Source organism: Cololabis saira, chromosome 17 (genome assembly GCF_033807715.1).
Source record: "Cololabis saira isolate AMF1-May2022 chromosome 17, fColSai1.1, whole genome shotgun sequence".
Taxonomy (NCBI): Eukaryota; Metazoa; Chordata; class Actinopteri; order Beloniformes; family Belonidae; genus Cololabis; species Cololabis saira.
Genome location: NC_084603.1, coordinates 4,312,607 through 4,371,156, shown reverse-complemented (window position 1 = coordinate 4,371,156; position 58,550 = coordinate 4,312,607). Strand labels below are relative to the sequence as shown.

The 58,550-nt window shown below is 38.6% G+C and overlaps 5 protein-coding genes and 1 long non-coding RNA gene across 7 annotated transcripts; 3 read left to right on the top strand and 3 right to left on the bottom strand.

Moving 5' to 3' along the window:
- The first annotated feature begins 19,370 nt into the window (after positions 1-19,370).
- On the top strand, positions 19,371-21,510 carry si:ch211-217g15.3 (uncharacterized protein LOC368914 homolog). Its single transcript, XM_061745597.1, has 4 exons — positions 19,371-19,514; positions 19,672-19,726; positions 19,860-19,897; positions 20,720-21,510. The coding sequence occupies exons 1-4, from the start codon at positions 19,507-19,509 to the stop codon at positions 21,336-21,338; spliced, it is 720 nt and encodes a 239-aa protein (XP_061601581.1). The 5' UTR covers positions 19,371-19,506; the 3' UTR covers positions 21,339-21,510.
- fuom (fucose mutarotase) lies at positions 21,493-26,719 on the bottom strand. The gene is made up of 6 exons (XM_061745598.1): positions 26,409-26,719; positions 23,486-23,554; positions 23,341-23,411; positions 23,130-23,228; positions 22,934-23,007; positions 21,493-22,176 (listed from the first exon to the last, which is right to left on the bottom strand). Exons 1-6 carry the CDS (start codon positions 26,491-26,493, stop codon positions 22,110-22,112), a joined length of 465 nt encoding a protein of 154 aa, XP_061601582.1. The 5' UTR covers positions 26,494-26,719; the 3' UTR covers positions 21,493-22,109.
- A 3,375-nt stretch (positions 26,720-30,094) lies between these two features.
- Positions 30,095-35,271, bottom strand: echs1 (enoyl CoA hydratase, short chain, 1, mitochondrial). The gene is made up of 8 exons (XM_061745507.1): positions 35,113-35,271; positions 33,555-33,752; positions 33,334-33,461; positions 32,331-32,430; positions 32,152-32,256; positions 30,845-30,964; positions 30,697-30,764; positions 30,095-30,599 (listed from the first exon to the last, which is right to left on the bottom strand). The coding sequence occupies exons 1-8, from the start codon at positions 35,201-35,203 to the stop codon at positions 30,534-30,536; spliced, it is 876 nt and encodes a 291-aa protein (XP_061601491.1). The 5' UTR covers positions 35,204-35,271; the 3' UTR covers positions 30,095-30,533.
- Positions 35,272-38,704: 3,433 nt separating this feature from the next.
- On the top strand, positions 38,705-40,803 carry sprn (shadow of prion protein). The gene is made up of 2 exons (XM_061745549.1): positions 38,705-38,788; positions 40,240-40,803. Exon 2 carries the CDS (start codon positions 40,240-40,242, stop codon positions 40,705-40,707), a length of 468 nt encoding a protein of 155 aa, XP_061601533.1. The 5' UTR covers positions 38,705-38,788; the 3' UTR covers positions 40,708-40,803.
- Positions 40,804-42,453: 1,650 nt separating this feature from the next.
- mtg1 (mitochondrial ribosome-associated GTPase 1) lies at positions 42,454-47,362 on the bottom strand. The gene is made up of 11 exons (XM_061745523.1): positions 47,151-47,362; positions 46,191-46,255; positions 45,177-45,281; positions 45,001-45,087; positions 44,876-44,932; positions 44,105-44,195; positions 43,963-44,024; positions 43,767-43,863; positions 43,528-43,609; positions 43,319-43,431; positions 42,454-42,666 (listed from the first exon to the last, which is right to left on the bottom strand). Exons 1-11 carry the CDS (start codon positions 47,251-47,253, stop codon positions 42,569-42,571), a joined length of 960 nt encoding a protein of 319 aa, XP_061601507.1. The 5' UTR covers positions 47,254-47,362; the 3' UTR covers positions 42,454-42,568.
- Positions 47,363-53,317: 5,955 nt separating this feature from the next.
- On the top strand, positions 53,318-55,722 carry LOC133463694 (uncharacterized). Of its 2 annotated transcripts, XR_009784362.1 has the most exons (4): positions 53,318-53,548; positions 53,869-53,944; positions 54,539-54,749; positions 55,194-55,722. It is a non-coding gene; the product is annotated as an uncharacterized LOC133463694 (long non-coding RNA). The 2 variants fall into 2 exon arrangements; XR_009784361.1 differs by having other exon boundaries at positions 53,318-53,944.
- Positions 55,723-58,550: the final 2,828 nt, after the last annotated feature.

Below are 58,550 nucleotides of genomic sequence, written 5' to 3'. Positions count from 1 at the left end.
ATCTTAATTTGTTCATTTGCACTTTCAAATGCATTTGGATTAATAGTCATCACCAATTTATCTTTGAATGGTTTGGGATCACAAGAGTTTTCAATGTGTGCAACACAGAGCATTATTGTAGACTCGCTCAAATAGCATGATATAGAAACAGCTTTTTTGCTGTTGTTTTGTATTTAGACCCATTCATGCCACAGATGCTGTGATAATTCAGAGTAAAAGTGTCAAACTTAACCTGTCAGTTGTTCGTGTTGATAAACCCACAATTTGAACTTTTCTTTCTTATGCACAAAAATGTAAACACATTTTTCGTAACCTACTGGCTTTGCACCCAAGTATGTGGTTAATGGTGGTTTGCTGAAATACATTTTCTTTCCAACCAGACATGTTGAAACAGGCTCTGTATATTTCACTTTGTAAATCTTTCATCCGAGTTGGCAGGGCTTACAGCTGTCGGGAGCAAACTTTGAGGAGGGGGCTGGAGTAACATGGAATAAACATTTATGAAACACACATTGGGGAACTTGTGGTGGTGAAAGTGCACCGTCTTCAAAGTAGACGGGAGGCCTGCCTGGTGAAGCAGAACCGAACGTTATTCTGTCTCTGAGAGGACCTGCTAACACTGGTATGTCAACATCACAGTGGATATGGGATGATAAACTTATGTTTCCGGGCTGACGTTTATAAAAAACAAAACTCATAAGTTCCTAAATAATTTTAAGAACTATACTGGGGTCATTTATTGCATAATGGTTATCAGTTACCACTTGTGGTGCATGTAGTGTAAATTGGAATGATTGATGTGCATTGTTGTATTAATTAGTGACATAACAACTGAAGCATACAGGCTTACGTGGCTCTAGTTCAGTTACACTCAGGTCCAATCATGCCAACCAGCCACAGAGGATGTGGAGAGCCTTAGGTCTTCCATGTGATGCGTCTCCTTATCTGATGTGAGGTTGAAGGGAACTGCAACAACTTGTCAGTATCAATTAGTTGTTTCATCTTTGCCGCTGTCAGCGCATGTGTCCTGACAGCTGCTACTCCCTCTGTCTTCACTCAAGGCAAAGTCTGACACGCTTAACCGTTAAAGCATCGGCCTGCTTAGATTTTCACCATCCTCTCAAACAGCTCAGATGATATCGAGTTTCACTTATCACCCGAGAACATTTGTCAGGATGGCAGAATAAAATCTGATTTCAGCTTTGTGTTTCAGCTACAAATCCGACAAGTAATTTCCTCTTTCCTCTTTGTATGTGTGTGTTTGGGTGTGGACAAATGAGGGACTCTTTAGATTTAGGGTTTTGGAAACAAACAGATTAATTAACATTTCTCACAATTTTTTAACCAAAATACCACATATATAACACACTGATACACTAATTTTCCACTTTTTCATGGAAATGCTTTCCATAACTGTTGCCCTATCAGCTCAGAAAATCCTGCAAGTGCAGGAATGATGTTTTGGCACGTCCTCCCCTTTCCAAACCAACACTGTGGCTCCCAACCAAACATCGTATGACTTGATTCATCAGACTACTAGTTTTTCACTTTTACTCCCCTCAGGTTTTAATTAGCATTTTTCTGATCCCTTACAAGGACTTCCATAACAGAACCATTTAATAATGATTTGTTGAAAGAAATCTTTATCCTAACTATGTTGATGGAGAACAGTCCGGAGTCATATCATTTCCTCAATAAGACATTTGCGCTGTTGCCGATTAGTGCTATTCTAATCAAATCCTAGCCCTATCCTATCCTAGTTTTATAAGAGTCTCATTTTCAACCATTTTTTTTAAATCTATATGATAATTTCCATTTTCATCAAGAGGGTTTACAGTTTTGTGTGGCACATGAGGCTACTTTTTTAATTACTGGAATGATGTCCAATTTCTCAAGTGCTTCTCATTTGTTCTGGCTATGTTGCCATGGTGCCACTGTCAGGGGAAAGTGTTGACAGGTGAGCAGACCTATATTGCCTTGCTTCTGTGTGTCCTGCATGTAGGATACTGGATTTGGTGACAAGAGGACGCGTCCCACATGGCGTCTGACAGAGATGAAGAGTGTTTGACTGACAGCGACTTTGCGTTGATAACAGATGAACACAGTGATGCTGCTGCTGTATTCTATTTGCTTTGGGATAAATGGAGGGGCTGACAAAGGGAACCGGACACCTGCTCTGGACCTGGGGCAAGCCAGGGGTTAGAGTGAGCTCAGGGACAGTGCTGACAGCAGAGGGGACCTCAGATGGCAACCTGTTCTCAATGAAGATAATAGTGACTGGGATGACGCTAGCAAATGGCCCATGAGGACAGACTGAGGAGGGCAAGTTATGATCCTGCAGCCTCTTTATTGTCTGGCCTTGTCTGCAGATTTAGGTATCATTAGTGTCAGGGTGATGACAGGAAATGAGCGTTGAAACATCACAGGAATAATAGTAATGTTGGCAATAAAAACACAAAAGCACACATTAGGAAAGCACGCAACTGGTACTGGGTCCAGCTTTCCCAAGCAATGTCTTAAAATACACAGTAGCTAGACAATAAACTACTCAAGAGGTCTGAATGTAATGAGAGGAGCATTCCAGTAAGTCACAGTGGGACACAGAGGACTGGTGTATCCACAGAGTATTTGTAGCTGCTTTGTGGTAAAGTGAATGACTGAATACTGCCACCACAAAGTATAATTGTGTAGTCTATGTTCTTCACCCTCATTCTGCCTCTTATTAGTTTATATTTCATGTTTACATTGCACAATATAGAAGCAGAAAACTTTGACCAATACAGCGTGATTTTACCACTTTTACTTCTCAGTGAATAGCTGAGTAAGGTCAGATTATATCTCTGTGGAAGACAAAAACAACCAAAAACAATGTTTGGTGATGGCTCACTGGAAGATGATAATGGCACGCTGATTTGTGGAAATGAGGTTAAACCGTTTCCCAAAATCTACATAGCCATTTATGTGATGGCAGCTGCATGTCGACATACTGACAAATCAGAGAACAACGCCTGTTGAGGGATGACTGGCTTTTGAAAAACATACCATGCTCTTTTAACATTTTTACTTTTTGTTTCAAGACTCCCATTGTACCTTATTGAGCTGAAAAGAAGACTGTTGTAAGTGTAGCAAAAGTAAATACGGGAGCAGTCAACTCTAAAATGTGACGTTTCAGTTGAAACACTAATAAACAAGATCGCTATCAACTGTTCCAACCTGAAAAATACTGGGATCACATGCTGGATTATGTAGCAATCTGTAAGCAGCCTGTTCACTCTGCTACTTATTATACAAATACATAATTTAAGATTTGTTGTAAAACATATTTGTCTTTTATTCAGCTCTATGTGATCAGTGTGCCGGCTAGTTTTTTTTAGTTTTGCATGAGGTTTCGATTTATCAGAAACCAGCTTGAATGACTCCGTCTGGAGTTCTCAAAATCTGCTTGTAAACATTCGTTGCTTTTAAACTTAAGTGGTTATAGAGTTAACAAACAGCATATAATGAATTAGTACTGCTGCAAAGCAGTGTCTGTTGCTTCTGGATGGAGCTATGCTGGCTGTTTCTCCCAGCATTTGTCCTGAACAAAGCCAAAAACCACTCTGGCTTTATATTAAACACAATCAAGGAATGTTAGCTATTCTGTTGAATATTTGTTTGGAAGCAATGATCAATGTTCTGGCATTTCCACTCCAACATGACCAGTGCAAACTACATGAGTAGAACGTTTCACTACCACAAATCGTATTCCTTTCCCGGTCATATATCATCAAATGTCAATAAGAGGTTTCTTTTAGTCTAAAAAAGAATTAACTGCATCTTTAAGAGACTGCTTAGGTACCCTCTTCCGTTGTTTAATATTGTTTCCTACCTTATAAACCTCAGTATGTCTGACTAGTAAAAATCAGACGTCAGTGAATCATTCTCTGTAATAAATGAGCAGCACATTTGAGAATTACCTAAACTTGGCTTATTGTTTTCCTCAGTGGAGTACAGATATGCCCAGGAAAGATGTTAACTGACGTAAACACATTGATTGTGTGTTTAAGGAGGGCTGAGTAATGGCCATGTGTTTGGGATTAAATCATCTGGTGTGAATAATTATCCAGAAAAAAAAGCAAAAGAAAAGCAATTACATTGTAGCTATTGTTAAGGGTTACTCAATCGTAACTTTGAAATACTGGAAAAACAGCATTAAAAAAAGTCAACGACAGTGTTGTTGAAACTGTTGATGCCAGCGTGCTTTTGAGCAATTTGGTTTGATGACGAGACAAGAAATGACAAGTATCATCTGCAAAATGTCAAAATGTCAAATGAAAATAAATATATATATATATATATATATATATATATATATATATATATATATATATATATATATATATATATATATATATATATATATATATATATATATATATATATATATATATATATATATATAAAATATAACGGAAATATAACGAAAAATGTTGAGTTTGATTGACATACCCGTAGGCGGTGGTAATTTTATTTAATGTTATTTTAATTTTATTTTAGTTGTTTTTATTCACTTAGTTTTTTGTTTTTTTAATTATTATTAATTTATGTTATTTGTGAAAGGGGCAGATCAGATAAGATTCTTCTTCTTTCTGCTCCCTTTTCATTCATAAGTTAGGAACATTTGTATTTGTGTTTGTATTAAATTGTTTTGTTTTTTTTGAATGAAATAAAGAATAAAATGAAAAAATGAAAAATGAAAAGACAAAAGAAAAACAACAGTATATCAGACATTTCAGACCTTTTTATGTCATAAATGTTCCGGTATTGTGTGGGCATGGCAGTTCTGTGAAATCACGCATGTCTAGTGCTGCTGGCTGTCAGGTGAAGAACACTCATCCTACTTTCATTCTACTTTCATTCTCACCCTCCTAAGGTGAAGCATTAGCAAGGATCATGGGCATCTATAGAAACAGCTATATGACACATAAAATCTATAAAATTCAGAGGGGCTGTTGATATACGATAGCCATATTTCTCCTCCTACATATTTCCTGATGATTAGAGACCCACACACTATTCAAAAGATGTTTCAGGCATGTTGAGCATTTCAGTAAATTGTGGTATCGTCCATCAGTGGTTTTGATAATGTTTACTCCATTAAGAAGAAAACTGGAACAAATTGGGGTTTCATGCCTTGCTCTGGTGCATTTTTACGCTTGCATCAGATGGTGGGAATTGACCTTTGCATTTACTTCTCCTCAGTGTAATGATCTGGTCACATGCTTGCCTCTCTAACTTTAGGAAAATCTGAGACTTTAACTGCCTTCTAAGATATTTGAATTGTGACGTTATGAGTGAAGTTAAGTTGAAATTGATGTATTTTCTTATCTCATTTAGCTTTATATGTGGACATATTGTTTGATTAAAAGGTATTTAAGGCACTAACTTTTGTTTTTAAGTGCTCGTCTGTGATCTCAGTGCAGTGACAGCCTGAACAAATACGCTGGGTTGATTCTTCTGAGATTACAATAGATTTCACGTCGTCTCATGAAACTTTGAAAGGGATGGGAGGGCACAGCAGAGGCCCCTGAATAAACAACCATTAAATTCTCCCTGCACCAGCATGAGGGGGAATCTTCAGAGTAGAAGCTGTGCTTTAAACCAACCAAGACCAAGACCGAGAAGTAAACGTATGGGAAAGGGAGAGTTATTTGAATAAGGAGGCACTTTTTAGCGGCTACTTTATCTTTTTTGGATTGGATGCTCCATAAAAGAGGCAGATTAGTGTACAACAGGAGAAAAGGAGGTAGATGTGTGTAGATGGAGAGGAGAGGGGGATGAGGTAGATGTAGGAGAAGATGAAAGCTTTGTGGTGTTGGTGGTTAATGAGCTGGAAAACACAATTGAACTTCTCTGACTGTGGAAATTGCTGTGAGGGCATCGTAAATTAGCGCCAGTGTGGGAGCTAGCCTGCTGACAGAAAGGGGGCTTTGTGTAGTAAAGGCGTCCTCGCAGGCCACTTAGATCCTCACAGAGGATTCATAGCACAACCTGTCACACGATAAGGAGTTCAGTAGTTACTCTTAGACGCAGGCAAAGCCAGCGTGTTTGTTTGTCCTTGTACCAGTGTGAGTCATTTCTTTTCTGCTGTCCCACCTATTGATATGTATCTCCAACATAAATGTAGTTAACTGTAATCTGCTGCTACCTGTGGAAAAGTATTCCACAGCCAGTAAAACCAGACGGAGATGGGATGGAGTCGATAAGGGAGAAGGCGAAGATGGGCCTAATTCTACCCCGATATTTAGTGAAGGGTGACTCTTCATTCTGGCTTTGCAGGCTTGGCACATGCCTTCTGTTACTAAGTGGCTTCATATTGAAAGGCTCTGCAGTTGCTATTCTCTCTCCCACCGGGTGCCAGCCTTTCTGCCCTGGCAGCTGCTGGGCTTTAGAATGGACCCATAGTTTCCACTCTGCAGGTGAGCTGCACAGCCAAAACAGGGCCTCTCAAAGGCCTTTTCAGAGTCTCAATAGGAAACTGACTTGGGGAAAGAGGAGCAGGCGCACAATAGCTGCGTTCTCTGGACACAGAGAAGATGGAGATGAGCTATTGGGGCGCTGCTTTAGTCTTCCTTATAGCCATGTCGAGGAGAGGTGACAAGAGAAGAGAGGAGAGGATGAGTCCCCCCATTTTAAGTTTCTGAAGGCGTGGCTCTGCTTTTCTGGCCTTGCCGCTGCTGTACAGGGATGCCCTGTTGCCCTGTGTCTCCAGTGTAATTGCTGCACGTTTGAAACCTGAGGAGACACAATGTTTTCTTCCATGTCCTGGGGTGATGGAGGTGACACTTCTCGCCACACACCCCTCATTCCACCACCCTCCCCTCCAGTCTTGTCCCAGACCTCTAGGACTCCCTTTTGCCTGGAGAAGCTCTTGGCATGCAGGGAAGAATGTGACTCCCTCTGCTCCCTATTACCTCCTTTAGTTTTCTTTTTAACTTTTATTAGCAACAGCTTCATATGAAGAGTTGTAAGACACCAAAACAGCTTGCAAACATTTTAGCTGGCATTAAATTGCATGTTGAATGGTGAATTATAAAGCTTTCCAGCTCTGAACATTGCTGTACATTTTACTTGTGTTAGTTCCAGGTCAAAGCCCGGAGCAGGACCTGTGGCGAACATCTGAGCCAGTTTGTATCAGATTATGCATACAAATCTAAGACTCCTAAACTCTTTTCCTGGTTGTTTTAGTAGAACTTAGAAAAAGTTGTGGATGATTATGTCAGACTAGCATTTTTAAATGTATTTTAAAGTCCACTTTTAGTCAGACTAATGTAATGAATATTTTTTTTCTCATGGCATGTAAATACAATGATTGACAGCTTTGGCTCACTAAGAAGACATATTGATTCTAGTATAGTGACCACATGGCAGCTGGCGTAGTCTGTCAGACGTTGAACTAGAGTTATATTTTCCAAATCGTGGATTTGTGCCCTTTTACTTATTCTTTGGATTCCATAGGTTTGCTGGCGTGGACAAGAATTAGAAAGCTGAGTGGAGAACGCTGAACCCTTCTAACCATCAATGGCTGCGGTCTTCTTGATGTAACTGAAATGGCACGGCACTCACATCATCTGCACTGAAGATTTTGAACAAATATTATGTTTAAACTTGATGTTGAAAACTGAAAATTGCTGTTTCATCCCAAATCTGATTGTAGATTTCATTACCACTTCATTTCACTTGTCTTTTAAAGGTTTTGTACAATTTAAAACCTTTTTTTCTTCTTTTTTGTTATGTAGGATTGTGATGACTTTAGTGGAATTCCCATCAAAATGAATGATGCTGATTATTATTTCAATTATCCTCATAGTACACGCTCCTAATCCAAATGACTGAAATATTTTTACAGTGCACACTTGTGTTATGGTTTACATTGCACATGAGATTTAAAACACTGCGCCATCTGTGAGATTGTGGAACCTTTAGCTGTCTAATGTAATTATGTTGGCTAAAAAGATGCTATCAGTCCCTGTCTCGTTTTTCTTCTCTTCTCTTTCTCTGTCTCTCTCCTTCCCTCTCCTCCTCTAATCAGTTCCACTCTGTTATTGCTGGCCTCGGGGCTGTTTGCCTCTTTGCTAAACTGCTTTCATAAGCATAAGACCAAAGCCTGCTCAAATGTCTATTAGACCCTTTAAATACCGTGGAGCTGACCTGGCTATCATCGTGGACTCAGTGCTCACTGACACTGATGTGCTTCACACCTTCTTAAGCCAGGAATCATTTTTCCCTCAGAAGTTAGTTGACCACTTTTGAAAGGTTAAGTGGTGAATAGGAACTCTAGCTGCAACGGAGGCAGACTGACAAAAGACAGAGAGACTGTGACCGCATCTGTATGGGATGCTATGAAATCCAGTACAGACAGTTCAACATAAGTTCTGAGAACAAACATACTCTCAAATGCACCATGCTTCATGTATTATTTGCTTTGAGGTTTTGAGGAGAAAGAAGCATTTCCTGCAGTGAGGCCAGCTGGGAGTGATTTAGTGACATTATAAAATCTCGTCCTGGCAAGCGTCTTTCCTCAGGGATAGGTTCATGAGGCTATGTAAACCAACAAGGTAACAGTAACCCTCCTTAGAGTTTCATCTTGTGCTGGCTTATATAGAGTGAAGTATCATTATTGTGTTAGTTTAATTCACTGTGACTTTAGACAGGTACAATATGTATTTCTCTTGTGCTAATAGTTGCAGAAAGGGTTAGCATAGTATGACCAAAATTAATTTACATTTTTTCCCCACTTTACCCACACAAAGATGAATTTAAAACACAACTCATATTAAAAGCTGTATGCATATAACATTTGGTGTCAGTTTCTTTCAGTTTCCCCTCAGGAGCTGGTTTGTAATAGCTACTGCACACAAGGGATGGATATTAGTTTTCATTACCACTGGAGTTGCAGAGCGAAAGCCTGTAACAGAAACATGTTGAGTTCCAAAAAACTGTCAAATCTTGCCAAAACATTTTTACGCCTTCGTGGGGTTGTTTTACAGAACTGTCAATAGCCCAGTTTATAGCAAAAAGTGTACCGGAAACACTTGCTTTGCATTTGCACGTCTCCGGGATCACTGGATGTGACGTAGAGCGAAGAGGGAGCTGAGCCAAAAGTCAAGACTTTGTTTACTTGTCGATCTGTATTCCTACCCTCACCCATAGTCGTGAGCTCTGGGTGGTGACTGAAAGAATATCTGCGGATACAAGCAGGTGAAATGAATTTATTCTGCAGGATGTATGAACTCTCCCTTAGAGATAAGGCGAGAAGTTCAGTCATTCGGGAGAGACTCAGAGTGGAGTCGCTGCTTCCCCACACCAAGAGGAGCCTGTTGAGATGATTCAGGTAGACGAGGATGTTCTCTGGACGCCTGCCCCGAGGCAGATCCAGGACACACTCGCCTGGCCTGAGAATGCCTCAGTATCCCCTGGAAGAGCTGAAGGATGATGCTGGGGAAAGGGAAGTCTAGGCCTCTCTGCATGGGCTGCTGCATCCATGACCTGGTCTGGGATATGCTGTAGTTAATTGATGATGTGTGGCTTTACAAAATTAGTTTTCTGTGATCGTTAGGACAGCAAGTTAAAACTTTGGCTAATGTCTTTAACAATTAATTAATAATATGAGCAGCTACTACAGAGGATATCTCAAAGAGTCTGAATACACCACAATGACGGGCGCGGAGGTTTCAAAATAAACTTGCAAGGTTTTCTGTATTTCCATTATTTGAATAATGAAGGCTGTCCACATTAACTGTGACTTAATAACTGCAGAAACTTTCTTTTTTCTTTTTTTTTTAGATGTAACAACATTGATTTATTTACATTTTTACACATATAAATCATCTGCACCGGAGCTGCAGCTTCTTTAACATGAGCAAACAGGGTTAAGAAGGATTTATACACTTTTCAGGCTTCAACAGTTATGTCTCTTACTTATTTTAATAGGGCGATGTGATGTCAGCATGGCATGCATTACAAAGTTGAGAACAGTTCAACTTTTCAAGTAACAGCGCAGGTGACAGCTAGTCAAATCACCTGACATCACCTTATGCGTGATCTTGTGACTGACTGTCACCACTGCAGATGTCAGTCCATAATCCTGCTTTGTGGAAACTTGTCTTTCATAGGTGAGAATGTACTCTATTCTTTTTCGCTCCATTTTGGATTATATTTGATTAAGCAGTACTTGAATGAGAAATTACAAACAAAAAATATGATATATGGTACCATGCTGTACGTTGCTCTATGTTCTTGCTTGTGTTGTTCTCTCAGATGTAAGTCGCTTCGGATAAAAGCGTCTGCTAAATGACAATAGTATATCTTACAGTATTCACCATCATCAAGTGCATACTTTGTATAGTGGTATGGTTTGACGGGGAGCTTTACAGTATTTCTTGACAACTCCAGTACCAGTTTTTGCACTGGTTCTTATACCCATCCCTTGTATAAACAGCACTTCTGCTCTGAGTTTATGTCAGTGTCTTGTTTGACGTCTCAATCTCAAACCTTTTCACAGTATATCATCTGAGTTGTCACGATAAAAGGATCAAAGAGAGAGACAGAGATTAAATTTATTATAGATCCTTCCCCTCCCCGCCTAAAAAAAAGCAGTAACAGATTCAGACCAAACCTCTATAAATATGACAAAAGCCTCCTTCAGCCTTAGTGTTTGTGAGTTATGAATTGATAACTCTCTGAGTGGATGTTTTATGCTTGCTTTGCAGTACGATGATGTAAACTGATTAAATTGCTACTGTAATTAGATAGAAATTAGAGCAATGACTAAACTGAGCTCAATGAGGAATTTCAAACCACAACCTCATAAAGTGCAACAGATAATAATTTACAACAACAGTAAAAATTTGACTCTGTTAATTGTCATGTTCAACTCTGTTCAAACTGTTCAGCTCTTTAGCTGAACAGTTTGTGTGGTAGTTTAAAAAAAAAAAACACTATGTAAACATGACCAGCAGCAAGAATCTCATCACTGATTAACCCTGTGACATTTAAGTTTGGTGAAATACCAATAAAGCAGGGAAGTCAGAAGAATTGTTTACATTACTGTCTTTTAACATCAATTAGATACAGCAGGCAGTACGGAGCAGAAAGCTATCACATGTCACCGATGCCAACTCATTTCCCTTTTATGCTGCGCCGTTCTTTACTCTGCCGTCGTCTGCGATCTGCAGGTATGCAATTATGCTTTGAAAAGGTTGGAGCCAGACTTTCCATAGGGCACACAGAGTGAACAAAGCGTGGTCTGGGTGGGAGCTGAGGTCAGAGCACACGGCGGCTGCAAGTTGACTACACAGAGGGACAGTCATCAACCCACTATCAGAGTGGATTCAAAGCGAATCACACATCCTGTAACTGTGCCAAAGATAGTTTACGTGACATTGAATGAGTAGAATGACCACATTTTCAGTCTCTGACATGAATGGAGGAGATAATAGCTACATTTGATGAATGACACAAGATTTCAGAAGGCAGCTAACTTATTTTTATTGTGACAGTTTAATTTCCAGATGACAAGAAACACAAAGTAAAATCTCCAAGCTGTATAACGTGACAAATAAATAGCTTTTTATTCAGATGATTTAATAAATGTTTCACTATTACACATAATACAGCATATAATCTTTAATATTTTTTCCTATAAGGCTGATTCTATACCATGGCTTAAATGTCAACTCGTCTATTTTTACACCTGCACATTTCTTTTTAGAATAATACTCTTGATTTCTACGTGGAGGATGGTTTAAAAATACAACAACTATAATTCTAGTTCAAATTTTAGTACAAATACGTCCCTTTATACTGGCAAACAGCACTGTGGTACGTTACAAAACAGTCCTAGAAGTAGAGCTCTATTTAGTTGTGGATAAGCGCAGGAAGTCTGTAATTACCCTTTGACTATACAACCTAGCCAATGATGTTTAAAATTTTGTAAAAGGCGAATAAATCACTTTCCTTAGTTCACAGTCTCATGGGCTGAGTTTGATTTTATTTCTGGTAAAAGAGTTTATGATATGACCGGTTCTGGGTAAAATAATTCCCGTATAAAAAGCAGGATGCATGAAAAGTTTCATCTGTTGACATAACTGCTCAGAGCGGGCACATGTTTCTTCAATAACGATGAAAGCACAACACTCGTGTAACCGGATCTTTCTGTAGCAGGCAGCTTTCCATCATGGAACGGCGGGATCCTGTCTTTAAACCAGGAGCATCAGGACAGATGGGACTGTGACACGCAAACTCTGACACACACTCGGAGCATGACAAACACTCGGAGGACTTTCAGACTGAGTCTGTTGTGGATATCGGAGTGAAGAGCGGCAGTGCCGGCAGTGTGGAGAACATGTGTAACACCTGTATTTGCTGTTGACACCTGCGCTTGCTCAGTAGTTTTTGAAACTGTTCCCCTCTGGTTTCTCTCGGTTGACAGCTCTGTGGTGAATGCTGCAGGGCTGGGGGTCGGAGGTTAAAGGCCAGGGGTTCTCCAGCTGGCAGCTAGGGCCGCACCGGACTCCAGTGAGGAGGCATTCAGTGTCTTTGGTAGGAGGCGCTGGGCCAAAGCTGTCTTTCTCTGTGCCTTTGTGATTTGTATTTGTTTTACTCCGCCCTCAGTTTTTTCTTTTTTTATTATTCTGGCATTAGTCATTGCAACACTTGCATTTTTTATTAAAGCGTAGAAAAACAGACATAAACAGCATTTGATTGCTAAAGGCTAAGGATGCTATATATATTTTTCATGGAGAACTTCACTAATTCTCTGTAAAAGGGGTCACTGGTTAAAGTAAACAAGTAATTGCAACCTGACTTTGCAAATTTGCCATTAAAGAAATTTATTAAATCACCATAACCTCATAACATGCCATTAAATTAAGTGCTGCATAAGGGAAACAATGCCAATGGAAAGTCTACACAAATTCCCAGGATCAGAAGAAGCGGTGTAAAGAGATGGTGATTGCATTGAACTCAGGAGGCAGGGATTATGCTGAGAGTTGGACCATTATTTATTGATGTAGTAGCTTTGTTATCCTTCCTTTTTTTATTATTATTGTAAAGTGATTGCAGTTTCCACTTGCTAGTTAGTTCAAATTAAGAACATTTTTTTGTTTGTTTTGTTTTTTTCCCTTTTTATTAAGTCTATGCATGGTGAAACGTTGGGTCCTAAATTGTTAGTCCTGGGAGAAAGAAAACATGGTTGTATGAAAACAGTAGTACCATTTTTAGCACACATTTTTCACACATTAAGTGTGTGAAAAATCTGTAAACTTTTCACGAAGGTGATGGTGTCAATACCTTTACCTGCAGGGGACTTTTCTCTGTGATGTCCAGGACAGGAGTATGTCTTGGTCATCACATGTGCATCTCAGCCCAAACATGTACATATTTGACAATTTGTATGCGAAGGAAGCCTTTTGAGAGTAAAATGATCCCATCTGTGAGCTTAGGGAGTAAAAATATGCATGTCATATAGGAATATATATTCAGTTCGTCATGTGTGGATTTTATAAAGTACATTTTGTTCAGATTTCTTTGTATTGACATTTTCTTAAACCCAAAGTTGTGCACACATTTTTATACTTTATTATGAGACTAATTTCTGCCTTTAATCTTCCATCAATGGTTCTTTATGTGCAATTTAAATGTCAACATTCAAAAGACACTTTTAAAAAGTGTTGTAAAACACATTTAATCAAAACTCCTAAAGTATAAGTGATCACATGATCAGCTCTTTCTAACTCTGGAAAATAAACATGGCATTCTTTGCGGACAGGAAAGAGTAAACACCTCGTATCCAGTTGAGAAGACTTCATGTTTCTCATGTGTACAGCCAAAGTGGCTGTTATTGTTTGTCTTCTTCCTCCAGTTTTGTTGCTTAGCAAATAATTATTTGTATTAAAGCCATCCGTGACTTAACTTCAACCACCACTCCTCGATTATGCAGCCTTGTTTATTTATGACAGTGTTACATGGCAAAGGGAGTAATGTCAGAAGATTCTCACATTCACAGGGCTGGAGCTTTCACAAAGATATATTAAGATCGTGCATGTTAGTGGTTTAAATGGAAAACGCATTGTTTTACCCTCACAATTAGCCTGCAATTTGATGGTTTTGGTTAAGACTTCCTTCTTCCAGTGCTCACTACCTAAAAGCAATCAAAAATATGGAATTATTTTGCTTCTGAAGTGACATATTACAGGGCAGTTCAGCGGATTGGGGAGTGAACATTTACTATATCAACTCTAAAGACAATATATGTATCTATAAATCGGTACAATTTTGCTTTTGCTTCTCTGAGGTCAGGAGGAAAAAATAAAGAAAACTTAGAACAGATTCAGACTCGTCAGCAGTCAAGTTTCTGCAGTTTCTCTAGTTTCTTCGATTGTTGGCAGATCTTTTAATTACAGAGGAGAACTACATGTGCCAAGTGCTGGAATGAAGTGTGTTTAATTTTGTGTTTAATTTAACAGGGTTTTCCAAAACATTAGCTCTCCTTAAGTGGAAAATCTATTTAATGAGAAGAGCACAAAACATGGTAAATAGCCATTAAAGTAACTTTAACAGCTCCCACATGTTTACTGTGTTTATGAGGGGTGTGATTGAGGAAGGAGAAGGCTGCGCAGCGTGCATGTGTTTGGGAACGAGTGAAAAAGGGACCTCTTGAGCTTCTCTTTTCATTATTGCATTCTTAATATATTATTTCCATGGGTAACAGATGGTGTTAAAGTAATGTAATATAATCAGAGTAATGTGTGTGTGTGTGTCAGCCCAAACGGAAAGCATATGATGGTCATCTTTCACAGCCATGTCAGCTCTTCAGCTGCCCTGAAAAAGAGAAAGGTTAACCACATTCTTCTGTGTCTCCTTCCAAACAAAGAACTTCCTACTATCATGTCGTCGGTTACATAACAGACTGCCCTGTCTGTCTCCTGTGGAGCCGTACAGCTCCTGGTCAGTCTGCTCTCCTCTCCGTTAGCTGTCGTCAACACCATTGTTGCTGCTAAACTGTCTCGGGGATTGCATGTAGAGTCAAATAGTCAGGTGGCTCCAAACTCCAGACTGATTGGATGATCACTCCCCTCAGTTTCCACCTGTTCATTGAAGATACTGTAGCTTTTTTTTTTTGTTTAATTGATTAAGAAATCACAATGTTGAAGGCTCTATCAAAAAAGGAAGACTAGTCCCTTGATTTTCTGTTTGCCTCATTCTTCCATGGAGGTCCTTCCCTCAGCCCTGTAATTCATCCAGTAAACTCCACTGGTAAATGTCTGATGTGTGTTTAATGGATGTTGGTGAGGCATCAATTAAGTTAATTGTAGATCATTGAGTTAATTTCAGTTATTTAGAAAACCCCAGCTTTCCTAAATGTTGTGAGTGCGGGGATGTGACGGAAGACTGTGTGCAAAGACAGAAGGGTGGTTAGCCTCAAATACAGCCCTGTGCTCCGGGACAACCTTTATGGGATTTACTGATAGTAATGATGGCAGTGATGATTGTTTTAGTGTGCTGGAATGACTTTTCTGGTTTTGTTTAATTTCAGACAGCAGTACATACTGTGTTGAGGTTTAGTGTGGAGTCTGTTGTCTGAGACTGATTGTCACACGTTAAATAATATGTTTTCCATTTGTTTCTGTAGGAGTGGTGACGTCTTCATAACAATACCACTTTCAGCCAAGTTGCAACATGACAGTTGTATTTATTGAAAGCAGCATTAAGCTGTCACTGGTTTTGTGGCAGAGCCAGGACGTTAGGTCCTGCACTTTGATTACAATTAGAGGAAAGTTAATATGTCACAAAAATGACATATTAATCTGTGTGAGACAACACAATCTGTGTTTGTGTAAATATGTGTTTCTCCAAACTGTATACACATGTGTTCACCCTAAAATCCACACACATGCAACAGATACAAGACATAACTGTAAAGGCAACATCAAGCCTTAATTAATTGTTTGAAATGAGAATTAAGAGAAATTTTTATTTTGGTGGTCTCTCTCATAAACCGCTGCAAACTGAAGCATTTTGGAGCAAGTTTTCTAACCCACAGCTATGTGCATAAATCATGGCACAATACTGCATTTAGGTGGTTTCACACAAGCAATTTATTCTTGGCTGTCTTCTTGCATTTTGTGCAATAACATAGTTTGACAGTGTGCGTGTGCGTGTGTGTGTGTGTGTGTGTGTGTGTGTGTGTGTGTGTGTGTGTGTGTGTGTGTGTGTGTGTGTGTGTGTGTGTGTGTGTGTGCGCGCGTGCATGTGTCACAGTTTATTGGCTGCAGTCATTACTCGCTGACATTTCTAACTGCTGACATTCTCTGAAAGCCTTGTCATTCACATGACACAGCGCATGCACGGTCATAGATTGCTCCACAACTTGGCAGCGGTAGGATACAAGCAGAAGAAGATGTTTTTGTGGACACAGTAAAACATATTTGTTCTTCACACAATTTCGAGATAAAACTAAACCTGTGGCAGCTTCTCGAGGTATTAAGACTCCCCACATACAAACAGTGTTTCATCCGTAGATTATCTAATTGCTGAGGAGGCGTTGGAGGCTCATTAGGAAATATTTCACCAACCACCATACACATGTTATCCCTCTTGTCTTTGATGATAACTAAACATTTTCATTGCCAGCAATAATAGTTAAGCAAATGATAATTATAGTTGTTGCTGTTGAATGTCAAAATGACAAATCATCATGTCGATGTCACGTTTTATGAGCAACTTTCTTTGAAGTGGAAGTTAGCACAAAAATGAAACAAGGCTTTGACATTCTTAGAAATACACCTTTCTTGGCAAGAGTTGGGTGAGAATGTTGTTATTAATTGCATGTCTCCATGGTTCATGGTTCAAGTTGCTCGCCTGGGGAAAAGGGCTAATCTGTGAACTCATCTTTTCTTTGTTCTGGCAGAAAACCTTCATCCCCTGATCCTGTCTAATAGAAAAATAGCAGTACGGCTCTGGAAAGCAAACTCTCCCAACATTTCTGCTGTCTTTAGATTGCGCCCCCCCTAATTCTAAGTGTAAAAAGTACACAAATATCCATTTAAACAAAGCTGCTCATGATGACGTATATAAAAGCACCAGGCAGAGTAGTGATGAAAGAATTTTTTTAAAAGTAATAAATACAGAAAGTGTATTGAATGGATAGGTGAATAGAAACTTCAGCATGTTTTTTCATCCGGCTTCACTGTCCAAACTTCTCCCAGGGGCCTTAGATCTTTTTTTTTTCTTTTTTGCATTCTCCATATGATTTTTATTTGAGCTTTATTTAACTAAGAAGATTACAAGATTAAAATCTCCACTGCAGCACCAGTTCATTCAGTAAATTACAACCTTTATGACGTGGCATATATATAAAGTTTCTCAATGAAGACGACCCATATTTTCTATCCAGTCTGGATCCTGCAAGCAGTTCCATATTACCTTACATCTAAAACACATGACAAAGAAAGTAAATAAGAGTTTTTTTTCAAAATATAGTAGTGTAATGTGAATATCTAATAACTATAACACAATAAGCAGAACCAAACAACAGTCATTTCCTTGTCAGTATTTCACAGACTGGTTTACAGATGCCTGGCATTTTCTTGCCTGTTTTGGGGGGGGCAGAAGACCACTCGGTGACCCTGGGAGTGGGGCTCGTTGGGGAGAAATATTGGACTCGTACATATGGATCTGATAGAGAGGGCAGATAAGCAGCAGACGGGCTGGAGCCATCCTTTAAACAGAGCAGGAAGTGTCTGGTGTGTCTTACTGCTCCTGTTCAGTACAGAGAGTTGAATCCTGCTGTCATGAGACATTATTAACTCCCATGTTAAAAAAAAGACTCTCTGTTGTAATAACAGTGAAATAAATACACAATGAGAGGTTTTTTACCACAACAATGTCAACAGTGAATTTCAATCATTCTCCTGAGGGCTGCATACGTTAAAGGTAATATTTAGTGTGGAATCGGCTAATGGCTGTAGATCTCAACATATTCTCACAATATAATAATCAAAAAGAGTAATTCACAGTTAAGTTGAAATTTAAACAAATGTGTCTGTACATCAGAAACAAAACTCATCTAATCTGAAGCAGCTAACCAGTGTAACGAGTGTTACACCGACAGAAATAAAGAAGTTTATCATGTGCCGCTGATGCAGTATGTATGTAGACTGGCACCAAGATCAAAAACTAATAGTCTACCTCCACTTTGGGCTCCTAGTGGACGTGTATGTGAGAAGGTAATTAAACTGACTGAAGCTGTAGATTCATGTATGAGAGAGAACATTTTCTTGAGAGAGTCAAACAGGCAGAACATAGGTTTTGTTGCGTCATGTGACTGTAATAATGTACATAATCAATCTTCATTTTGGTCTTCTCCATGTCTTCCTCTGGATGAATTACTGCTCATTTAGTGCAATAAATCATTGTATACACGAAAACAAGACGCTAACTAAGATGACAACAAAATTATATACAAACAGGAAAAATATGCACCAGTTAACTGAAGCAGATATATAAGAAGAAAAAAACGGAAAGAAAGACAGATAATAAAGAGATCATACGGTGCATCACAGGCACAGGTTTGCTAAGTTTCTACAGTCCAAATTTACAGTAAAGAAAAATACTGGCAGTTTTTTTTTTATGTTTTAGAAGAAAGAAGTGGGTGAATGTCTCGCTGCTTCCTCAAAGAAAAACAGGCCCACAGAGCATTTTTGTTAAGCAGACAGGACGTCTGTGGACGTCTCTGAGTGTGTGCAGTTAATGGTTGAGTCCTGCAGACAAAGCTAAACTTACATAGCAACTCTTTCCTATTATATATCTGAGCAATGTTAGCCTTGTAATGCAGGATTATCATGTTTGATACATGCATTTCTGTCACCTCTCCCATAATCAAATTAAACAAATAAATCAAAATAAGCCAATCAAATAAAAAATACTTAAGAATATCCAATGTATTCATAATGATACAAAAAATATTATTCAGACATTGTTAAATACATAAATTGTGAACGTTTTTAATGTTAATGTGTAATCTTAACAATGTTAATGTTAAGGTTACACTTAAATTCGATTATTTCAGGCATGAAAGGGTTAATACACTTTATTGATCATTCCAAGATATAAGCAAGGATTCTACCAGGAGTATGATTGAAGCAGGTTTAGAAAATTAATTTTAAAAAATGGATACGTCCCTGTGACCCTCAACGGGGGGGGTGAAAGAGGGATAGACAGTGAATAGGTGGATACGAGTTGATAAATGAAGCGCACATAATATTAATGATATGAAAAGTCTCTAAGCTTTGTTATGTTTTCAAACGATTAGCGTCCTACGTAGCACAGAACAGATAAAAGATGATAAATTATTAACAGCTGTGTTCAGAGGATACAAAGGTCAAGGGTTTGTTCCTTCATTTCCAGAGCAGGTGAAGAAGAGTTTGTTGTAAAGAAACTGATCTGGAAGCAAAAGAAGACACAATGTCACGGTAAAGAAAAAAGGAAAAATATAAGAGGGGTTTTCTGGCAGTTGATGCAGTTGTAATGTTTAACCTTGTGTTTCTTTTTTGTGACGGCGTAACTTGACTGTGAAACATTGCAGGTTTTAACATAAACTCTTGACATTAATCGTGACTTTAATCACAGGTTTTTTCTGTTCGTCTGTGCCTCGCTGATATTTGGCGTCACAGCAAAGCCCTTGGTATGTATATGTGGCCTCAGGCTGTCCACTATATCACCCTGTAGCATCTACAGGTTCAAATCAACTCATGTGAACATTTCCAAAGTTTCAGTTTCTCTAAATTTAAAGGTATATTTCCACTCTTTTTTTTCAGAATAAATTTATGGATGAAGCCTTCCAGGAAACTGTTGTGTAAGTTGCTATTTCCTTTAAAGGGGACCTATTATGGCATCTAATACCTACTTTAAACAGGCCTTGAATGTCTTAAAAACAAGCTTTTGATTGTTTTTGCTAAATAAATTAGAAATTCAGCCTCTGAGCCATGTCTTTATCTTCCTATTCTCTAACCTCATTATCTATGAGGGATTCTGAGTGGGCGGGGAGGCTATGATAATGAGGCTCTGTGCTGATTGGCTGCCTGAATGACGCGTAGAAAATGGCGGAAGCTCCAGCCAGGCGGAGTTGTTGTTGTTGTTCCGGCCAGAGTTAGTTGTGGGCGTGGTTTCACACATCGCTTGCATCGTTACGTAACGACGGGAGCAGATTCTGAACGGCTCGTAGAAACCACATCAGACTGGATGGATCATCCGGGCGGCTGTACAGACTCTGCAGAATTTGGTTGCTTTCCTCCTTTTCTGAGTTGGCAGGCTGAGGGGAGACCACTTTATATATGTTAAAGCAAGAGAAAATGTGTTTTTCATAATAGGTCCCCTTTAATTAAAACTGAACTTTTGGATTTTAAGCATTTTGCATTAAAAAAAAACAACAAAAAACACAAATTCAAATTTGCAGCTCGACAGACTTCCAGCTTTGTAACCCAAATCAGAAACTGAACTCTGACTGTGAAATTTACAGCTTTGAAACAACAATCAGAGCATGAATGTTTCAAATCGTTTCAAGTCCAGTAATACAAATATTTTATTGTATCGCAAAAAAAAAAAACAAAAAAAAAAAAACTGAACTTTTTTTGGACTGACAGAGTAGGCAATGGAATAGCATGATCTTTTTTTTCAGGTCCATGGATGACAATGGGAAGTTGTCCCGGGACGTGGAGGTGGAGCCGCCTGAGAACATGGATTGGATTCATTATGAAGTTGACCCAAGCATGAAGATTTGGAAGAGCATGGCAGGACAGGACCAACAGCCCCTGAAGGCCGAGGAAGATTTGGATGAATTCTATCATCCCTCAGTGGGTGAGCTCCTCGGAGATCAAGATCAAATCCAAAACCTGATCGCTTCTTCCAACGACCAAGCTGAGCCCCTTCAGGAGGATGTCGATATTAAGTACAGCCAAGACGATCAAGATGATATTGACCACCCTGTTGTCAATATCAGCGAAGAAGCTGCAGAAGAACTGTTGGCTGGATATTTGGCCCCAATGGTTTTCAGAAGCAAAGTAGAGGTGGCAGAGAAGAATGAAGACCTTCCCAACATGAAGACCAAACGAGATGTCAGACTCCATCTTCAGCCAGAGGAGGATATGGATCACATTTACCACAAAGATGCCCCCATGCCAGTCCTTCAGCATGACAGCCCTAAAGTCCTTAAAGCTCCTAAAGCTCCTGTTGATGTACCATTTCAAAGGAAGTACAGCGAGCCAGAGGAAGATCTGGATCATCTGTACCATCACTGATACTTCAACAACTCAACACACAAAGCTCCCAGTCATGCATAATGCAGTGCAGCTGCAAAATGGGAATAAATCAAAAAATGTAAATTGATTCTATTAAACTGCCTTAAAACCTCAAACATTATAATGTCTGTCACTGAGGTGCATTCTTCATGATAAAGACAGTTTTAACCAAGTCAGAGATGTCATGTTTTATTTATGGGAGCATATGAACACCACAGAAGATCATAAAAGCTGGAGAGAAATCAAACTGTATTTACTATAAGATTAACAAAGGGTGGTTTCATTCAACAGTTTCTGGAGGGAAGCTGTGAAAAACTGAAAATCAGGTTTGTTCAAAAATACTTCCAACATTTAGACTAACATCACAAATGGGATTTAATTTTGATATAGATTGCCATACAATTGATAGCATTTGAACATCTAATTTTTTGCTGTTCACCTTTGTGCTACCATTATGCTATAAATAATTTTATAATTGACCAAATGCCAATAAAATAACAGTTGTTTATTCATTAGAAATGAAGATAAGAACAAAGCCATACATGTCTCGTACATGGTTTCTAAATCAAGACATCATTAATAAAAATGAACCTGCTTCTTCCTATTGAGGGCCACAGGTCTCTGTTGATAGTGACTGGCCTAATTTAATATGGCAAGAAATAATTAATTAGTGACTGATGTCACTAACCAGAGTCTGTGCAATGGAAATTAAAAGCTGAAAAAAAACTGTTCTGTACTTGTAAGTTACCATCAGATCAAAATATCTGTGTATCACTGTAGCAGCTCAGCAGGAATGACTCCCTTCTTCAGTATCAGGTTACCGTACAGAGCAGTTTCCCTGAGAACAGCAAAACACAAAGAAATTACAATTCATTATACTTTAATATAACAAAATGGAAAGCAATACTGAGCATTTTGTTACAGAAACACAAAGTCATTGATCAGAAATGTGGCTGATTTGAGATTTGGTACATTGCTGATTTTCTGACAATTGAAAACTTAAGTACCGTATTTTCTGGACTATAAGCCGCTACTTTTTTCATAGGTTTTGAACCATGCGGCTTATACAAAGGTGCGGCTATTCTGTGGATTTTTCTTCAACCGCTAGGGGGAGTGCTAACCGGAATTAGAATAAAAACTAAGATGCAAAAAACTAAAAAACTAAAAATGCAAAGAAGAATACGCTACTTCTTCTTTAGCAAATAGAAGTAGGTAGAAGCAGATTTCAAACAGATAAATAAATACAGGTTATTTTCTCTTGGTTCTGTCCCGTTTTAATCAGCAAAGTTGCTTCCATGTTAAAAGACACTGTTAAGAAAGAATCTATTTAGGTACAAACATGTACATCATTTACAGTTCAAAATCCTTCTGTACATGTAGTAAATATCTAATCTAACAACAGAAATATCTGCGGCTTGCATATCTTTTTTTTTTTAATAGAGCAGATGTAGCTTATATACAGGTGCGGCTTATAGTCCAGAAAATACGGTAAATTCTCTCAAGTGAAGAATACCTTTTAAGTGACACAGTTGGTAATGATTTTGCACACATAGTTAAAAAAAAACAATTCAAATTAAGGTAGAGAAAATACACACCCTGTTGCCACAACAGCATAAGCCTTCTTGGCTCGCTCGTAGAAAGCAAATCGTTCCACCTTCTCAAGAGGACTCTATATATATATGTAAAACAAACCACAATCAGCGCAGGCACACAGCCAGAATGAACATAAATTCTGTTTATTTGTCTTAATTACTGTTGTAAACACTTAGTGGACGGGCTGTCCGACTGTACCTGACAGCCGGCACTGCCCAGGAGCTGTGTGTAAGTCTCCCACACAGGAACAGATAAACGTCTCTCTTTGTCACCATCTACCAGATCCATGACAGCCGCCTGTGGAAAAACATATTTGCACTGATTCAACAGGTGCCATTTTATTGAAGCAGCTGATATAAGAACATTAGAAGACAGTAATCTGGTTATGACAGATGTAATGTTCATGTACCGGACAAGGGACGTAGGTGTCCAGGGGCAACAACTTTAATATGGCCTCCAAAAGCTGTGGGATTCCCAAACCTATATAAAGATAGGACACAGTTTGAATTGTGATCATTTGGGATTTCTATTAAGAGATGGGTGTGTTGATATACCATCAGCTCTTATCTCTGTTGGCCCACAAGCAGAAATGGAAGATGATGGGAAATTGGCATCTGCAAGAACTGACAGAAAAAAAGAGAAATAAGCAGGGGCGTCAATTGGGTATGGCAAGGTATGGCAGCCGCCACACCTTTGCATTAAGGGTTAAATGTAAATGTTTGTTTTTTTAAATACATTTATGGAATAACTACAAATGCAAATAAGAACAACATGATCGATTTCACTAGTTATTATACACTGCAAAAACTCAAAATCTTAACAAGAATATTTGTCTTATTTCTAGTTAAAATGTCTAATTTTTAGTCTCTTTTTTAAAAAAAATCTCATTACATTTAAGACAAGACTCAAAAACAACCATTTTCACCTGTTTCAAGTAGATTTTCACTTAAAATAAGTAGAAAAATCTGCCAATGGAACAAGATTTTTTGCTTGTAATGAGAAGATAAATCTTGTCCCACTGGCAGATTTTTCTACTTATTTCAAGTGAAAATTTACTTGAAACAGGTGAAAATTACGGAGCCCTTGAGGTGACATGGAAATTATTATTTTTATCTCGTGCGCACCACTTTTTATCTCGTGCGCACCACTTTTTATCTCGTGCGCACCACTTTTTATGTCGTGCGCACGACTTACTGAAAAGTCGTGCGCACGAGATAAAAAGTCGTGCGCACGACTTTTTATCTCGTGCGCACCACTTTTTAGTCAGTGAGAACAGAACACTGGATTGAATAGGAAGGAAGGCCAAAAGGAAACCCCCAAAAGTGACATATCCGCTCACTTCAACATATACAGCTATTGATGCCAAGCATTTATCTAGTCGTCGAAGTCCGATCTCGGGAAACTGGCTTCACAAACGACGTTTTAAAAGTGGAACTATTTCCAGAGGCGGAGTTGTCACAAAGTGCTTCGACATTGTCAAGTGAGCGTGCTGGACCAATCAGAGTGGCCGCTGGTCCAAGATCGCTGCCTACAGTGCTGATTTTATTTGTAGAAATAAGCTTTAAATTGCACTAAAATGACTACAAACAATGTTATATGTAAACGAAAATTAATCTGAATTATAAACCTAAGAGACCTGCTGAAACAGTGATAATTCTGTCATTAGACAGAACATTAGACAGTGATGATTCTGTCATTAGAAATAGGGGGTTCTCCCAAATGATGGGAATATAATACCCATGCTCAAAACCTATGTTAAACCTGCAATAATAACATGTTTTCTATTTTCTATTAAAATAGAAAATAGAAAACATGTTATTATTTTTTATTATTTTCTATTTTATTATTATTTTATTATATTATGATTATATATCTATTATATTATTTTCTATTTCAATAAAAAATAATAACATGTTTTCTATTTTCTATTTTAATAGAAAATAGAAAACATGTTATTAATAACATTTTTTCTATTTTCTATTTTATTATTATTTTATTATATTATTATTATATATCTATTATATTATTTTATTATTTTCTATTTTAATAAAAAATAATAACATGTTTTCTATTTTCTAATAAAAATAATAGATAGTAATAATATACAGAAAATAATAAAATAATATAATAGATATATAATAATAATATAATAAAATAATAATAAAATAATAATAAAATAGAAAATAGAAAACATGTTATTAATAACATGTTTTCTATTTTCTATTAAAATAGAAAATAGAAAACATGTTATTATTGCAGGTTTAACATAGGTTTTGAGCATATGGGTATTATATTCCCATCATTAGGGAGAACCCCCTATTTCTAATGACAGAATCATCACTGTCTAATGTTCTGTCTAATGACAGAATCATCACTGTCTAATGTTCTGTCTAATGACAGAATTATCACTGTTTCAGCAGGTCTCTTAGGTTTATAATTCAGATTAATTTTCGTTTACATATAACATTGTTTGTAGTCATTTTAGTGCAATTTAAAGCTTATTTCTACAAATAAAATCAGCACTGTAGGCAGCGATCTTGGACCAGCGGCCACTCTGATTGGTCCAGCACGCTCACTTGACAATGTCGAAGCACTTTGTGACAACTCCGCCTCTGGAAATAGTTCCACTTTTAAAACGTCGTTTGTGAAGCCAGTTTCCCGAGATCGGACTTCGACGACTAGATAAATGCTTGGCATCAATAGCTGTATATGTTGAAGTGAGCGGATATGTCACTTTTGGGGGTTTCCTTTTGGCCTTCCTTCCTATTCAATCCAGTGTTCTGTTCTCACTGACTAAAAAGTGGTGCGCACGAGATAAAAAGTCGTGCGCACGACTTTTTATCTCGTGCGCACGACTTTTCAGTAAGTCGTGCGCACGAGATAAAAAGTGGTGCGCACGAGATAAAAAGTGGTGCGCACGACATAAAAAGTCGTGCGCACGACATAAAAAGTGGTGCGCACGACATAAAAAGTCGTGCGCACGAGATAAAAATAATAATTTCCATGTCACCTCAAGGGCTCCGTAGAAAATGGTGAAATAACAAGTTATTTTTCTGGTAATGACTCTTGTTTTAAGTGTAATGAGATTTTTTGACTAAAAATGAGACAAATATTCCTGGTAAGATTTTGAGTTTTTGCAGTGAGCGAGACTGCATTTGAAAAAGTTCCAATTTTCTTGACCACACAGATAAGCTCCATAGCAGAGCTCTGTGATGAGTATTTGCTGGACGTGTTGATTGATACTCTAGTTAAGTTCTGTGACTCGTAACCTTGCCATACCTTAGCTTCCACTGAATTGACGCCACTGGAAATAAGTCAAAGAAATTCACCTGAACCAGGACTGATTAAACATGGGGCCAAAGGGCTGTAGCTACAAGTTAATGATCCTGTGAGATCTGTTGTCACGTTGTATAAAGTGTTAGCCTCGTGGGCTATCACTACTAGCACCAGAAACGTGTACACAGTTACAGATCATACCCAGCTCATCTCCGTGTCCCATTTTAGCGAGAGCATACAGCAGATCAGGTGATAAAACAGAGGGGATCCCTCTCAAGACCACCATGGTAGAGTCAGCTGCAGGAGATAGAAACAACAAGCGAAGCAAGATAATACAATCCAACCACTTCCGCCTTCGTTTTAGTACTGGAAAAAATCTCTGCCAAAAAGAAGTCAAGAAAAGTTGTTCATCAAGCAAATATGTTTGTTACAAACGTATCTACTCTTTGTCCCGAGGTTAAAATATTAAGCAATCACAGTAGTATGGGTGAAATGCTGTAGAAACGCCACAAGTGATTCACTAATCAAATTTGATTGGTTATTTCTGGTGGTGGGTGTGGTACTGTTTCGAACGACCAATGGAATAAATCATTGTCTACTGGAGCAACACAAGTGACAAATACAGTTTATATATTTTACCAGCTTTTTACACAAAACAAAAACAAACAAGCAAACAAAAACAAGCAGAGTAAAGCCTGAATTATGGTTCTGCGTTAAAACGACGCAGAAACTACGCCGTAGGCTCTGCGTTGGTGTAACGCGGAACCATAAATCAGCTTTAAGGGGCTGAAATGAATGCCGCGTTCCATTTGTCCTCGGAAGTGGGGATTTCCCAGTTCCCAGTCGGAATTTTCAATTGGAACGCCCCTCGAAGTGGGATTTCCCACTGGGAAAGTGGGAGAGTCTTCACCGCCCCCGAGTTCACATTCCAAGATGGCTGCCCCGGTTGTAAACAGTAGAAGAGAGCTCTGTAATAATTCGTAGCACTTCTTTCTAGTTTTGGTCACACTAAATCAGTCATATACACGTATTGTTCAGCATATATATGCTGCTATAGTGTAATTTACATTTTTCACGTGGTATATGAGAACTACAAACTTGTTTTCCGACTTTGTAACTGGAACGCTGATAACTCGGCTGTGACGTCATTCCCAGGTCCGAGTTCCGACTTCCGAGGTAAATGGAACGCAGCAGAAGTGTCGCAGTCCAGCTTGAATAATCTTGGATCTGTGTTGTTTCTTGACACTTTTGATGGGCGTGATTCAAAGTCGCCCCCGGTGAATCACCAAAGCTAAATTCCCAGTCAGTGTCTGATGCCAAGAATGTGAGATAATGAAAACATTTATCAGCTGAAACCAGCTCCACCCGGATTATTTTATATAATACACAAAAATACTCAAATGGGTGAAGGAAAAGAGAAATCTTTTCCATGCACACGTTTTAATGCTTATCTGCATGTCAAAAGTCCCATTTGCAGTGCAGCCTTGTAGACGTTATACTTTTCATACAGCTACTGTTCATGAGAAGAAAAATAAATCGTTTGATATAGGCTTTATTGATTTTCTTTATTCAGTATATCCAGTACTCGAGTTGTAATAAAAAATCAGGGGAGGATGGTGGATTTTATCATATGGGGACAGATAATTTGTGCTGATTACAAATAATATAATATATTACAAATAATAGCAGTGACCAAAACACCTGCAGAAATACTGCAGGAATGACATAGCAGCATCAATTCAGCATTACATCAAATACATCAAAACACAATAATAAAAAAGTTTTCTGAACTTATCAATATGACTCTGTCCTTCACATGATAAGTAAAATGGATCACTGCAAAAACTCACAATCTTAACAAGAATATTTGTCTTATTTCTAGTTAAAATGTCTCATTTTAGTAAAAAAAATCTTATTACACTTAAAACAAGACTCATCACTGGAAAAAACAACAATTTTCACCTGTTTCAAGTAGATTTTCACTTGAAATAAGTAGAAAAATCTGCCAGTGGAACCAGATTTTTTTGCTTGTAATGAGAAGATAAATCTTGTCCCACTGGCAGATTTTTCTACTTATTTCAAGTGAAAATTTACTTGAAACGGATGAAAATTGTCAAAAAGGTTATTTTTCTGGTGATGACTCTAAATGTTGAAATAGCAGTAAAACCACATTCATTGATGAAATTACATAAGGGATGGAAAGGGGGGGATGGCAGTTTTACAGGGAGGATGATTTGGACTGTTTTTATTTCAGGGGGGGTGCCATCCCCCCTCAACTCCAGTACTGATATCTATTCAGTGTCTGGAGGCATCAATTCAAGATGATTTATGTGTAAAGTCAGTTTTTCTTTCTTTCTCTCTATTTTCTGTATTGCCCTGGTGAAAGATAACCCATGCCTTAGTCATGTTTTTCCTAACAGCGAGCATCAACGTTATTAATTACATTCCAACGAACCTTATTTCCTGTAGGCTGAGTCAGTTGTTGCATTTCTTGCAGCGATATGAAAAATGTAAGACAAAGAGACAGACTGTAGGTTATGTGAACATCGACTTAAATTGGCAAAAAGTCAACAACACGACCTCTGCAGCGTTGTTTGGGAAAGTTTTTTTTCTTTTTTCTTTCTTGTGCTCACCCGGGGGATGAGGTGGGGGTGAGATTAGAGGCTGAGGGAGAAAAGGGCCCTCGCAGGAGCCAGGCCTGTCTGCCAGAGCTGAAAACCCCTTCTCCCTCTCCGGACCCACGCTGCTTTCGCTTTATTTCAGCTTCTTTAAATGAGTTTATCACGCTATGAGGGTCCGCGCTGCCAAATTGTAACGTTTTGCCCCTTTTGTATGCGTTGAGAGCCTCAATTGAGTCTACATTTATTATTTTGACCTTTCGGCAGCCTCAAAGAAGCGCTCCCTTTCCAGTCCTCTCAGCGGACTTTTGTGCTTCCCCATGGAGTGAGAAAACGAGTTTTTTTTTCTTCTCCTTTAAAAAGTTTTGTTCCAGGGGGCTAAAAAGAAAGCCAGGTTCAGCGGAATATTGAAGGAGAAAAAAAAATCAATTAGGCCATGGCCGTGTGAAGATCAGAGAGAGAAAAGGTGCCTCCTGATGATTGGACGCCAAAAAAGTCCGTGCAGTAACCAAATTTGTTCTGGTGTTCTCTTTGAAGTCAAACTTATGGTTTCTGTGCTGCACCAACAAGCAACGATGCAAATCAATACGAGATTAGACTTTTCATATCAATAAAAGGCACAAGGGCATAGGTACGATTTTGATGATTATCTCACATATCTTTACTGATAATTAAGTTATTTTGAGCCTTTTTCATAAGAATGTTGGTCACTTCGTTTTGGATTCACAAGACTATTTTGAATTATGAATTTAAATAGGCCTATTTTCTTTGACGGATGAAAAGTGGTCTCGGGTGGACAACAAAACTTGAAATACAGTTTCAAACAAAAAAAAACAGTAAGAACTAGTAAGAACATAAATAACGATTCAGGTTATATAAAACAGGTTTTTTTTTCATTTTGTTGCATTTTTTTGTCGAATATGCTTTTATTATAGTGTTTGATGAAACGCACTGTGTTATGATAAAATTGATATGTTTTATGATTAAAGGCCCTAACACTCTCAAGTTAGAATTCATCCGTTTCATTTTTCTATTTTCAATATTTTCCTGTCACTTGTCCTCCAGATGCGTAAACCAGTCATTTGTGCTTCAAGCAGGCTGAATTCATCACTTTTTGCATACGAGACCCGACAAGAGCTCCATCTAGCGGTGTGAAGTATAATTCACAGAATTTCATCTCATTTTTGCCATTTTATAAACAGGCAACCGAAATGCATCTGGTCACTGTAAGTGAAAGTTCACCACTTTTAAAAATATGTAAAACTAGAATGATCAAAAAGTACAAGTTTAATATAGTTGTTATACCATTTCCCATACTTTCTGACACTGGTTACACATCAGCAAATCACTCTTGCTTTATTTGTAAAATGTCCACAGAATTAATTAATTGGTATAAACGGTTATGACAAAAAGGCAAAGTTAGTACAAATCATCCAGGATGATTCCTCCTGTTACATACAGGCCATGATGGTTAAAACATATTCACAGACAAACCTCTTTCACCCACAATCCATTTAAATTTGATACTGGGCTCCAGCAGGAGTGGCTCCACTGTGAAAACACACTTCTGCATCCACTTAGTGCCAAATCTTTAGTGTTCACCACCTGTATAATCTGCTACCCTCAGCACTGTTGCATCATTAAACAAATTGCAGATGAGGAAGTGACCAAGTGATATCAGAAATGTTAACTTCATTCGGTGTTTCCTCTACTTGTCCTGGAAACTAGCTTTTCTCTTCTCCACAAAGGCAGTCATGCCTTCTTTGCGATCATCCTGTGAATTAAATAACAAGCAGAAAAAACACAGATCACCAGTCTGCTGTTAACATCAAAATCAACCTCATTACTCTTAAATGGGCTTTTATACTTACAGTAGCAAAAGTAGCGTGGAATAAACGCTTTTCCAAGCGATTTCCTTCTGCCAAAGTCAGTTCATATGCTGCAGCCGCACAGAAGAACAAGTCAGAAAAAACTGAAACATAGTAAATGTACTTCTCAAGCATAGGAGGCACCACACACCTGCGTTAACAGCCTCTTTAGCCATAGCGGAAACCAGTTTGGAATTGGCAGCAATTTTCTCTCCACATTTAACGGCTTCAGACACCAGCTGATCCACAGGATAAATTTTACTCACCAAACCTGGAAGAGAGCTATAGTGTCACATATCGTATATGCAAAAAGATTAGATTGATATGTAAGAGATCAAATACTGTGTTCTGAAATGCTCAGGTTCAAGTGAAGGCATGTTGGTTAATGTTCTGGAAGTACTATGGGTTTTTGTTACAGAAATGTTTTATCTCCGTTGTTTGCAAGGAATCGTTATTAGTGATGCACCGATTGTTCTGTAACCGAAATTGTTCGGCCGAAAATGGCAAAAAAACAGTTTCGGTGTTCGGTGGAATAAGTGGGGAAAAAAACGAACAATTAATAACGGCGTTGTAATATAAGGAAATAGACTGGCCGCTCCAACCAAAAACTAACCACAGAAGAATTTTACCTAACATTCACCAGCAGGTGGAACAAAAAAACAACATAAATCAATCTATTACAGGTGTGTTTAGATGACGAAATCAAACAGCGAAGAGCGTGGAGTGAAGTGGTGCGGTGCAAACAAACATGTCAGCAGTGTGGAAGTATTTTAGAGTGGCAAAGAATAATACAAGAATGGCTGTTTGCAATGAATGTTCTGCTCAAATATCTAGAGGGGGCACATCTGCAAAGTCTTTCAGCACTACAAGTTTGATTTATCATTTGAAATGATAAAAAACCCTGAGTGCTTTAATGCGTTTTTATTGTTTTAAGGCCTATGTTACAATGTTCAGTCAGTTAAGCCTAACGTAAGCTCAAAGATGGCCAAAAAATGTATTTTGCTAATTTATTTATTTTAAGTTATTGTTCTTTGCTGGTATAATGTCTGCTGGAATATATATATATATATATATATATATATATATATATATATATATATATAAAAAACTTTAAGAGAACTTACATTTTATAATATAATATATAAGAAATGCTGGGAAATTAAAAATTGTTCAGTTTTTTATGTTCAACAAATGTTTTCTACCTTGTAATTTTGTAAAAGATTTTTTTCTTTTAAAAGCATGCCTAAATCAAATTTTTTTGATTTATGCAATGGTGAAAAAATTGGCAAAATAAATGAAAAACTGTGAAAAACCATGTTCGGTATTGTTCGGTATTCGGCCAAGTGTTTATTATTATTTTCGGTTTCGGCCACAAATTTTCATTTCGGTGCATCACTAATCGTTATCAATTTAGAAAAGACTCAAAGAAAAACATATTTGTTCTGACATCTTTGTTACCTGACTGCTTTGCTTCCTGTGCACCGATCTTGTCTCCTGTTAGTACCATTTCCATGGCCAGGGATTTGCCCACTGCGCGTGTCAGCCGCTGGGTGCCGCCCGCCCCTGCAAGTAGCATAGTCATGAAGAGCCGCTTCAAAAGCAGCGAAGGCTGCTTGGGAAAGAAGATGTTCCTTTACCAGGAATGGTCCCTAGAAGGATTTCCGGTTGGCCAAACTGTGCCTTCTCTCCAGCGTAGATGATGTCACACATCATGGCCAGCTCACAGCCTCCACCCAGCTGAAATAGAAACACAAAGTTGTCGACAAAGAGTTCATTTTTGCTCCCAGCCGACACCACTGGTGATGTGATGAGCTCAGTCACTGTTGCTAGGATACAAACCCTAAGGCACAGTGTATATGTGATGATCCTAGGGACTTCAACCACATCTCTCTTTCTGACTCATACTTCCAATTGTCCAACTGTTTGTCTTTAACGGTTACCTCAATGAACTGTACAGAAAAATGTGTAATTTCTCTTTTGAGGTGGTGATTATGTTTTTGTTTCTTAAATCTAGGAAAGATGAGTTTTAAGTGTGTTGCATTAAATCTTATCTAGACACTGAATATGTAATTGATGATTTAAATAACATGTTTCACTTGAGATCCAGACTTCAATGAAACCCTCAGTAGGTTAATTATTTCGAGTTAATATTGAAAGCAAGTATATATTATGCACGTTTTCTAGTTATATGGTGACTGACATGAGTTTTCCGTCAAACTAACCCACAGGTTTCATTCCAGTTATTCAATCCAATCATTATAAATAACATTTATTTTTGTTTTAAAAGTTGGATCCAGGAGCAAAGATGATTATTAAAAGTCTGCTTCTCGATTTTACTCGCTTGTAACTTTTTCTCACCATCTTCACTTTCATCAAATGGGACAAAGAAGGGAGGAGAAAAAATGAGCAGTAAGATTAGAGAACAGGCCCTTAGTTAATGTTGTTCTTCCATTTTTCTGGCATTTTTGGAGTTTTTTGTTTTGTTTTTTTTTCCTGGAGGTTTTCTTTCTTGCCTTAAAAGGTTTAGGTGTTATTCACGTGTGAAATTCTTTTTTTCATTTATCTGTATTGGTTAAAATCCCATTACTAAACACCAAAGATTAACCAGAAGAAAAAAACCTCCTGCAATATAATACCTACAGCAAATCCATTAACAGCTGCAATCACAGGCTTCTTCACTGTTGATACTTTGTTCCAGTGAGCCAGGAAGTTCCCACTGTAACACTCCTGAAATGTTCGATTCTGCATCTCCTTAATGTCCGCTCCAGCTGAAAAACATAAAAGATTAATTCACCACCTCTGTGCATCTTTATAAACAACGTAAAGTACATCATCGCCCAGCACAAGCTCAGGAAACTAACCAGCAAAGGCTCTGTCGCTCCCAGTGATGACAATAGCTCCAACATCTGCATCGGTTTCGAAGGCGTCCAGCGCCACTCCCACCTCCTTCATCAGCCCGTCACACAGAGCATTGAGGGCCTTGGGCCGGTTCAGCTGAATAAAACCCACATTACTTTTCTCACCTCGCTTTTCCACCACAATATACTCATACCGACCACCTGCATGGAGACAAAACCAGCAGCAATGCTCAAGTGAAACTTCAGTTAACAGTTACTTTGTGTAATGAAAAATAGGGTGAATTCAGTTTTTCACAAACAGCTTCTGTCTCTGAGTAATTGAATGTTTTATTGCACCACCTTGAGCTTTGATTATAGTATGCATCTACAGGGGGATTGTTTCCATAATATAATAAAATATGCAGATCACAACACACACCCCTGTCTGATCTCTACAACCGCTCTGTGATCAGGAAGGCCACTCTGATCACAGAAGACCCCTCTCATCCCCTTCACCACTCATTTCAACTACTGCCTACGTCAGGCAGAAGGTATAAAATTCCACTGGCCCGGAAAAACATTTACAAAAAGTCACTCATTCCATCTGCCACAATCATTCTGAACAATATCAAATAGATTGTTGCACTTTTAACAGGCACTGTCATGTCTGTTCTAACTTATTTACTGTTTTTTAACGTATTTATTCTTTTTATATTGTAACGTGTCCTTATGGGAATGTGTGAATGTGGTTGTGAGCCCTGTCCAAGAGGAATTTCTGTCACCATTGGGACAGACAATAAAGTATTCTATTCTAAACTAATGGGATGCCATGTTCATATAAGAACCAATTTTAATTTATCTTTTGCCAAAATCTTGTACTGATGATGAAAGACTTTACTCAGTACATCTCAAAGATCCTCACTGAGGTTTAGGTCTGAAATCTGCGTATCAAATCCCATGATAATAAAAATACAAAAAACAGGATTTTTTTTTTTATTTTTTTTATCTCAACTGGCCTCATTGATAAGTGCTTTTCTTAAGATTGCACAGTGTTGTAAACATCCTTATGGTCCAGGTAGATAAGTCATTGTAACATCAGAGCTTATCTTTAGGGGCAAAGTACCAACACTGTCAAGGCCAAGGGTAAATGTGCACTTCAAGGCTGTTTTGCTTTAAATCCAAGTGGCAAAGGCGAAACTTTCCATCACACACAGCAGCATAGTTTACATACATTTAACTATCTTTTGCATTGCTGGTGTGGAAATGCTTTTACTTTTACCAATAATTATTTGAGTTCTGCTGTTGATTTCCGATTCAGATTACACATATACACAAAGTCGTCGTTTAAATGTCCTTACAAATGCTACCAGTCTTTGTGCAGCATGATTTGGGAAGAAAATAACCTTACACTCGCTACAGAACCGAAGTGTTACAGTTTTTTTAGTGGAAATAAATGAAACGTTGCATCAATCAGAGAAAAACAGCTGTTTTGCGCGTCGCACGTTCAGTGACTCGGGTTTCTCGACATTGCAGTTCGTGCAGCTAAAACAAAGTGACCTCTGGCTGCTTCCTGGCCACAAACCTGAGCTGTAGAGGCGGCCAGCGGACAGCAGGGCGGGTGCTGCTCCGGTAGGTTTCAGGAGCAGAGCAGCGGTTCTGCAGAGGAAGGCCATGACAGCAGAAGCACTGTGAACTTTACTCCAGTCTGCAGCAGCAGCAGCATGCACTGCCGTCTTCTTCTCTGCTCAGGTTCGCGTGGCTGCATGTTCACGTCCATACTGCCATCTAGTGGTGGCGCAGGGGGAAACAAGGGTCGTCCTCAAATAGTCTAATCAGAATCAGGCCAAGTCAGGTTTAGTTTAGTTTAGTTTAGTTTATTTTGGTCATTTACATTTTAAGATGTTTGCATATACACACTGTATATGTACAGTATACACACAGGTATAAATATATATATTATATATATGTACACATTTCCTTTTTTTGACCAAAAAGGTATAGGCTGAAGCCTCATGGCTTATTTTGCCTATCCTTTTCAACAAAGGCAGACTTCAGAAACAAAAGATACTAATAAGAAGAAAACGAAACGAACGAACAAAACAAAGAAAATAAACAAAGAAGAGAAGAAAATAAATGTGCTCACTCACGATTTGAGGATAGCTGCAGGAGGAAAGTTGCATCATTTAGACAGTTTAATATGAAGATAATTTATATTTGTGTTCTATATTTATCCATTATTTTAGATTTATAATTTTTTTTAAATTTATAAATTGAGCTACTTTTTTTTAGTTCCTCAACTAAGGTCAAACAAGACAGGGAATTTGACTCGGTTATTTTCGCTCACCGTACAGCAAATAGACAAATGACAGCTCTTATTAACATATATACAATAAAAAAAAAAAAGAAGAAAGTTAAAGGTGCAGCAGTATGAGGTAGACATGGTTATTGAAAGGTGTATTGTTACAGCATATGAGGAGATGGATGGATGGATGGATGGATGGATGGATGGATGGATGGATGGATGGATGGATGGATGGATGGATGGATGGATGGATGGATGGATGGATGGATGGGTGGATGGATGGATGGATGGATGGATGGATGGATGGATGGATGGATGGATGGATGGATGGATGGATGGATGGATGGATGGATGGATGGATGGATGGATGGATGGATGGATGGATGGATGGATGGATAGATAGATAGATAGATAGATAGATAGATAGATAGATAGATAGATAGATAGATAGATAGATAGATAGATAGATAGATAGATAGATAGATAGATAGATAGATAGATAGATAGATAGATAGATAGATAGATAGATAGATAGATAGATAGATAGATAGATAGATAGATAGATAGATAGCAGCTCATCAAAACATAAAAAACAACCACACTTCCACTCAGACAATAAAAGCACATCAGTATTGAAATAGACATGAAATGAAAGGTTAAAAACTGAAATGCGTGTTAAGTTCCCCCATGACATGCTGAATGCAGAGAAGTTCATGGTCATATCAATTCCTGCAGGGTGCTACGACCGCAGAACCCCAAATTATCACCACTCTACCTCTGTGCTTAACAGTGAGTATTGGGAATTCTGTTTTCAACAAATCAACTTGGGTCTCATCTGTTGGACCTTGTTGGAGAAGTCAGAAACAACATTAGCAGCATTTATTTTCACTGCCGGCAGGTAAGGTCAAACAAGACAGGGAATTTTACTCGGTTATTTCGCTCGCTGTACAGTAAACAGACAAATGACAGCTCTATTTAACGTATATACAATTTAAAAAAACAGTGAAAGGTGCAGCAGTATGAGGTAGACATTATTGAAAGGTGCATTGTTACAGCATATGATTGTGGTTATTATTATTATTATTGCACAGTGGTTGATTACTCTGAGACTCTGAGTGATGAGAGTTCATCAGAGCAACAGTTTTGAGGAAGAAACTGTCTCTGAGTCTGGAGGTTTTGGAGTACAGAGCTCTGTAGCACCGTCAAGAGGGGAGGAGTTCAAACAGACCTATCCTGGGTGTGAGGGGTCTGCAGAGATGTTATACCTGCCAGTTTCCTGGTTAATTAATTAATTCCCAGTTAATTAATTATATTTATTAATAGTTTATTTCAGTGAATGAATTAATTGAACCACCCTTTAATTTCCATCGCCTTAAGGGTATCGGTTGCAAACTGGTATAAAATAAAAAATAGGCCTACACACCATTATATTAGGCATATTAATTGTGTTAAACAGACGTTAATGTGTTACAGAAACAGTATATACAGCAGGAACCCAAGAGAAGCCCTGCATCTCAATCAGGAGAGATAAAAACACTCAAACACCAGAAGAAGTAAAAAACAATCATCACAAAAACATGCAAATGGCCCACGATGTGATGCCAAATGGCAAGACACATAAAACATTTAAAAAAGCCAATTTAGTGACAAAAGGATCACAGAGTGCGATCAAACCCCAACAGAAAATGAACAGTGAGATGTCATTTCTTTGCTGGCGTTGTAAGAAACAAAAAGGAACTTTTTTTCATATGTTTTGGTCATGTGATGCACTTTCCTTTTTTTCGAATTCTGTTACCAAGCTGATATCTCAATGTTTACGTGTATTTGTCTCTTTGTCACCTCGTTTATGTCTTTTGGGAACTAGTATGTCAGACAAGTGGAACAAATATCAGTGCAAATATATAGATCTTGCTATGTTGGCAGCCAGGAAATGTATAACCTTAAATTGGAAAGAATCTAAGCCCCCAGTATTAGCCCATTGGTGGAACGAACTCTCAAGATACCTTACAATTGACAATATTTACTACAAGAGTAAAGGCAAATCCTCAGACTTTTTAAAAATATGGCAATCTCATACAGAATTTGATTTTAAGAAATCCGTAGGTAATTGTAAGGCATAGTGACAATAAGACCTGAGTGTAATGGTTTGTATTGTTTTGTTGTCGTGTTTGTTTTAAGTGGGGTTTTCCCACCGTTTATGTCTGTTTTGTTAGGTTTTTTTTGGTTTTGTTTTCGTTGTGTTTTGAGGGTATATATTTGGATATCATTTTGGCTCTTTAACGGACCAGCCCCAACTTAGGATAAGAAAGTAATGACATTAAGTGTTTCCTACTTTTTTTTCTTTTTTTTTGATAAGTCCCCTTCATCAAGAAGTAGGTAGGAATATTATTTAACTAACTTATTTTACTAATTATTATTTCAGAGTCATTGATAGAACAGGGTAGTACTATCTGGTATTCTCAATTAGTGCATTGAGTAGAATTTTTGGTTAGTATATTTGGCATGATTATAGCACTATGAAATATGTTTTGGTACCATATGTATGGACTTTGACTTCTTTTTTTCTTTTTTTGGAAATTGAGTTGTGGGGGTTTGTGTTCTATGTATCTAAGGTATACCCCTCTTTTTGTGGCTGAAAATATAAAAATACAATAAAAAAAATAAAAAAAAACCCCAACAGACACATACATGAGAAATTATTAAAAAAATATATAGTGGTTTGAAATTATCACAAAGACGAAACATTAGCTCAAATATATGTAAAAACAGCAGATATAAACCCAAACTGACTCGATACACAAAACTGTACATTTACTGCCACACATGAAATGACCACGTGAGCGCGCTGCGCGTTCTCACAGCCGTCTGCGTGACAAACCTGCTCCATCTGCAACGATCCCTCCATCCTTCACACTGGGCTTTAATACCAGCAAGCACGATCAGAGTGGGCAATAAGGTAAGTGGCGCTCATTTTAATATGGTGGTTATTAAAGCGGTTCTGCCTGAATTCAGAATTCCAGCCAGAAGCCAATAATAGCTCAAAGGCTAATACATAAAAACAGGATGGATAATGCATGCATTTATTTGCATTTCACATACAATCACGCATCATTTTAATAACGCATGGCACTAAAATAACCTCAATAGATTGCGTATTTTTGTTCCGTGACCCAATTCTTATCACAATCCTGCTTGTAAAATGATGGCCTATTACCACAAACCAACAATGCCTTTTGTTCATATTATCCACAAAGAAATGAAATCATGAATGTGAAGAGGTAGAATTATTTTGTAGATTAAGGCACTTAATAATGACCGACAGCAAGGTGCCATATGAGACTGTTTATTTATGGAAAAATGGACTGCATCCAGCAGCTCCGAACATAAGGAAATGTCACATCATAATATCACCAGATATATTCAACCTGAGCTATTCAATGCATTACATAACAAGTAAAGGCTGATTTATGGTTCCGCGTTACACCAACGCAGAGCCTACGCCGTAAGATTGATTTATGGTTCCGCGTTACGCCGTACGCTACGCCGTACCCTACGGCGTAAGATCTGCGTCGATTTAACGCAGGACCATAAATCAGGCTTTAAGAGTGATCCTGATGGAATATTTTCATCTGTTCAAGCAAGAAACACGCAGTACTCGAGTTGAGGGGGGATGAGGGGGGATGGCATCCCTGAAATAAAAACGGTCAAAATCATCCCCCCTTTAAAACTGCCATCCCCCCTTTCCATCCCTTATGTCATTTCATCAATGAATGTGGTTTTACTGCTATTTCAACATTTAGAGTCATCACCAGAAGAATAACACCAGAAAAATAACTTATTTGACAATTTTCACCTGTTTCAAGTACATTTTAACTTGAAATAAGTAGGAAAATCTGCCAGTGGGACAAGATTTATCTTCTTATTACAACCAAAAAAATCTTGTTCCACTGGCAGATTTTTCTACTTATTTCAAGTGAAAATCTACTTGAAACAGGTGAAAATTTTTGTTTTTTCCAGTGATGAGTCTAGAAATAAAACAAATATTCTTGTTAAGATTTTGAGTTTTTCCATTTTACTTATCATGTGAAGGACAGAATCACATTGATAAGTTCAGAAAACAGTTTTTTATTGTTGTGTTTTGATGTATTTGATGTAAGCCCAGTGGATATTTAAAGCTTACAGAAGGCTGCATTTAACTATGTCATTCCTGCAGTATTTCTGCAGGTGTTTTGGTCAGTGCTATTATTTGTAATATATTATATTATTTGTAATCAGCACAAATTATCTGTCCCCATATGATGAAATCCACCATCCCCCCTGATTTTTTTTTTTTTTTTTTTACAACTCGAGTACTGGAAACATGTTCCCTCAGAGTTCTTCCATTTCATGGGTGTCGTTTCTCCACAGATGTGGGGGATGAAGCAGGTGCTTGCAGCCTGCTGGACGGCTCTCCTGCTCTCCTGTCTCCTGTGGGAGCCGGCGCTGTGCAAAGGAGGTCGCGGCGGCTCCCGCGGCTCATCGCGCGGCTCCTCGTCCCGCAGCTCCGCGGCCGGGACGTACCGGGGCGGCTACGGGGGGCCCAGCTCCCGCTCCCGCTTCAGGGCGGCGGGACGCACGTCCCCGGTGCGGGTGGCGGCGGCGGCCGCGGCGGGGGCCGCGGTGGCGCTCACGGCGGATAAATGGTACGCGTCCGCCTACCGCCGCAGCAACACCGACGGCTCCGACGAGGAGCCGGACTACTTCAACAGGACCAATTACTTTGACGCGCTGATGTCAAGCTCCACCCAGAACGGATCATTAATGTCTCCAGTGGTTTCCATTATTATTGCAATATTTTCCCCAAAACACGGACTCTTCCTTACGGAAGAGTATTAGGGCCATGGAGTAGAAAAAATATTTGAGAGGGGAAGATTATTTTTTTATTGTGCACTTCGAGAAAAAAGTCGAATTGTCGAGAAAAAAGTTGAAATGTCGAGATTAATGTTGAAATACATTTTCAAGAATAAAGTCAAAATTTCGTGAATAAAGTCGAAATTTAGCCTTTTTTCTCAACATTTCAACTTTATTCACGAAATTTTGACTTTTTTCTCGAAATTGTAGCCTACTTCAACTTTATTCTCGACATTTCGACTTTTTTCTCAACATTTCGACTTTTTTCTCGAAATTGTACTTCAACATTAATCTCGACATTTCGACTTTTTTCTCGAAATTGTACTTCAACATTAATCTCGACATTTCAACTTTTTTCTCAACATTTCGACTTTTTTTCCTAAGTTGTACTTCAACTTTATTCTCGACATTTCGACTTTTTTCTCAACATTTCGACTTTTTTCTCGAAATTGTACTTCAACATTAATCTCGACATTTCGACTTTTTTCTCGAAATTTCGACTTTTTTCTCGAAGTACACAATGAAAAAAAAAATCTTCCTCCTCTAAAATATTATTTTTATTTTTCTCCTGCCTGGCCCTAATACTCTTCCATACTTCCTGGACTCTGTGGTGTAGATTGTTCAGGCTACACTTTTAGGATACAGTATTTTTCAGTCTTGGACTGAGCCCAGGATGGAGCCCAGGATGGAGCCCGCCCTGGAGGGACCAAGAGGTGCAGCACGGCGGTGGAAGGACACAATCACAGAAAAAAAAAAAGAAAAAAAAAATCACTGTGCTGTATGTTTTTACACGCAAAGTCATTTATACCAGTGGACAAATGTACATACCAGCACTGTATTCATTGTAAGAGTCCGTGCAACTTTATCAAAACAATTTCATCCAAAGTGACAAAAAAAATCTGTATGTCAAACAAAACATATCAGAAATATGACGAGTCTTCCCTAAGACTCAAATCAATGCGTTTCTTGCCAGTTTAAACTGCACTGCCAAAAATCTGTATTTTTATAATTTACACAAAATGAGCTATAAGCCAACTTTGATATTTAGAAACAAAAGAAATAAGAAAAAGAAAAACACCCCAGGGCCTACTAGTTTCTGTAAAATAATGAATATGCAGATCAAGTGTCATTTCATTAAGGTTACAATAGTAAAACGAAGTTGAAACCAGCATTACTTGGTTGAACATGAAATCTACATCTACAAATGTTCTATTCATTGGATCTGTTTTCTTTACAGAGGAAAATAAGAACACCTCACAGTTGATGCTTAAACAGCCCTCATTTCATTCAGCATAACCTAATTTCAGAGGAGCTATTAAGATCTGTGCAGTTGGGCATAGACATCAGAGATAAAACTGAGCAAAGATAAGAAAAGCTAAACTGCATTTTCCACAATCATCGTTCGCCAACTTTATTTATTTTTTCTGTAAAAACTGGAATTTAGCTAATTTCCTTCTCAGACTTCTGTATTATGATGGTTAAGTAAACAAATTGCTGCTCTCCCAGTTACTTTATGTCTGTGGTTTTCCTGGTGAATTACACCTACTGAAGACACTCAGGAGCAAAAGACTGTTCAATAGTTATAAGCGCACTTGACTATACTCTACAACCTGTGTGTACATAATATTGACTTTGTTATTGCTGTCTTTATGCCAATAAATCTCCTGTTGACACAACGTCAGACCTCTGGCTTGTGGGACCTAATTAGTGTAAAAGAACATCGTCGATGAATGAAGTCAAATAGTTTTAATTGTAACAGATTTTAGGTTTGGTATCTTATCAGGGCACATTCAGACTAGATTCTCCTAATGACACTTGAGTGAAGAATTATAAAAAAAAATTCACATCAGTCCAGCGTTACTTGTCCCAGTTCTCCTTTTCTGAAGACCCTTATGAAATCGTAAGCTGCTGCTGTGTAGTTTGGGATGGTGACAGTGATGTTTCCTGAAGCAAAAGAAGTAAAATTATTTTAATAGTAAGACAGTTTTTAAGTGAAATGTGTAATAACAAACGCTGAAGTGGAGTTTATTCTGGAGTAAAACTAGTTTAAATCAAAAACAGTTCCCCAGCCAGCATGTGCAGAATGGATGGTTTTATTATACTTTGTATTTATTTAACAGGGGGATTTGCAATTGTTCTTCTTTACATAAACATATATAAAGACCATAAATGTACACCTATGAAAATAATTTGAATCCAATATTAAGTTTTAGTGGAACCGTTCAGTGGACTTCATCAGAACCAGAACAAGCCTTGCTGCTTCTCCATTTCAAGAGATAAACAGTGAAAAAGACTACTGGGCTAAAATTTAGGCTCTTAGGACTTTGATCTTGTGAATGCATGTTTGCCAGTGGTAAATCATAATTTAAATCCAACTGAACACATCCATCCGTTATGTCTACTCGCTTAGTTTTATCTAGAGTCACACATCTGCTGGAGACCATCCCAGCTCTCTTTGGGGATAAGCCAGGAGCACATCCTGGCCAGATCACTCATACTCACCGTATCGGTCACGAAACACACTAACAGTTAAGTGTTAGCGAACAAGACAATCGTGCATGTAGCAGGTGCAAGGGCTGGATTTGTCTTTTCTTACCAATTCCAGTGAAAGCTTTGACCCGCTGAGTCTTTCTGAGTTTTACAGCAATGTGTTTGAGGACATGCTGGATGTCGTCACTGGGCTCTTGGAGATCATATTTCTCCACATAACTGCACGTAAACACACAATGAATTAAGAGTTATGAGAGGCAAGAAGAATATCTGAGCATAAAGAAACAAAAAATAGTGACTCAAAAGAGATCACACCTAAACTTCCCAAGTCTGTTTAAAGAATAGAGTAAGTAGTCAGCCATAACGTCTTCACCCACTAGATGATCCAGTATAGTTCCTGCAAAAAAACATTAAATACTTAATGAGCAAGCTGGAGAAACTGTGATTGAAATTCTGCTTATTTTAACACAAGGACTTGTCCATATCAGTTCCCCTTAGAGCCAGTAATTTGAACATTTGGAGAAAATATATCATATAAATAGGTTTCTGCTCACCGCATAATGCCAGCTTCATGCCAGTCTCCACACTCTCTATCTTAGGAGGCAATACTCCTGGTGTGTCAAGCAGGTATATCATGGGCCTCTCACACACCTGAGGAATATCACAGGTCCAAATATTCTACAAGTTCACACACGGACCAACACGGTTCACCCACAAACATATCAATGGAAACCAACGTCTTCTACACACCTGGATTTTAGTCAGGACAGCTCTAGTTATGCCTGGCTCTCCCCCCACTCGAGATGCACGACCTGAAAATTATGGAAAATTGCAACATTTCTTACTGAGAAAAAATATCATGAAATAATAAGCAACTCTTGTATTTAAGTACCTTTTTTCATGTTTGTTCTCCTCAGTGAATTAATAAGAGATGACTTCCCCACATTGGGCACTCCTATCACCATCAGGCAGTAGTGTCTATTCTGAAATGTTTACATTAATAAACATATCGGCATGTTCAAATATATCCTTAAACAACTTACTAAACATTTGCTTTGTGAGAAAAGCGTAATAAGCACAAAAAGAAAGACAAATTAAAAAACATAATTGTGGATAACATCTATCCTGCTGAAACTATGTAAGGGATTTATCATGCTCAGTTCCAGCTGTGTTCATATTTTCCTGGAATTCCACTAGACTACATTTTCCTGATTTAAAGTAAAATCCTTATTCAGTTTATCCTGGTTCTCAATACAGAAACCTGATTTTCTGTATTAAGAACAATTTATTTGCTTTAAGACTAAAGAATGAGTCTTCTTTTCTCTTCAAGCACCCCTCCTTAAACCTTTACCTCATCATTTGACACTTTAGCCAAGTTTGGTAACATTGTGACACATTTATAACAGGAAATTAAAGATATGCATAATACATTTCGACTTAATTAAGTATAGATCAGCTAAAGAGAAGAAATTACTATTTGACAAGCATTGCTCAGGGTTATTTGGGGGGTATGACATGTCCTACTTCTGTAATTATCCTTTGTTTTGGTTGATCTGCCCTTAGATGATTTAGAAATACAAAGCACTGAAGGCTGTTAAATATTGTTGAAAATATTTTTTTTCTATTTTTAAAGACATGTTTACATATTCTGGAGTAGACATACCTCTTCTCTGTTATAGCGCGGCTGGTTTTCAATAATTTCCAGCACCTTTGGCACCAACTGCAGGGAAAAGAAAACAGTTACTGTTTTATTCATGCTAACAATTTTGATTTATCTTCAGCCTTTACCTTTTTGATGCTGTCATCTCTCTGTTTTAAACTGTCTGTAAAAAGAACGTCCTTCATCCCGTCCTGTTTGAGCTTTTTCAAGATCCTCTGCAGAATCAAAGCAATAAAAGAAAAATAACCCTGTTTTGTAACATTTAGATCTGGTGACACCTTAAGATAAAAGCAGGACTTTTTACCTGCTTGTTTGACACATCAGCGAGGTCCATCTTGTTGAGAACAAGCAGATGTGGTCTGATAATGAGTGAGTCCTGAAACACAGGATTTCTTCCAGAGAAGGGGATGTGCTTAATGTTAAAGAAAAAGCAGCAATGGCCAGATTCATCCGCTGGGGCTACTTTGAGTTTATCATTATCACAATTTTACCTGACAGCAGATATGTATGTTGGAAACTCTTGGGACCATTATATTACAGCTTTGGTTCATAACATTGCTCATCTTATAATCTATTTGGATCCTTAGCTCTTTCATTGTTGGAGTGTTTTAAAGCAAGACACTGAACTCCACCTGATGCCTGGATGTCTGCATGTCTGTAGTGTGTGTTTATGGCAGAAGTGCTGAATGTGTCGAATAATACATGTTGTGTTTTTATTCAATTATTACCATTGAGAACTACCAGTGTTTTTTTTTTTTTTGTGTGTCGTGCTAATAAATATTTCATCTTAAATTCAACTAAACCACTCTTATCAGCTTCCCAAGACTCATAACTTAGTATCTTGCAAAACAACCGTTTCATCCACGCAGTGTGAACATGTTCATGATTGTTTTTACCAACACAGGAACATCTTGCATGTTGTAGTCTCTTGCAGCTGATCCTTCAGTTATTTTGAAAACTACAATGTCCTGTTTACTCACATTTATGAATATCATCAGTCCAGACTGTAGAATCTTGCAAATATGCTGCCAACTTTTCAAGTTTATGTGGTGACTCACATATTATTTGTAGTTAATAATTGAAGCACATTATTTGTAAAGCCACTTATTTTCAAAATTACTCTACATATTACTTTTAGTTAAAATTCAATTCAATTCAATTGAAGTTACATGAACTCTAAATTTAATCAGAACATGTATTTGGTTACATTGCACCACTGAAAGTTTTAATTACCTAATAACATCAGCTGGATGGATTTACATAACGTCGAGACAGTAATTTAGGATAAAATGACCCGGTTAAACTTTAAGAAGGATATTCTGGCATCGTGGATTTCTATGATGCAGTCCACGCTCTTCTGGCTGGCTCTCATCTGTTTGAGTCCTACAAAGAGAAAACTGTCACTACAACCAACATGTGATATTATGAACCTGAATGTTTACTTTTTACAAGCGACAGAAACTTTAGATAAGCACAACCAGTACTCGAGTTGAGGGGGGATGAGGGGGGATGGCATCCCCCCTGAAATAAAAACGGTCAAAATCATCCCCCCAGTAAAACTGCCATCCCCCTTTCCATCCCTTATGTCATTTCATCAATGCATTTGGTTTTACTGCTATTTCAACATTAAGAGTCATCACTAGAAAAATAACACCAGAAAAATAACTTATTTGACAATTTTCAGCTGTTTCAAGTACATTTTCACTTGAAATAAGTAGGAAAAATGCCAATGGGACAAGATTTATCTTCTTATTACAAGCAATAAAATCTTGTTCCACATGCAGATTTTTTCTACTTATTTCAAGTGAAAATCTACTTGAAACAGGTGAAAATTGTTTTTTTTTTCCAGTGACGAGTCTTGTTTTAAGTGTAATGAGATTTTTTTTACTAAAATTAGACATTTTAACTCGAAATAAGACAAATATTCTTGTTAAGATTTTGAGTTTTTGCAGTGATCCATTTTACTGAGGCATATTGATAAGATCAGAAACAGTTTTTTATTTTTGTGTTTTGATGTACTTGATGTAAGCCCAGTGGATATTTAAAGCTTACAGAAGGCTGCATTTAACTGCTGCTTTGTCATTCCTGCAGTATTTCTGCAGGTGTTTTGGTCAGTGCTATTATTTGTAATATATTATATAATATTTGTAATCAGCACAAATTATCTGTCCCCATATGATAAAATCCACCATCCCCCCTGATATTTTTTTACAACTCGAGTACTGAGCACAACCCACCACACGCTTTAACAAGGGTGTAGGAAGTAAACAGAAGTCACCTTTAGCCATGTGTCCGGGGAACCAGTGAGCCACGTCCCTCCCACCAAAGTCGAAAACAGTCCTGAAGTTGTTAACATTACGGAGAGTCTGGTACAGTTTCATGACTACTGTCAGTCTAAATACAATTTTTGACAGTCATTTGTTTTTTGAACATCTCTTCCAAACCAGCGACATGCAGCTGCACGAGTGTTACAGTATTTACACACCGACTCTCATCTGTTGTCACGCAACTCAGTTCTTCTTCTTCTTCTTTGGGGTTTAACGGCAGCTTGCATCCAGTTAGTTGCATTGCTGCCATCTTCTGGATCTTTCAGGAACTCATATTCTCCTCATCAGACCAGTATTATTTAAAAATTTAAACAAACTCCGCCTCCCTCTTCCACTTGATCCCCCTTCCAAAATACTTCTAACTGTAACTTCTTTCACACCCACTTCTTGCAGCTCTGCCACTAGCTCAGCTCTTTCCCTGTGGTATCTCCTGCAGCAAATAAGCACATGTTGTACTGTCTCAGGTGCTTGACACTCGGAGCATAGTCCATTTTGATGTTTTCCCATGACGTGCAGCGTGCTATTAAGAGCAGTATGCCCAATCCTTAACCTGGAGAAAATGACCTCTTCCTTTCTCCTCCCTCTTCCTCCGGTGTTCACTGAATCTGTCACTTTCCCCATTACTGAAAACAAATGCCTTCCTTTATTTCCTTCCTCCCACTCCTTCTGCCACTCCACGATGATTTGTTTCCACACTATGCTCTTCCCTTCACCCTTAGACAGGCTTAAGTTGGCATCCACCCTCTCCTTTTCCACTGCTCTCTTAGCCAACACGTCTGCTTCTTCATTGCCCCGAATGCCTGAGTGTGCTGGAACCCACATCAGCACCACTTCAACACCCCTCCTTCTCACCATCTGGTTTGCCATCAGTATTTCATATACCAGGTCGTTCCGCCCCTTGGACATCCCCATCCCAACACTCTTCACCGCAGACACGGAGTCACAACAAATCAGCACTCCACAGTTCATCAGCTGTTCTGCCCATCTCACTGCCATTAAAATTGCATACAACTCAACAGTATGTACATTTAAAAAATCAGAAGTTCTCACATAAGAGTCAACATTCTGCCTGAGCACGGTAAAGGCTGCACCCGTAGTACCTGTCTCTTGGTTTTTAGACCCATCTGTGAAAACCAATACATGACTATTGTACCTCTCGGCTACATGACAGTGAAACTCACTGACCAATTCTGCTCCCTTATTCTGTTCTCTCATTTCCAGTAGTCTCAGGTCAGTCATTGGGACCTGAAGCTCCCATACAGGTACCACAGGCCACAACACCACAGGACAGAACTCTTTATCATGAATTAAAACTTCCCGAGCCACCCTCTCCCCCGTCCATCCAAAACTAGACCCCCCCCTCATTCCTCTCTCCCATGTTGCCTGCATAGCCACTCTGACCGGATGATCTTCCCTTTGACCCATCAGGTTCACCCAGTAATTAGCCTGAAGTTGTTTTCTCCGCAGGTACAAAGGCATTTCCCCCATCTCAACTTGCAGGGAGCACACCGGAGATGATTTTATTGCTCCTGTGCATATCCTCAGCGCTTTAGCTTGGATTACATCCAGCCCAGCCAGCACAGACTTGGAGGCAGACCCATACACCAAGCTTCCATACTCCATCCTTGATCTTATCAGGTACACATAGATCTGTCTTAGTGATGCTTTATCTGCTCCCCACTCTAATCCAGCTAAGCACCTCATCATATTCAGCACTTTTTTGCACTTGTCTATGACTTTGCGTGTATGGTCCCTCCATGTGAGCCTCGTGTCAAAAAACACACCCAGAAATTTAAAGCTCTTAACCCTCTCCAAGCTATTACCATACAGCAACAGCTTCACATTCTCATCAATTTTCTTTCTAGTGAAGAACATAGCTTTTGTTTTCTCCACAGAAAATCTGAAGCCCACTTCCTTCCCCACTCCTCCACTTGTGCCACAGCTTCCTGCATTTTCCTCACTATAAATGTCACATTCTTTCCCCTCTTCCATAAACTCCCATCGTCGGCAAATAACGACCTGCCAATCCCCGGCTGGACATTCAGAAAAACGTCATTTATCATTATGTTAAATAGCAGCGGGCTTATCACGCTCCCCTGGGGGGTCCCATTCTCCACCACACATCTTCTAGATATGTCCCGGCCTATTTTAACTTGGATACTTCTATTGTTCAGAAAGTTCATTATCCAGTTAAACATACTTCCTCCCACTCCTAGCATGTGTAGTTTAATTAAGAGACCCTCCACCCATAACATATCATACGCTTTTTCCACATCCAGAAAAACTGCCACCACCGTTTCCTTTCCCATTTGAGCTTTCCTTATTTCATCCTCTAAGCATATTATTGAGTCCGTCGTACTTCTCCCTTTCCTAAAACCACTCTGACAATTAACCATCAGTCCTCTCTCTTCTATAAAATGCATCAACCTTCCATTAACCAACCTTTCCATTAGTTTTCCCATATGCGATGTTAGAGCTATTGGTCTGTAGTTTCCTGGCTTGCTTGCATCCTTCCCCGGTTTCCTAATGGGAATAATAACTGCCTCCTTCCACCCTAAGGGAATTACTCCTTCTTCCCAGACTTTATTATACAGCCTCAAAAGTTTCTCCAATCCTTCGTCACTTAAGTGTCTCAACATAACATAGCAGACACTGTCTTTCCCTGGGGCTGAATTCCTACAATTAGCCAGTGCACTCTTTAGCTCCCTCATTGTAAATGATACATTATATTTATCATTTATCCTTCCTTTCTTCTGGATTGCTTCTGCATGTGCCCTTTTGGTTTCTTCTCTACTTCTTTTCTCCTCTTCTGATAAATTATCGAAACTGTGTATTCTACTCAGCGTGTTCACCATCATTTCTGCCTTCTCCTCATTTGATATGGCCACCTGTTCCCCATCTGACAGGATTGGGTAACTCCATTCTCTTCTATTTCCTTCCATTTTCCTTATCATTCCCCATACTTCAGTTATAGTGGTTGTATTCCCTATGGAGCTGCAGTAGTCCCTCCAGTATGTTCTTTTTGCTTGCCTTATAGTTCTTCTAGCTACTGCTTGCAGCTTCTTGTACTCAACCAATTGTTGAAAGTTATGGGTCCTCTTTAGTATCCTAAAGGCTCTATTTCTGTTTTTGACTGCCTTTTTACATTTGTCATTCCACCATGGAACCGCCTTCCTCTTATTTTTTCCTGAACTTTTAGGTATTGCAACCTCTGCAGCCATGCATATACTCTGTCGTACTTTCACTTCATATTCATCAATATCATTTCCTTCTTGGATTTCCCTGAGATGCTCATCACTCAGTCTCCTAAATATTTCCCAATTTGCTTTCTTAAAAATCCATCCTCCACAACCATTCTCCATTTGCAAAACCACCTCAATACCCATTTTACACATAACAGGATAGTGATCACTCCCTATAGTCCCTCTTCCATATACCTCCCATTCACACCTTGGCGCCAATCTACTGGACACCAATGTAAGATCTAACACCGACTCTTTTCCAGTTCTTACATCTATCCTCGTCTTTCTCCCATCATTCACACACACTAAATTCCTATCATTCAGCATCTCTTCCATTACCTGCCCATTATTATCTGTCTTCTCTCCTCCCCATAATGTGCTGTGTGCATTAAAATCCCCGCACCATATAACATTGTCTGCATCTTGGCCTTCTACTTTCTCCAGGTCATCTAATCTCAGCTCTTTACACGGATTATAATAATTTATTACCACCACCTTCTTTCTGTCTGCCCATATTTCCACTACTATATACTCTTGTCCCTCCCCTGTACCCACCACTCTATATGGCACTCCCCTCTTTACAAAAGTAGCACACCCCCCTCCATTCCCCTGATCTCTATCTCGTCTAACACAAATGTAGTTTAACAAAACAAAATCCAAATGAGGTTTTAGCCATGTTTCCTGGATACAAATTACATCAGGTTTCACCCTTCTGCTATCAATAAACTGTTTAAACTCTTGGCCATTCACTAACAGGCTTCTTGCATTCCACTGCAGTAACAGCATGATCAGGAGGAACATCCTGCACTACATCCTTCCTGGCTGGGTAGTGCCCCTGCACTTAACCCATCCCGTATCATCTCCCACTTTAATCCCACCATATCCAAGTGCTGGATTGCTGCTTTTGCAATAATTTGGATCCTTTCCGTCTTAGACTTAACCTCTGTTGTAGCATTGATTACCCCTGCAATAAAGATTACGAGATCCCTCTTCTTTCTCCATGCCTTCTCCTCCTTCTCTCTGAATGTTTTTTGTCTCTGATTCCACACATTTCCAGACACTACTTCCCCACGGCCATTTCCTCCTTTATCCATCACTGTTACTTCCATCCTTTTAACTGCTTCTGCATGTGAGACTTTCTCCTTCACTTTAATATTCTGCACCTCAGCCTCCTTCCTCATTACTTCACAGCCCCAATACGCTGCACTATGGGCTCCCCCACAATTACAGCATCTTGGCCTTACTCCCTCTCCACACTCCCCATAATCATGGTTTCCTCCACATTTTGCACACCGTTTGTCCCCTCTACAGAACTTTGCCACATGGCCAAATTTCTGGCATTTGAAACATCTCATAGGTTTTGGCACAAACTCTCTTACCCTATATCTCATGAATCCAAAATACAGCTCACTAGGCGGGTCCTTAACACTAAATTGTACCAAAACAGACTCAGATTCATTTTTCTCCACTCCCTTAGTCAACCGCTTTGCACTCTGAACTTCATCACACTTCTCCTTTAAGTTTTTCACCAGCTCCTTCATATCAACAGACAAGGGAATCCCATAGATGACTCCCCTACTTCCCTGCTCCCCCACTCTCACCACCTTCGTCACCACCACTTTTCCCATACTTTGCAGCTTTTGAGCCCTTGCAACCTGTTCTTCCGACACACATCCTATTAATAAATTACCATCACTAAAGACTCTAGCAAACTTCACATCCCCTACCTGATTTTTAATAATCTTCGTTAGTTTTATTGGATCTATATTCTTCACCCCCTCCCCATCAAACCTCACCACAACTTTCCATTTTTCCTCCATCGCCTGCTCTGCCTCTACTCCTCTAAGCCTCTTAGTTCCCCTGTTCACTGTCCTTACCTCCCAACTACCACTCCCTTCCTCCTCTTCCTCAAACTCCTCCATACTCCAACTACTTTCCCCCTGAGCCCCCGCCATAGCCAGCAAAGAGAGTATACGAAAGCGAACCGTATACCGGACCTATACAGGCCGTCGGCCGGTCGCTCCCACCTACCCCCTCGGCTAGCCCGCGGTTGCAAAGCTAAATTAAATATCGTGTTCTAATAATTCCGAAAACTCTGGTACTCAAGTGTATCAAGTCCGACCAACGTGTCTGCAACCTAGCAGCCGCCTCTCCTATCCGGACCACGTGGTTCGGTTCGACTTCCGGAACCCCTCACCACGCAACTCAGTTCCGCCACAGGAATTCAGTTGAACAGACTTCTTCCTCTCGTCCCTTCATCTGCAGGTTAGTTTGTTTATGGGAACACCACTGCCCTCTGGTGGACGAATCGTCACACACCTTCCGTGTCATTTATTGTGTGAAAAGGGAACACAGATAGAAGTAAAATGAAATCCATAAGTAAGTAAGTTTTTTTATATTTGCTGAAACCTTTCCAACATTTTTTCCTAATTAAAAGTCAATCTTAAGAGGCCCTTAATAGGTTGGGAGCAGTTTAGCACAGAACTGCATTCATTTGCATATTCAAGATAAATAGCCTACCAAATGCTGGATATATGAATGTATGTCACGGTTTGGTTATTTAGTTCTTGTTTTATTTTGAAACCTGTGTCTTTGTGTTTCAATTCTGTTTTGACTCCCCTGGTTCCCATCTGCCCTGATTGTCTGCACCTGTGTCTCGTCAACCCTTTTATGGTCTATGCTCTTCTGGTCTTGTCTTTCCCTTGCTCCCTGCTGGTCTGTACGGAGCCCCCGAGTGGCCACTGGAGGAAAAAAAAAATAAAGAACGCTAACTCGTGCCCTCGATATCCTAACTCGTTCCCTCGATATCCTAAATCGAGGGAACGAAATAATTATTTCGAGGGAACGAATTAAGTATTTCGTTCCCTCGAAATAATTATTTCGTTCCCTCGATTTAGGATATCGAGCGAACGAATTAAGTATTTCGTTCCCTCGAAATAATCATATTAGAAATCGAAATACAATTTCGTGATTAAAGTCTAAATCTCTGGCCCATCAAAGCCAGTGAGGAGAGACGGACATGCAGCTGTTTTATATTAGATCCATGCAGCAGCAGCAGCAGCAGCAGCAGCAGCACCGGGACCAGCTACAACATCTTGGAGTGGAAGGTACGTTTCTGAAGTTATGCAACTATATTCCTATGTGTGATAAGTGTTTTAAATAAATATCTTAAAGCCCATTCTTGTATTCTGAACCTTGTTACCAACCTAACATAAAGCATATGAGGCTAACGTTGGCTAAAACGGTGAAATGCTATTTTTAATGTTACTGTTTACAACTATTTCCAGGGTTAGTGGGGATGTAAAGCCTCTCAAAACCAACATGAAATAACGTGCAAATCTTCCCTCAGAGCAGTGTTGTTTTGTTGTAACAATTTTGTTGCTAAATGATCAAAACGAGACATAAAGCACCCGTTTCATTCATTTAGGGGCCGTCTATGTGCTGGAGTTAACAGTGGCTGCAACGCTCTGACATCCACGTTGACATTATACAGCAATCTTACAGTAAGTATCAAGAAGTTCTTGTATTTCAGGCTTGTGAAGCTAAAGTTAATATTATTTACTTTATTAAGTCTTATTCTAGCCTACGTTTGACAAGAAACACGTTCTTATATCACATCTCTAGCTTTTACTGTTTGCAGTCAGAGTTTAATACTGTGCTTAATGTGTTTACAATATGTACATGTATGCTTTTGAGGAACTATTTTAAATAAGGCATACTGTTGCTGAAAAGGAATGACACTTAAAACTGTTTACAACTTCTCCCAGCTCTCTTCTAACATAATCTGTTTATCAATACAAACTACTCAATTTTTTCATTATACTGTACTATACTATACTATACTGATGATTATCAATTTAAAAACTAATTTTGATAATCATTTTATGAAAGCACCAATTATCATCCCGACAATATTGTTAAAATAAAGGTGTTTGGTCAAGAGATATTTTGCTCATATACTGTATAATTGACTAAATCAATTATGTAACCTCATGTGACTCTTTTAAAGGACTACAATCCACCAGAACATCGGTTCCTTGGACTGGGCAAAAATGTCAATCACCGTGATAAATTTCCATGCTTGTGTTTTTGCGCAGCAACCACACAGATTCTTTTGCCGGAGTCCGAAGTTTCATCTATGGACGCAGCACCACAAACCAGCGGATTGAATCGTGGTGGGGGATCCTGAGGAAACAAAGTGCACAGTTTTGGATCAACGTTTTCCAAACCCTCCAAGATGACGGCTACTTCTCTGGTGATTTCTTGGATAGGAGCCTGATCCAATTCTGCTTCCTAAACCTTGTTCAGGTAGGCCTGCAAAATCATTATGTCGGTACCCCTGTCATTCTCTCCTTCATTCACCTGTACCGATTTAGAGAAAGTTTAATAGGAAAAAATGGGATAACATGATTTTTCTCTTTGCTTTACTTTACTTGTAGAGTTTGATTTTCGCAGTGTGGTGTAAGAACAACACACACACACACACACACACACACACACACACACACACACACACACAGTGTTTTAAGTGCACTGGTGTAGGCTACTGCTCACGGTGAGGGTTGTTAAGACTATCCAACAATTAGCAAACTAAATAGCCTATAAATGAACTGACATATTGGCATTCCTACAACAACAAAAACATGTATTTCATTTATACTTGTATGTATAGCCTATTTCTATGTACAGTAGCCTATTGTATGTATGATGAATTAAACTTCAGCTTGTGTCTAATATTTTGTTTTTATGCAGGATGAACTTGACGAAGTCGTGAGAACCTGGAATTCACACAAGATAAGAGCAAAGGCAGCTGATGGTGTGATTGGAGGTCGGCGGATTTTGATGTACACACTTCCAGGCATGTTCGGCGCAGAGGACAATCTCAAGCCCATACACATGAATGAATTGGCCCTTTGTAGGGAGGAGTGCACCCCCAAAAGCCAATATACATGTGATGAAACTGTATTTGATCTCTGCTGTCTTCTGATGCAGGAAAGGGGATGGGATCCTCCTACAGATGCATTTTCCGCTGCTGAACTGTACACCTTATTAAGAACTGAAATACTGCAAAGTGTCTGAGGGTGGACAATTCTCTCTGCACAAAGACGAATCATTTGTACTGTACAATACAGGACTGTCTCAGAAAATTAGAATATTGTGATAAAGTCCTTTTATTTTCTGTAATGCAAAAATGTCATACATTCTGGATTCATTACAAATCAACGGAAATATTGCAAGCCATTTATTATTTTAATATTGCTGATCATGGCTTACAGCTTAAGAAAACTCAAATATCCCATCTCAAAAAATGTGAATATTCTGGGAATCTTAATCAAACTGTAAGCCATAATCAGCAATATTAAAATAATAAAAGGCTTGCAATATTTCAGTTGATTTGTAATGAATCCAGAATGTATGACTTTTTTTTTTTTTTTTTTTTTTTTTAAATTGCATTACAGAAAATAAAGAACTTTATCACAATATTCTAATTTTCTGAGACACTCCTATTAGCCTCCTTGCGGCATGTGAGATGGACCCATGCATTTGGTTTGAATGGCATGTCGCGTGTACCAGTAACCAGTTTTTGTGCTGGAGGAGAGCAGTGAATACAACAGCTGTAAATAAGAATAGTTTATGTTTATAGGATTTCACTTCTGAGATCTTATTCCTATACCACAGTACCCTCAATCTGACTCTGTATTGCCCTCTTTGAACATTTCTGACCGCATTAAATCCTTGGTTGAGACAAAGTCCGACTTATTACCAACCTGAATTTGTGTAAGGTGTCCCGGAATTACCTTTGTTGCAGTGACAAATGTTATGTAATAGTATCAATCTGATAACTGATAACAATTGAATAAACATGCTGTATAAAAAAATCCCAACAGCGCTTGCACTTTCTCCGGATGCTTAACCGGTTCGGAGTGTAAGAAATTAATGATCATGTTCTACCACTCTTTGATTGAAGTTGTCCTGACGTTCGCCATTATCTCCTGGTTTGGTAACATTATCTCCTGGTTTGGTAGCCTCTCACTAGGAGAAAAAGAGGCTGGAACATATTGTTAAAGTTGCCAGCAAAATTATTGGTGTTGCCCTCCCTGACTTGACCACTGTCTTTGGCAGGAGGGAAACATCCAAGGCTCAGGACATCCTACAGTGTCCTGACCATCCTCTCCATGCCCAGTTTGAACTTTTACCCTCTGGCAGGAGATTCAGATTGCCCAGTACCAGATCTAACAGACTGAAAAATTATTTTATAACTCACGCCATCACCAAACTTAATTTAAAACTCAAAAAATGAACAGCTGTGAACTCCACTCCCCACACTACATCCTCAGTCCCCCCCTTTGACTCAATGAATAGTTCAGAAAGACCATACAAGATATTAGTGTAACTTGTCTTTTATTAACAAATTATGAAAAACGGAACCCATATAGCCCTCACATAACAATTAAATATTTTTTTGGCTACATTAGTAAACTTGTAGTAAACTTCCCACCACCTTTTGTGCCTCATTTGGCTCAAACAAACATAGTTGACCTGCAACACATGACTGCGGTGGTTTGATACATTAAAAAGAGACATTTGTGTAAAATCACAAAAAAGAACATTTTCAAATTGAAAAATTAAAGCATTTAAAACCACTTGCAGATCCCTTCTGTAGTTAAAAAAAAAGTATGGCATGACTGCACTTGAGAACTGCAACTACAAAAGGCATTTTTAAAGGTACAAAACTAGCATTTTTGTAGTAATTGCAAATTGCACAACTGTGAACATATGAAGAAACATATAATGTGGAACATGTATTTCCATGGGAATACATTTATAGGGCTCTTGGTTACTGTACAAATACAGGAGACCTGAAGATAAACTGCACCTATCAAAACTTTCAAAATAAGTAAGTTGTAAACAGTAGTAAGTAGTTTTTTTTGTCAAATAAGTAAGACTTTGGACCAAACGAACGAAATGAGGGTCTGTTACAACACGACTAAACATGCTGTTATATCAATGATACAGGACGGTCTCAGAAAATTAGAATATTGTGATTTTCTGTAATGCAATTACAAAAGCAAAAATGTCATACATTCTGGATTCATTACAAATCAACTGAAATATTGTAAGCCTTTTATTATTTTAATATTGCTGATCAGGTTTACAGCTTAAGAAAACTAAAATATCCTATCTCAAAAAATTAGAATATTCTGGGAATCTTAAACTGTAAACCATAATAAGCAATATTAAAATAATAAAAGGCTTGCAATATTTCAGTTGATTTGTAATGAATCCAGAATGTATGACATTTTTTTTTATTTATTTATTTTTTAAATTGCATTACAGAAAATAAAGAACTTTATCACAATATTCTAATTTTCTGAGACAGTCCTGTATATTTCTGAAGTTTTTTGTGCATCAAGCAAGCCTTTTGCATCATTTTAGAAATGATGGCTTGGAAGCAGTATGGCCACAATCACGGTTGAGGGGCTGCATATTTTGTTACACAATGTCCATCACCCAGACGTTGCTGTCAAGAATTTCATCGAATTCAGCACGAAAGTCTGGGATATTTTCGTAGCAGTCAGGTAGCTCTAGGAACATGTTCGTCCAATTGGACGTCTTGTGAAATCAGACATCACTGTGAACTCAACAGTTATACTGTGACAGAATCAAATCGGATCCTGTGCAGAATCTTAGAAATTTACCAAGTTTTGCTTCATCCAGTTCCCTAATATACCGTCTGAGATGATGTTCGACCTCTTTTTGCTTTGCCGTCATATCTGCTGGGAACTTCAACAGCCTTGACACCTTCTTAGTTGTTGGTTTGAGGTCGGTGTACATCTTGGTCAGCTTTTCATAATTCAGACTCATCTGTGATTTTGTGATGTCCCTCCAACAATCAATTACAAACTTTGGCTTTTGCACAAGTTCTTTGTGGGAAATCTCTTCCAGAATTCCTGGAAGGGCGTCTGCTGAGGCTCTTCTTCTGCATTCGTAGTTGTTGAGGACCTCCAAAAGGTCATCAGGTTCAACAGAGACTTCTGCATCTCAGTTGCCACAACATACCTTTTGCTCTTCCATTAGTGTGAGAGCTTCCTCTGGGACCCCGCGATC

Coding starts and splice junctions, on each gene's coding strand:
- fuom (XM_061745598.1), bottom strand. CDS start 26,493: ATGGTGGTCTTGAGAGGGATCCCCTCTGTTTTATCACCTGATCTGCTG. Junction 23,412..23,485: donor AACAGAGATAAGAGCTGATG/GTATATCAACAC, acceptor ATCTTTATATAG/GTTTGGGAATCCCACAGCTT. Junction 23,229..23,340: donor ACACCTACGTCCCTTGTCCG/GTACATGAACAT, acceptor GTTTTTCCACAG/GCGGCTGTCATGGATCTGGT.
- mtg1 (XM_061745523.1), bottom strand. CDS start 47,253: ATGAAACTGTACCAGACTCTCCGTAATGTTAACAACTTCAGGACTGTT. Junction 43,864..43,962: donor CTGTCCTGACTAAAATCCAG/GTGTGTAGAAGA, acceptor GATATTCCTCAG/GTGTGTGAGAGGCCCATGAT. Junction 43,610..43,766: donor CATGAAGCTGGCATTATGCG/GTGAGCAGAAAC, acceptor GTTTTTTTGCAG/GAACTATACTGGATCATCTA.
- si:ch211-217g15.3 (XM_061745597.1), top strand. Junction 19,727..19,859: donor GCGTCACAGCAAAGCCCTTG/GTATGTATATGT, acceptor CTTTTTTTTCAG/AATAAATTTATGGATGAAGC. Junction 19,898..20,719: donor GCCTTCCAGGAAACTGTTGT/GTAAGTTGCTAT, acceptor CTTTTTTTTCAG/GTCCATGGATGACAATGGGA.
- echs1 (XM_061745507.1), bottom strand. CDS start 35,203: ATGGCCTTCCTCTGCAGAACCGCTGCTCTGCTCCTGAAACCTACCGGA. Junction 32,431..33,333: donor CAGCTGTTAATGGATTTGCT/GTAGGTATTATA, acceptor TTTCTATTTCAG/CTGGGTGGAGGCTGTGAGCT. Junction 30,765..30,844: donor TAAAGAGGCTGTTAACGCAG/GTGTGTGGTGCC, acceptor GTGCGGCTGCAG/CATATGAACTGACTTTGGCA.
- sprn (XM_061745549.1), top strand. CDS start 40,240: ATGTGGGGGATGAAGCAGGTGCTTGCAGCCTGCTGGACGGCTCTCCTG.